Below are 72089 nucleotides of genomic sequence, written 5' to 3' on the forward strand. Positions count from 1 at the left end.
TTCAACTTCATCTTTTCATATTTGTGAGCCAGTTCATTAAAGATATTTTCAAATTCATCTAGTGTATGTGTTGACATATCATTTTTCAACATTTTTACCTTTTCTTCTTGATTTGAAGACAAACTTTGTTTGCACGATGAAAAACTTGCCTCACAATCTTATCTTGAAGATTTTGTTTTACTTAATTCTTCACCATTTGTTAAAATTTTCTTTTTCACGATCTTTTTTCTCTAGCTCCTTCTCTCCATATAAAGATTCTAGTTTTTCATATATTTCCTTGGCACTATTGCATATAAAGACTTTGTTGTGTGTTCCTTCTTTAAGTGTAATAAAGAGAATATTCATGGCTTTAGCATTTAGCTTTTGCTTTCTCTAGTCATTTGAGTCCTATTCATGATTTCATTGATCATCTTAAGTGTTTCTTCTTCAATTGTTCTCCGCATTTCAAGATCATATGTTTGAATGAACTACTTCATTTGAATTTTTCACAAAGAATAGTTTCATCACTAAATTTTGGAAGTTCCATAGATGATCTTTCTCTGTTGGGAATTAGTATAGGAGAATCCATGTCCATTGAGATGATATCTTCAAGTTCTTATTGTTGATCATTGTGATTTTCTTCAACACTTGTGTTGTTTCCTGCTACTTCAATGTTCACACATATCTTCTTGATCAAAATCTCGTGACTTAGACATTCAAAATTAAGATGCTGTAAATTTTTTTCTTGTCTACTTGACTCTACATCATCATCCATAGGATCATCAAGTACCATATAACAGAGGTTTGCAATCTCTTCTTCTTGTTCATTTTGTGACTTATCACTATCACTCCATGTTGCCATCGTTCCTTTCTTCTTGATGTTTCTTAAACTGCTCATCTTGAGTTCTAGACATTTGTATTTGGTGTGGCCAAGTCTTTTGCATTCATAGCTAATAATGTGATCCTTTCCATGATCATCTTTTTGAATATCTTTCCTAAGATTTCTTGTTGGTTCTTATCTCTTGATGAACCTTTTGCTTCCTTGTTTGTTTCTAACAAATCTATTGAACCTTTGGTTAGTAATGCTATCTCTTTATCATCTTCATTTTCACTGTCATTCTCTAGTGAATTTTCACCATTCTACTTTACAACATTAAGAGCAATATCTTTTCTTTTTGACTCTCCTTTAATTGCTTCATCTCTTTTTTTCTCATACTTAAAGGTCATTTCATAAGTAAGCAAAAAAAATCTAGAAGCTCATCAAACTTGAGAACATTTAAGTTTTTAATTTCTTTTATGGTAGTGACCTTAAGTCTTCATGATTTGGGAAGATAATGAAGGATTTTCTTCACTAGCTATGCATTTAAGAACTCTTTTCTTAAAGCTTTACGTCTTTCTAAGATTTTGGTGAATCTTTCAAACCTTTCTTTGATGGATTCCTCATCTTTCATTTCAAACAACTCATAGTCAAGTATTAACATGTTGATCTTTGACTCTTTTACTTGATTGGTTCCCTCATAATAGTTTTTTAATGTGTCCCAAACTTCTTTTGTTGAGGAAGACATAGTTACTCTATTAAATTCATCTCACGATTAGCATATAGAATAGTTGTTATAGCTTTATGATTTAGTTGTACCAACTTTTTATCTTTATCATCCCTTTTGACTCTAGTTTGACATGCTTTACACTATCAATAGTTTTGGTAAGAGTATGAGGTCCATCAACAATAATATCCCAACGATCTAAATCAATAAATTGGATAAAATTTTCAAACCTTGTTCTCTATAATGGGTAGTTCTCCCCTTCAAACAAAAAAGGTCACATCATAGATTGTCCTTCACCAATGAAGCTCAAGGATGCTATGGCTATTACTTTAAGCTTTTTGTTTAAAATCTCTTAAAGGAGGTTAAACTTGCAAAGAGCTTGGGAATTTGCACTGATACCAGTTGTTAGAAAAGATAAGCTTAAAGTAAAACTACCAAGAAGGGGTGAATTGATTGTTATGTTAAAATTCGCCCTTTTTAAAAAAATCAATTTAACAATGGAAAAATAAAACTATAAAACAAAGAATGAACTGAATATGTAAAAGAGCAGCAAAGAAAAAAAGGACTCGATAGGATTTTTATAGAGGTTCAACCTTTCAATTCCTACATCATCTCCCTTGATATCACAAGGAGTTTGAATCCACTATTAGCTTACCTTTTCAACAAGGTCAGGTGTAACCTTTACAACATGCCTTTTGCAAGATCAGGCGTAATTTCTACAACCTCTACCAAGACACTACCTTTTTAGGTTAAAGCACAACTTTTACACAAAAACAAGCCTTTTAAAGGATCTGGCAAAACCCTTCTACCTTTTGCTTGGAGGTATAACAAATACAATAGTGGATTCAATCGAACCACAAACTAATAACCTCTAGAAAGGTAGATAACAAAGTTTGGGTTCAAAAAGGTGAGAGCTTTCATAGAAATAAGAATGATCAAGGAAGGTCTAAGCTTAAAAAAATCAGCTGAAGGATAAAGATGAGAATTTTAAGCTCTTTTTTTGCTCAAAGGTGTCAGTTAAAATTCTACTACGTAAGTGTACATATCGAATAGATAGTATATAAGCAAGCAGAGTATCGATCCCACAGAGAATTAATCTAAAATTTTACTAAGTACTAAAATTAGAACAATTTAATTTTATTCAAATAATTAAAATCTGAATTCTAATTAAACTAAAAACTACTCAACTAACATTAATTTAATTAAAAATTAAAGCAACAAGATAATTGGGTAAAAAGCAAATCAAATAAGCTTAGGATTACAATATCCCTCACACTTCATCTAAATATTACCTCTCTATCTTAACTTATTCCAATGGGTTGAATTGTTAACCTATAGTCTTCAATTACTTATAAGAGTCTCTCGACTCATTTTATAAAAGTATCTATTTTAACCAAAACACTATATCCCTATGTGAATTGAAATTAAAACAGACTCGCTAAGTTCATGCTCTAATCTAGCTACATATGGCCTATAGGTATATCCCTATCTTATACACAAATCAATTAAAATGATCATATGCTATCCCAATTTTAGTCTACACTAAACTCCCTTTCCAAAGTTTATTTAAGTTCCTAAATCAATTTAATTGGTGATCAAGTAATTAAAAGTATTAAGAACAAATTGGAATAAACAATTCAAATCCCATTAAAGATAAGCAAGAAAGAGATTAAAAGTTTAGATTACATGTGAGTTCAATTGCAATCATAGAAAAATAAATTGAGCTCATAATATCTAATAAAAACTTCATCCAAAGAAATTTAACCATTAATTCAAGTTAAAGGAAATAAGAAAAACACAAAAGTAAAGAGAGAAAACTAATAGTTGGAGCTTTGTGATCTTGATCCTTTCTTCAATTCTTTTATTTTCTTTCTTTGTTCTTGGCTCCAAATCTCCAAAATAGTTGTTTGCTGCCTCTTCTCTTTAAACCTCTGAAAAAAGTCCCTTAAATAGGCTCCAAGTAACCTAATTTCCAAAATCCCATCAACTTTTTTTACTTTGGAAAATCGCCCAGTGTTGTAGCGCTGAGCTCTTTGGAAAATTGATGGTGAGCTTCATTTCACTAACGCTGCAACCTTGTTCTCCTAGTGCTGCGGCGATCTATCAAATTCGAATGTGATTTTCACCATGATCTGCTCCAAACTGGGAAAAGTGTGAACATAAAAATTATAGCCCTGTCTTTTAGCTTTCCAATGGCTTAAGAATCATATCAATTGGACTTCTGGATTGAAGATGTGCTCCAAATACTGCATCATGTGCAGTCCATGCATACTGCTGTAGTGCTCGGACTTATACAACTATTGTGACCATGATCTGATCAGAACTACGTGAATTGGTAAACATAAATGTTGTAACCCTTCTTCTTATAATTCTAGTGGTCTAAGAATCACCTCTTTCGGAGTTTTGTAGAGAGAAATATGGTTAAAATACTGAAATATATATGAATAAAGCTGTCACCATACTTGCACTGATTTTCATCAAATGAGTTTTCTTCATCGAATTTCCTACAAAAGCAATAAGAGAAATTAGCAATAACTACTCTTAAAGTAATTTAAAACAAAATAACATAAAATTTAACTAAAATAACTTAAATTAATTACTCAACATGTAATCAAACTTAAACTAGAAAAACACCTAAACTGCTATGATTCGAACCTAAAATCTCAAAGATCTAAGTACTTAAGCCCTCAAAATGTGTCAAAATAACTCTATATAATAGAGTTATTGTAGAAACTATTTCTGAAGTAAATTGATTATCTTGTCTTTCATTTCTATTTTCATTTTAATTTGGTTTGATTAGATCTTATATCTTATTTTATTTCTTATTTCTTATTGTTTGGGCTTTTCCAATCTTTTAGGCCATTGATAATTTTAAACCTCACTTGGGTGAATATAACATGGCCAGTGCACTTAAGATCCTGGCCTGATGCTTGAGCCAGTTGCTTGAAACAAGCTCATAAAATTTAGTTAAGGGAAAAACATATCAAATAGGGATAACAACAAGTAAACAACATTAAGGCAAAATCAAACGAAGAACTTTCTAGAAAATACAAAAAACAGAATGAAAAGCTAGCTAGCAAGAAAACAAGTGGGACCCAATTTTTACAAGGAAAAATGCACACTGCTAGGTGCTTGAAATCGCACCTGGCAGTGGCAAAAATGTGAAGAATCAATGGGTAACCGAACACTAAGGAGAGCATTCTCAACCTTTATATAAAAACAAAATTCAACAATAAAATAGAGGATCTTATTTTCCAAAACAAAAAAAAAAAGTAGCAATCAGAAAAAAAATCCTAAGCTCTATCAGCCGACTACCCTAGCCACAATAAAAAAATCAAAAAAGTACAACCAAAAAGCAACAAAAAAAATACCCAAAAGAAAACCAAAAAAGGCTCTCAAAACTAAAAGCCAATATTGACAAAAAGAAAGATTTGGGAAATGGGTTTTTGTGGGCAAAATATTGGGGAAATGAGAAGGAGGTTTGGCTAGTGTAAGAGGGAAAGGAGGTTGATGTGTTTGGTAAGGGGAGAGTCGTCAGCGGAGAAAGAAATAGAGATAGAAATAATGTCGATCGGCGACTTCGAAGAGAAAGAGAAGGGAGAGCCCTTAAAAGAGAAGGAAATGGAGAGAGAAAGAAGGGAAACTTGAGATGTTTGTAGTCTGAGTGCAAGAGGGAGAGAAGGTTGAGGATTTTAGAGAGAAATGAGAGAGGATGGCCGGTTAGAGAGAGAAAGTGAAATGGGAAATGGAGAGAAAGAAGAGAAAAGGGGTTTATATAGCTAAGTTAAGTTTCATTAAATGACATCTTTTTGAGTGAGGGGGAATTAGTCGAAGTGGTGCATTTTGGAGGATTACAAGCTGCCAAAGAAGCACTCGAAATGGTGCATTTTGAGCTCAGCCTTGTGGACCTTGGAAAAGTAGATCGTTGGAGTAGGCTGACTGTATTGGGTCGCTATTAGCCCACTGAAGGTAGACACTTTGCTTTTTCTATTTTAATTTTGTGCTGTTGTGCTTGGCCAAATGTTTAGGTAGGAAGATAATTAGTTTTTTATTAATTAGAATAAAAGATAAAATACAGATAAAAATTATCGGATGTTAAGAGAAAATATATATAGTGAAAAAGAAAAATATAAAGATAGAAAAAGATAAAAATAAAATGTTTAACAATACATATATAAAAAATGGGAGTAGATAAAAATATAAGAATATATATTTAATTATATAATAAATAATGATAAAATTAGGTAAAGAAAGTTATTTAGTTATAAGAAATAAATCCAAGAATAAAAAATATATAGGGAAGTAAATAAACATTTAATTACTAAAAATAAATGGATTTAGTTAGATATTAAATATAGGAAAAGTAAACATTTAATGCTAGAAATAGATTTATTTAGATTAATAATATATGCATAGAAAGGGAATGTATATTTAGATTTAGATTATGGTTAGAAAGAAATATAAGTGTGGGAAAGGGTGAAATGTGGGACATATTCATAAGATACATGGTTATGTAAGTTTATATAAAGACGATGGGAATGAAAACTAATTAGGAAGAATTAAACCTAAAATGTAATGAAACAAAATATGAAAGTATCAAATTGGTCGGAAAAGATAGCTTTATATAAAATAGAGATAGGTACAAATAGAGAAAGAATGAAATAGGATAAGATAAAGAATTATAAGATAATTATTTAACTTAATACCGATGATGGGATGTTCATCCAGAATGCGAGGAGTCGCAATTCCGAATGAATTTTTTCACTAGTACGATGGGAGAATCTTAATTTTGAAATTTCGATGTTGCTAATTTAAAAAAAAAATTATATATAGTAAATTAGTCAAAATATAAATATAATAAATATAATAATCAATGTAAAAGAACGAATGACATATATTCACTTAAGGTGTCAAAATATAAAATTAAAAACAATAATAATACTCATGACAATAAATAAATAAAAGGTAATAAAACATTCAATGATGGTAAATTCATAATAATGAATACATTTAAGTATAAAGGGTACCTGTTTAGTTATAAAAAATATATATAATAAATTTATAATGGTTATAAAAAGTGAATGGTATAGATAATAAAAAAGGAGAAAGTCAAATTAAAAGACATATATGTAAATAATAATAACTCTGAAATGAAATATCTTGCATAAAGACTATAGAGTTTGAGTAAAAAGAAAATTTATATAGTAAAATAGATATACACCAAAATAACATAGAAAAATATATAATTCATAATATACATGATTATAAAGAGAAACAATAAAAAAAGAAAATCTTAAAGAAATAATAAAGAAAATATAGGAAGACTTAGAAACAAAATAATAAATTTTTGGATTCATGTAATTTTGGAGGTTCAGTTGATGTCCCCCTCCTCATTGTACTTAATTTTTTCGATCATTAATAAACAGATTACAGGGTAGCTGGGCCTTGCAAGAATTTCCAGCATTAAAATAATAATAATAAATTTCATAAGCATACCACACATCACTATTGCATCGTAAATGTCATGGCATGTATATATTTATATAGACAAGTATAAGTCCCGATGATGGGAGTTTCCGAAGGATCTTACGAAGGCGAGTTTCCTTTGAAAAGTTCTCTAAGTGAAAAGATATCCTCGGGTCCCACCAGTACGATGGGAGGGCTCGGATTTGAATCATCTATAATGTTGAATATATATGAAATAGATAAAATGTTTTTATCCTTATGTATTATGAAATGCCTGAATGGGATTTGTGTGGAAGTATGTAAACCAAAATAGAGATTGATTGATGATTTAGATCCATAGTCAATGGTGGGATATATGCTTGAATGTTGAAAGGCTTGATAAAAGATCAAGGTAGAGGAATTGTAAATGGTTATGTGAACACGCATGATTGATAATTTAAGGTTGATTTGATTGCGGTGCAAGTAGAATTAATGGCATATTTGAATTCACTTTATAAGATGAAGAATAATATTGTTTTGATCTAAGAAGTGTAGTACACATAATTGCATATATTACGACATTGTCGAGTTGTTTATAAAGATTGAAAATTGATATAATGTATAAACCAAGATCTTATGTTAAGAATAGCCAACGAAAGTGATGTGGTAGAATCTTAGAACTTTAATTGCTCACCCTGTGTTGATTTGAATTCGAGGACGAATTCTATTTAAGTGGAGGAGACATAATACCTCGTATTTTGATATGTTGACTAATAAAGCTTATCGGATGCCAATTAAGGTTAATTAGAATGTTTAAAAGTGAGTCGAAAGTGAATTAGAGCATAATAAGACCTTTTGGGTGCCAATGAGACAAGTGAAAAATTTTTAGAATAAAATAATATTTTATTAATAAGATATTCTTAAAATATTAATATTTTTTCAATGTCAAAATTTTTCATGAGGAAGGAGTATATGGTCAATCTAAGTGGAGAAGAAGAAGAACGAGAAAATTTCAGAGGAAAATGACGTTAATGGGACCCGTATGTCCTTAGTAAATAAAGCTAGTCCGGGTAAGTAAATATTTTAAATATTATGGGGACACTACATTTGAGTACAAACTTTATATTTCAGTTATACATGTGTAAAAAAAGATAATAAAAGGAAATTGGAATTTAAAAGATTGTGGGAAGATACAATTAAAAAGGGTGAAAACCTTAGAAGGCAAAATGGTAATTTGCCATTAGCTTCCTTATCCATGACCGGTTCTTATCTTCTCCAGCAGATATTTTCTTCTTCTCCTTCATGCTCCCATGCCATTTTCATGCTCCCATGTTATTTTCACGTTACCACCTTGCATTTGAAAAGAAAAATAGAGAGAATCGGCTAAGAAAAGAAAAGAGAGAGATGTGGGAGGCTTGGGTAGTAAGTGATTCAAGAGTAATTGAAGAAATATCAAGTGGGTCTCAAGATTCAAGAAACATAAGGTAAGGATTTTTTTGTTTTAAGCTCTCGGTTGGTTAAATCTTTGGAGGAATAATGTGTGAATCATTTTCTAGCAACTATGGTGTTCATGGGTGTGAGGAAATTATGAATTTTGTTGGGTGAAATCCAATCTAAAACCAAGTGATAAGCTTAATGCTATAATTTGAAGCCTATGATTGGTTTAATATTGTGAGAATGATTGTGTGCAATACGTAGTGTTATTGTGATGTCATGGGTATGGTTGGAAGGTAATTATATTAATTGGAAGTTTAGATATGTGTGGATATGTGTTGTTAGGAAAGACTTACAAGGTTATGGGTGTTGGTGCGCATGAATGAATACGGATGTTATGCTTGGTGGCAACATGCAAATGAGAATGGTAGTACATGTAGATTTAGAAAATGTTTAATGGAAGTAAATTTATAATTGTTGCCATATGTTAGGTTATTGGTGTGGAAATGATGGTTGAACTTGATAAATGTCCTTAGAAAAGATTAATATATGTGCTAGAGTCATAAATGAGTTGCTGGTAATTATAATTTAAAGAGTTACGCAAGCAAAGGATAAAGGCAACTTTGGTAAAAATGTGTCAAGATGTAAGTTAATTGAATAAGGATTCACGATTGAATGAAAAAGAGAAGTAGAAATGATGTACACTAAAGATATTGAATTTAGATTATTGCTAGAAAGTGCAAAAGTAAAGACAGTGTACTGTGGTGGCGTGCCAGAGGAAATAACGAACGACCAACAAGTAAAAATAGCTAGATACGCCTCAGAACTAATAACGATGTAGTATCTTGCAATCATAAGGTGAGTGAACTTGCATTAAAATGTTTTGGGATAAATGCATACATGTTTAATTGAATCACCTGAAATGTTTTATCGAAATTTCCTTTAAAACGTGCATGGGAACAAGCCCTTGAAAAAATGTTTTTATATGGTAAAATATGTGATATAATGAAACCATGTGTTCCTATATTATGGAGATATGTGTGTTATGCTTTGAGTGATAATACTGTATAATAGCTATAACCGTACACGTGCGGTGTGGGAGTGCACGTGATGGTGCCAGTGGTGTGCAATGTGGGAGTGCACATGCCAGTAATGATGTGGGCGGGAGTACGTGTGATGATATTGAAATGTGCGTGTAGGGAGTGCACATGATGATATTGAAATATGCTTGTAGGGAGTGCACATGATGATATTACCTTGTGCGTGTAGGGAGTGCACATGAGTTGAGTAAGGTGGTAGTGGTGTACATATATATATATATATATGCTATAGACAAGTTATGAAAACAAAAAAAAATGTGATTGTACTATATGCTATATAATGCCTTTCCGTTGCAGCGAGAAACCCTCTATTTTGATTGTCTTGATCGGATTTGCTGTAGTTTTCACTCTTTTCAACTCCATTGTATAAATCCTTCACCTTAAAGAATTAAATAATCAAGGGTTGAATTAAGGGCTTTACAAGAAATTAAACTAAATTGTATTGTTTTCAACATAAGTGCATCATGTTTTCTAAAACTTCTCGTATTGATGCTTGTTCCCTTCCTATGTTCACTCATTGGATTTATACTCATCATTTTTTTTTCAACTTCATGTTTTAGTTTTCAGGATTGAAGGTAGTTAAATCCTAGGTCAAGGCACTCCTTCCTATTCATCTTTCGGTAGATTCACTACGACTCTCAATGATAGTAACCCCACTAAAGTCACTCCGCTGATAGTCAACGTCTTTTGTATGTTTGTATGATTGTTTAAGTGTAATTTGTGAAAGTTATTGTAAACACTGTGTGTTTGGTTTGAATAATAGTGTCGTCACACGTCGGCAAGTGATAATATTATTTTGTGAATACTATATGCTCGGTTGCCATGATTTAACTTGTGAGAAGGAATTATTTTTGAAAATTATGAATTGAGAACCTTAGAGGTGAATGAGAGACAAGCGGTTTAATGAATAAGTTTTCACGGAAAGGCTTGCTTGGGTCCGATGGGCTATGCCTATTGAGTCCATGCGCCAGTTATAGCCCGAGATTTGGGTTGTGACACTTTTTCTCGTAATAGGACTACATTCACGAAAATATTATTTTTATTAAAACGCGTATGATTACCCCGATGATGGGATTTATTCATCAAATTTTCGCAGGTAAGTTTTTCGGATAATTCTCTAGGTGAAAGAATGTCTCCAGATCCCACTAGTAGGATGGGCGGATCCGAGAAATATCCTCAATAAAACATTTTCGTCCAATATTATTTGTATTTCATATCATGCATTTCACGAGAGCATCATGTGCACTTCACTCCCGTAAAATCAAATAGAGTATTTTAATTCGCAAACAAAGTAGTGGGTAATATAAATAAATAATAACTAAGGAAATATAATAAATTTAAGAATTAGGGCTTCAATAGGATAACCTATAATTAAGTGATACCATTCGTGGAATGGGCGTCACAGGGGTACTAATCCTTTCCCGTGTGTAACCGCACTCCCGAACCCAATTTAAAAAAAAATCATAGGCCAGTTTAATGTTCTTTTGATAGACCTAAAATTAATTTAGGGTCTCGTCTATTAGAATTGAGTCAATAGGTGGCCAATCGCACCTAGAAAAAAAGATTAATGGTGACTCCTAACATATTTATTTTCCCACGTCTAGTGGTCAAGTTCTCGAACCCGCACGTTACAACAATTATCAAAAGGTAGGAACTTTTCTACTCATAGCTACTGCTTTTGTTTTTTCGCTCTTTTTCCTCTTAAAAAATTATTCAAAATCTTTCAAAATCCTCTTTTTTCCTTTTCTTTGATGTCCTTAAGTTGTATATTTATAGCCTGTGAGATTTTTTGCCCATTGGAGTAAGTTTTGAATAATTTCTTGTATGTTCGAGCCAACTTGCACAATTCTGTCGCTTTGTAGAATTGATTCTCTATAGTTGAATTGTCGGTTCTTTGCAAAGTCTGTAACTTTCTATCTATGAAGAATTGATTCTTCTTTTTCAAGGTGTTAGTTTTTCTACAACTAGGCATAAAGGTGACACCTTTGCAATTTTGGAAAATTGATTCTTTCGTTTCATGGTGTCGATTCTTCACTATGGACTAGCACCAAAATTAGAATTCAAGCTTGACTTTTGTCGCTCCACTTTCATCCAAGTATGCCATGCCTTTTTTGGTCACCAAGTTTTTGAGTTGTACTTTTGGTGCTTCAAGGGTCGACTTTTCCTCTTTGTAAAATCGATTATTTCTTCTTTCATTTGTCTCTTTAAGAACTGACTTATCCTTGTTTCAGAATCAATTCTTCACTATTGATCTTTGCTCGAGAACTGACTTGTTTTTCTCCAGATTCAATTTTACTGTAATTAAAGAAATATATTTTGCTTCCTTTTCATTCAAGTATCTAGTCATTTTTTTCGAAAACTTGACCCTTAGACTGGCACATTTAATTTTGAAAACAAGAGACTTTTAAGAAAATTAATAGCATGATCATCCATATTAAAAATATGTTCGAACAATTAAAGCATTTCAATATTTTTTTCTATTAAGTTCAGCTTTAGCAATCTTTTGAGATTTTTTTCATACTCAAAAATATCTTTCATTTTCAAAGCTCATAAGTTCAATCAATTTTGTCATATCAAAAAAAGAATAAATCCAACAAATTTGAAACAAAAAAAAAACTAATTATTTTATTCCTTAATCTGATAGAACAAACTTCTGTGCTTAAACAAACTAAATCATCTGAACCAAAAACTGAAGAAAAAACTTTTTTATCGAATTTGATAATACAGGCAACTGTTCGAGAGTTGCTGTGAAAGAACAAATATTGGAGTGGAAGGATACAAGTATTAATTATTTTATTTTTTTCATCATTTGATTGAAGACATTTTTTAGATTGTAAAGGATTAGAACAATGCCTTCAATTGGCTAGAAAGATTTATTTGATCTAAATAAAATGATTTAGTTTGTTTAAACACAAAATGTTTTTTCTATCAGATTAAGGAAAAAATTAATTAGTTTTTTTTTTTGTTTTAAATCTTTAAACCAATCATTTTTGGACATGTGGCTAGGCAAAAAGGTAAACATATAAATCTAATTAACAACATTTAACACGACATCATTTGCCACGTGATAGTGATACTATCAAAATCACATGTCAACCCGTCACATTTTAGATGACATGGTATAAAAAGTGTTAATTGACAATTGACTAAAAGAAATTAGTCAATAATTAGTGAGAGGAATTTGTTTGATCCAAAATAAAAATTTAAAGGCTTAGTTAAACATAATAAAAGGATAGAAGCTTATTTGGGTATTTAGTTATAAAAAAAAAATTTACATATATATTTGATTGGGAGAATAGAATAGTCATCCCTCTATTCTATTACTTTGTTAAAACTTTGTTTGCTTTATGAAAAAGCCGAAATAGCCATTACTGAGTCCCTCTTTAATAATGACTATTTTGGACCTTGCGAAAAAAAATAGAGGCTATTTTGAAAAGAAAGAATAAGTTAAAAATGTTAATAGATAAAAAAATTTTTAATCAATTTTAAAAATTACCTTACTATATAAAATGCATTTAATTTTTTGTTCATATTTTTTTTCTCTCTCTACCCACCTACCTCTCTCTTCTCGGTAAATATTTTCTTTTCTTCTCATTTTCCCAATATTAAATTATTAATATTTTAAATCTTTAAGGCAATTAAGGTCTTCACATGGAGTCGATGGTCTAAGGTCTTTAATAGTAGGAATTAGAGATTGACCCAACTTAAGTGTAATAATATGCTAAAGCATTTTGCGTCTTTGCAATCAATTCTTCTATTTACCTATTTTTAACATATAAAGAATTCATTCTAATGACAGTTTCATCATAATGTGCAACAAACAACAAAAAGATCCGACATAAGTTGACAGTCATCAAGGCTGAAAACACAAGCAGCTGTCTCACCAACTTCATTGCTCGTATAAAACAAATAATAATAAGAAGAAAAAGAAAAGTAGCCAAATGACTCTCACTGGGGCTCTATCTTGGAGGCTGGGAAGACCCCACTATAAGCAAAGGAGTCATCACCGTATGGATGGAGAGAACCTCCCTTAGTTGCTTCCTCATAAGTTGCTGAACTAGATGCTGATTCAGCATTGGGATTCATGCCAGCGAGCTGCATAATGTTTTCAATCTCTTTTACCACTTCACCCATTGTAGGCCTGTTAGCCCCTGATTCTTCTACACAACTCATTGCTAGGTCCACAAACTTTTCCAAGCCTTTGGGTGTTGCAGCGAAGCCCATGGATGCGTCAAGAATCTCCTGGAGATTATATAAACTTTTCGTTTTATCCATTGCCATTCTCACCTCTCTTACAATATATTTCCCTCGCTCTATTGGTCTTCTTGCAGTTACTATCTCCAACATCAGCACTCCAAAGCTATAAACATCACTCTTCTCAGTCAACTGCTGGGTCATATAATATTCAGGATCCAAATAACCCTACAACAGTAAGAAAAATCATTCTTAGGACAGCGCATACTATAAGCATTATATAGAATCATCAGCCTTATCCAATAGTCTGACATTCTTTTACCCACGTTCCCCTCCTCTTTTTCTTACGATATTTGTTAAACTCAAATCCAGTTAGTCATACTCATAATTATGGTAATTGTTGCCTTTTTCTTCAGAAATATCCCAAATAAGGCATGCATATTATAGACATTTGACATAGTGGTATGCAAGGTGACTCCAATTTGGACACAAGAGGATTAGACATTTTTTATTGTCAGCTAATTCTCCTCTCCCTAGAAAATTTTTAACCATTCCTCATTGGCCCCTTCAGAAAAGTCAGATTCATCTAGAAAATTATTGTGTTTCACGTATTAAAACTACTATGATTACAGCAGATGCTTAAACGTATAAATGAATTACAAATTCATCATCTATAAAGGGATGGGCAGGCGAGGGGGAAAGAATACCAGTAACTCTGGAAAGAAAATAAACTAAAGCATCAATTACAAAAAGGAGAGCAGGGTTCTACCATTTAAAAGGCTGAATTATTCTCTTGAGTAGGTGTATGGAGTAACTCACCATTGTACCTTTAACTTGAGTGGTAACATGACCCCTTTCACTGTCACCCATAGGTTTAGAGAGACCAAAATCAGCAACTTTAGCATTTAAGCGTTCGTCTAATAAGATGTTAGTGGACTTGATGTCCCTATGAATGATGGGAGGATTTGCAAGCTCGTGAAGATATGCCAGACCTCTAGCTGCACCAAGGGCTATTTTAAGTCGCCTGGTCCAGTCCATTCGGATTCCCGACTTCCCTGAATTGTTAGAATGTTATTTTCTAAAGAAGCAAAACATGAGTGAAGTAAAAGATAGCTTGTTAAACAATAACATGGGAAATTAACAAGTAAAATCATTCGTTAGGGATAATGATAAATGCTTTCCTGCAGTGAGCTCAAAATGTGATTCTTTGTTAGGAAGGTCTTATATAGGACATGAAAGTGACAGATGGCTGGAAAGTCGAAACTAAAGAAAGAATAAAGCAATAATGTTAAGTTCTCTTCCTCCTATAGACTAGCAGTGTAGTGTAGGCTTATCAAATATTTTATTTCATTTCTTGGTGCAGTTAAGGGCATTGTTTGATAAAAAGTAATATGGTCAGGTAGTGAAGAACTATAAAATGCCATTTAATCATTGATAGTGTAACTCATTTTGGATGAATAAAGTGAGCAAACAGAGGAAAATACCTGACAGGCTGTCACTTAGAGAGCCATTAGGAACATACTCATATATTAGCATTTGTTCACCTCGTTCAAAGCAAAATCCCAATAGACTGACAACATTTTTATGATGAACTCTTGATAGAAGCTCAATTTCTGTTTTGAATTCGAGCCCACCCTGCATAGATCCTTGTTGAGCTCGTTTTATGGCAATAAGTTCCCCTGTGGGTAGAGTTCCTCTGTAAACCTGCAATTAAAGATATTCATAATTATTTGGAAAAATAATTTTAAAAATCACCATGACCATGCTAAAGAGATCCCTGTAGCAGCAGACATAGTTAGAGACAGAACAAACTAAAACACAGATGAGTAGGAGCAAAGGTTGGAAAATAAATCCAATCGTAGTCTCACTTGGTCCATTCCAAAAGTTTGCAAATCATGGGATATGTTAATAATACGCACATTAATATAGTATCATTGTATTCCATGGTTGAGATAACTACACTGCATCAACATTCAGATGAACACAAGATAATAGCACGAAGGGTATGCATAAACTATCTATTATGTGCAGCTAGCCTACTAAATGCCGATTGGCTGCCATCTAATTGCAATAATGTTATCTAATGGTGAAAGAACAAGGGAAGAGTGCTTGCTGTCAACATAGATGTATACCATGATGCATAAGGTGTTTAGACATATGTCACACGTGGATCACAGTCAACAATTCCAATTTACATATTAAATATGTAAGCAAACACGTTTTACATGATCTTGAAGCACACAAATGTAGTTACTAATTTTTTTTTTTTTGTTATTATCTTTCTTTCAATACATCGAATAATTCACTTTATGGTTATTATCTCTTTTTTTCCCTTTATTTTTTGTATAATAACATTGTAATCTATTTAAAACTTCCCTTCTATAAAGTAAAAAGTTCAATGCAAACACAAAGTGTGCAAAGGGGGCTAGTGCTAAGGATCCCTCAAATGGAAGCACGAATAAAAAGACAATTTTATTTCAGATATCTACTAATCCATATTTTTGAAAATTATGCATTTAACCATGTGCCTGTTTTACCCAATTGTCTGTTAACTCGACCACCACTCGTCTGCAATACCTTACAAATTTCAAAGTGTCTCACTGCAGTCAGGCATTAGTCCAAACCAGCAACAAGACGTGGAGTTGAGCAAATGAGACCACCTCTATGGGGCCAAGGTGCCATTGGGATGCATGTTTTTGGCGAGCCTACCTACGCACACACATGCAATAGAATAAGAGAATGAGAGTCAAAATTAACCTTTCCATAACCCCCTGATCCAATATCATTGGCTTCTGAAAAATTGTTTGCGTATTTCTTAAGCTCTTCAAAAGAGAAGCATCTTGCTCCTTTTAACTGAGGTATGCTACCACTGCTCTTCTTAGGATCCCAGTGTGCTGTGTTTAACAGAAGAGAATCAGTCATAAAACCCCAGATATTCCATACAATCAACTTGAAAAGGCTGAGTAAATGAAATACTTATCATACCAAAAGGATTGCTCTCTTTGGTTGCTCTTTCTGCTCTCTTCTTCTGACGATAAGCATAAATCCCAGCAAGCACTAATAGTAAAAACAGCACTGAAGCACCAGCTGCTGCTCCTATTTTGATGGCAATGCTAGATTTTTTTGAGTTGGCAGGGTCATCTGGATGAAAACACACATGCATAGAAAATGATGAATCTAAATAGACAGAGAAATTTACAAATTCATTTTACATCTATTCTATAACAATTACCAGAAAAGTGCTCATATTCATCACCACGAAAAAAATAAGGTCCAAACAACTGATCAGGAGGCTTGAAAGTCTGGTTGCTAAATACAAATGCAATCATAGAAATTCCAGTTCTATTGAAACTCTCTTGGCCGTATGGAAATGCACGAAGGTTCAATAGAAAATATTCATTTGGATCCATTCTTGGATCACTTAGCGAAACAGAATCCACAGGAAGTTGATGGGACTGGAAGAAATGCATCAAAGATTGCTCTAGTATTTGATATGGAGTAGAGTTTCCAAAGGCTGAGAATAAAAGGCCTCTGAAGTTTAGTGTTCCTGTATATGGATATGCACATCTGCATAAGGGGCTGGAAATTTGACTGGAACTGCATGGAACAGGCAGACAGTTCTGTGAAGGGGTTGAATACAAAGGCGAGGAATTTGATGGGGGAAGATTGCAGTAACTTCTTGTTGTTCCTGTCTCGTCACATACTGGATTACCCACAAGTCTGCAGAAATTGGTAGAAAGACTTCAGTGATGTTAAAAAACATCAATAATCTTTAACATTAACTAGATGTATCTGCAGGCAATTTAACTTACAAGGAGTATGAGAATACGAGCCTAGTTATTCATCAAAATAGAAGAGAAAAAAAATGCCCAGAAAAATGTCAAAGAATTCTGGCTTACATTATGTCAAAGTTGTATGGTCTGTCACTGTTATTGAAATCAGTAATGAGATTGTTCTGCAAATCTATGATTTGCAGTTGGTTGCTAGAGATTTGCCCGATATCCAAGGTACCATTAAGTTGGTTGCCTTTTAGTACCCTGTCAACAATATAACAGCAAAAGGGGGCAAAAATCCAACTATCATTTCCAGATTGTGACAACTATGTGACAGGTTTTATTTGGATCCACATTTTCCAGTACAATTGGTGGTACTAAGGTCAAGCTTACTCACACAGTCTGCAAATTTGGAAGCTCAAAGAATATGGCAGGAATTTGACCTCGAAGTTGTGTATTTTCCATCATTCTGCCATACAAATAAATTGATTATTCTCCCTACTACATAAAAATACCTGTGAGAAAGAAGATATACAGACAGAAGTACTTAAGATATAAAAGAATGATGGTCCTAGACTAAGTTGAATGGTAGAAAAAGGACTTCGGCTCTACACTTATAACAGTTATGATATTTCAATGTTCAGTTGAATTTCATGTTCCAGTGTTGGTACAGAAGGAACAAGAGAGAGAGAGCGAGAGAGAAAGAGGAAAATACAATGTTGTCAAGGCTGGCAAGGCTGGAAACCACGAAGGAACGTCTGCTGAGTCAAAACTATTATTACTCAAGTATCTGCACAATCGTGTAAGAGATCAAAGATTAGTAATGACAATAAAATTGTTTATGATTACTAAATAATATAGCTATGATGAGGGGATACACACAAAAATACACATGGAACAAGAATAAGAAAACAGGGACAACCAAATGTAGTTTGAGAAGACTAAAGAATCACTATATTATGGGTAGAGTTACTAAAGCATTTCTTACTTACAAAGTGTTCAAACTGTTCATTTGAGTAAGGTTAGGCAGAGGGCCAGTCAGTTTATTGTTGGACAAAAACCTGAAAATCAAGACCAAATGCTCTTAATTAAGAGAAGATAAAAGTTCCCTTCCCTCCTAGGAAAACAAGTGCAGAAAACTATTAGCCTTTTCTGTCCATAGCTTACAGATCATGAACACTTGTAAGATTGTTGATATTCAACGGAAGACGCCCATTTAGTGAATTGTTGTCAAAGCGTCTGTAGCCAAAACAATAATTCATCTGTCATCATCAAAAAACCAGTAGAAATTCACTTACAGCAAAAACCTTAACAAGAATTCACTTCAGTTCTTGATCTAGATACTCACACCACCTCCAGAGTTCGCACATGTCCAAGGGTGGAAGGAAGAATTCCTGTAAGTTTGTTGCTTTCAAATAGCCTAGCAGAGAGAGAGGTAAATGGAATGTTTCAAATCTACACAAATTCATGCTGTCATTTCTTGAATTTCATCACATTGAAGCAAAGATTAGGAGAAGGAGCTTGCATGCAAATTTGCAATTCTTTACAACCAACAACAAAACAAGAGAAAGAATTCAGAGTCTCTCCCTTTCAGAAGGGTGGCTTAAGATACAAAGAAGAAGCACACAGGCTGTCCAAGGTTAAGAGAAAAATCATAGTTTAGAGAAGAAATTTGTTATACGCATGCGCCTTTCCTGTAGTTTAGAATACAGTTTGTCTTTTGCGAAGCACATTCCAGGTAAGTCAAGAAATATATAGCAAAAACTACTCGATAAAAAACTGAATGGAACTTACACATGTATAAGAGTCATAGATGAGCTGAAAAGTTGAGCTGGAATTTGGCCAGAGAGTTTATTCTTCCCGAAATGGCTGTGGATGATGGAGAACATCATTACTATAAGGAGAATAGAACCATCGCAAGAAAAGCATCTAAATAAAAGTAAACTACAAAGAAATTTGGCATACAAGTGTTTGGTATGAATCAACATGTCAAGCCCTGGTGTAGATCCACTTGAAACTGGAATTGGTCCTTCTAGCTGGTTGTCAGCCAGATCTAACCAATAAAGATTTGATAGATTACCAATGGATGGTGGAATACGTCCAGTGAAGCCATTAGAATTTAGGGATCTGCAGGCAATATAGGCCAGCGTGAAAGAAGTACTCCGATTAAAAGAGGTAAAAGTATAAAAAGTAGAAATAGTGAAGCCAAAATATTCCACAACCAACAATCATGGAGTCTAAAGCCAAAGTTTTATTGGATACCAATGTAATGCCCTTCACTTAGTAGTCATACATGGCTAATCACCAGAATCCAAATGGAATTGCATGTTTGTTAGTCACTGCAGGGTAATAAGCATTAAAGGTTAAATTCTTACAGGAACCTCAGCTGCGATAGAGATCCTATTGCATCGGGAATTGGACCATTGAAACCACAACCAACCAAGATTCTGCGATATTATATAAAGAAAAGAGGTCTTTTAAGGGAATTGCAAGAACAAATTTGCTTCCAGATGATGCTTTGGCAGGAAATAGATCTACTTACAAGTTTGTTAGCTTCTTTAAATTCCCAATCGATGTTGGAAGAGATCCTGTGAGACCATTGTTGTAGGATAGATCCCTGAAAGGAGAAGCCACAACAGAGATGTTATAATAACTGTGGCAACTATTGCCTCTAACTAAAATTGATATATTATTTATTGAAAGAAATTAAAGAAACGAATTCTTTTGTATCTGTAGCTCTACCAGAATTAGCATATTCCTTGTATTCAAAGAGCAAACCTTTAGATACCTGAACATTGAAGTCTCCCCAGAACAATGATAACAAATAAAAATAATTTAAAAAGAAGAAGAAAAAGAAACACAAGTGCTGCAATGCTCAAAAGCTAAGCTAAAATTTACATGTTGAAAAGAATAAGAAAAAGAAAAAGAAAAAATTGTTTAGAATGATGGTTCAGACAAACTAGCTGCAAAATGACCTCCATGAAGAACAAAGGGAGACAGTGGGCAAAAGGACCTACACTTGCTGTAATTCAGATAAGGTCGAAATGTCTCCTGACAGCCGTCCTACTAACTTCATGCTTGGCAATGTTCTGAAATAGATAATTGTTAGATAAAATCCCAAAGCTGGAAGAACCAAACTAAGCAATCTTTCATGCAAATTAAAAGGTAGAGCACCAACAACTTACACTGAGGTCACACGTGAATCATTGCAACCAATTCCAACCCAGCTATCACCACAAGGGTCCCCGCCCACCCAACTGGGAGGTGCTTTTTCCCACTCATCCATGAGAGATTTTAGAGCAGCAGCTGCAGAAGAATTGGACAAAAGTTTCACTTGATCAGACATCAAAGCTGAATTCTGAGGTAGCATTTCCATATCATTTAAAATAAATTGTCCTGAAAGGAATACAAATAGATTTAGCCCTTTAATTTGATTGAGGCTCAGGCACCTCCTGGTAGTGGATTTCTTTGAAGCGTTGACCCCAGACCAAATAGCTAATAGCTACAAGCATTTTAGAGTCAAGATGAAGAGAACATCCTGATAAAATTAGCAGTGAATTCCTCTTTCCCAAAAGACTTGACTAGCGTTCAGTATTCAGTTCTTAGTAGGCAAGTTCATTTTTGCAAACACAGGAAGAATAATATCGGTATCTAGAAAAATAAAGGTAGATCAGATATTCTCACCAGCTCAACTTAACTACTAATATACATGTTGCATGTGAGGATGTGCAATCTTCAAGCACATATCATCTTTGCAATAAGTTAAGAAACTTAGATAGAACTTTTATAAGCAACCATATCTTCTCCAAAGTAAAGCTAAAGAATAACAAAATTATAATAAAACAAAACAAGAAAAGTAATGATTAGAGGCAAACTTACAATCACCAGCATCAGTGGTAGCTGCTATGATATAGATTTGAAGAAAAACAACTAACAAAAGTGACCAAATGACTGAACCCATGAGCGAGATAAACCACAGGTTTCAGATTCTGGAGTTGAAGACCTCACAAGTATTTCTGTTGTGTTTCTAATTTTGCATAAAACAGAGTACCCATTTGACATCAACCAGTAACCAACACGAAAGAAAGCATCAAACTTAGAGTTGCAGCTGCAAATTCCTTATGTTAAAATGAGAAACCAATCTATTCCTGATATATCAGAAAAGTATGAAACCGTGGACTTTGAATGGATCTACAAACTTGCAATTTGCCCAAACAACATAGAATAAAAATGACCAACCAAACGTTTTGGCCTTTTGTCCCTTTATTTCACTCAAAAGAGGTAGACGACGTTAAAGTCAACGATCTTAATTTTGGATGAGATCAATGCAATGTTTACAAGCAAAGATGAGTTGTCGTGATAAATAGCTGGAGCGCCCCCGAGTAGGTTCTGTGGTATATAAACCAAGGGCAAATGCATTACATAAATATCAGGGCAAACTGTGACAGATTTTGAAAGTTGGATTTTGCATTAATTTCAATTCTGGAGGTAAGTAGGGTCTGTTTGTGCAGTCATATACGTCTCGAGGAAGTCCTTTTCAAAGAAACATTCAAACCAAGAAAACAGCATTGACATAGTAGCCATGACATAACTTTTAGAGACTCCACTACAAGGGAATCCAATAAGAGGCACACCTACCGCTAATATTTTAAAGCTGAGCTTTTGAACCGTTCAGCTGTTCCCACTTCCATTGGATTCATCGTTTGTTTTTTTCCCGCAAAGCAGAATTGTCAAACAAATTAGTAACCATTTTAACATAATACACATGAGAATAAATGGGATGACGTAAGAAATTCGTAGGCAAGACGGTGGGCTGAGCTGACAGCTTGATGGAAATGGAAGAGGTTTAAGTCTTCAAAGGCGTGTGGAGGGAAAACAAAGGCTTCCTTTTAATTGTTGGACCTGAAAAGCAACACTGACCCAACTAATGCAAGTTAGAGCTGGTAAAACTTAAAGGGTGTTGCAGCCTCTTCGTTTATCCAGATCGACAAAGCCGCTCCCCACACTCATCATTCATGAGAGGGCCTGAACAATTCTACTCGGGCAGTCTGGACCTATTCACTATCATATTCAACCCACGGTTGGTTATAAATGGAACAGACAAAACAATTAGAAAAGAAAAGAAGAAAATGAAAGATTTTGGAAGACGTGATATCTTCTTTGAAATTTTTGAGAGCTTAAAAATGAAATTTGGCTCCTTTGCTTCCAATTCAGGGGGTATATTTTGGGAATGCAAGCGAAACGGACGTGTGTTAGGCTGCTTTTGTTGATCTAAAAGGATAATTCAAGGGAAAAATTTGGCACCCATCCCCTGCAATCCCCCAGTTTAAACACAACCTTCTGCATGGATGAGATCAAAATTCCAGTTGAAACGGTTTGATCGGACAATTAAAAAGACATCAGCCAATCATAATTCCATTTTGTTCTTGTTGTCATGTTCTAATATTCCCACATCAGCAACTCTCCAAATGCCTCCGATTGTCACGACCGTCAAACCGCAGAACTTTCAAGGTTTAAGGCTTACAGGTCCCTCACGAGCCACCGCGAATCCCTCCCAGTTACCAATCCATTTGTTTTTTTCTCTTTTTAACTTTCCCTCCGCTCTTATAGTAGCTTCTATTCTTTTTTTTTTCTTATCCAACTTTTGTTTTTCCTTTTGTTTATTGAGAAAAATTGCAATTAAGTGTACGATATTTTATACAATAACTATTTGACTTTTGACGTAATAAGTGCAAGTTATCTATAAAAGGCAGCTCGTACAGATTATTATGGCTGTGACATATAAGATTTGCTTTCATTGTCGTGTGGCTACATGTGGGGTTTGATTTGATTGCTAAGTGGCTCACCTTTTTGCTAGGTTGGGATGGGTGTATTTTTGTTTGGGTTTTGGATGCGGCCTGAGTCAAATATGGAATGCTAAGGAAAGTTAGTTGGATGGACTTTTGTTTGGGTTTTGTGTATTTGGATAAGAAGTGGGCCATTTTGTGAGGCAAGGCAGGGGGAAATGGTTTCTTTCGATAATCGTGTGTTTCTTCTTGTTACTTTTTGTTTTGCCTTGTTGTTGGGGATGGCTTTTTCGATTCTTCATGTGCTTCGTCCTCTCACTTTGTTTCTTGCTTTGATCATTTATTTATATATCAGATTTTTATAGGTTGGCTTCTAGTTGCTTTAGCTGTTGACTCTTCTCCACAGATTTTTTATTGGATCATGTTTGAGAATTTGACAAGGGTTTATTTGTCTATCCGTTGGGAAAATTTTGTCTTATTTCTTGTCAGCTTGGCTTGCTCAGATCTGTGCTCAATGATTTCATTGGATTTTTTTAGGTCTTTTCCTCTAATCACGCGTGGCTCTATGGGTTGTTTGGCTGGTATTGGGATTTGAAACCAGTTGATTGACGTTGTACCAGTGGTCAGCGTTCGTTGCGGATTGGTTTTGTGTTTTAACTGGTTGGTGTAGACACTAATTTTTTACAAATAATAAAAGAATTGAAAAAAAAAAAAAAGATAAGTTGGGTATGGTGACAAAAGCCACGCCCAGCAAACAAACAAGGTGCGAACGCACCGTACCAGGCGTGAAAGTTGAGCTTGGCAGGCCACATTCGCCACCCTAGTTCCAACCCAACTCAAGTGTAGACAGCTATAAAAGCTGCCTTCCTATTTCACAAAAGGGGACCGATTTTCTTCTTGAAAAATCCTTGCAACGAAAGCACTAGAATCAATAGCAAAACCCTACATTTTTTACCCTATCAACCGCATACAACCAAATTCCACAACCCATAAATACCAAAATTAGAAATCGAAACTAGAAAGGAGAATAGAAAAATCAACAAAGAAACTATAGAGAAAACAAAGCTGAAATGAGGAAGAGGAGAGGTTCTTTTTTTGTCTTTGGGAATTTAAGGAGTTTTAGGATTCAAAGGTTTCTGATCTCTCTTTCTTTCGATTGAAGGAGAGACAAGAGAGATGGTTTTCAGAAGAAAAGAAAGTTGAGATTTTGTGATGTGGTGTCGTTGGTGGCAGGGGAGACGGTGGTGAGAAAGAGGGTAGGCTTTGAGTCTCTAGGCTTAGAGAGAAAAAGGAGGGTCAGCGGCAAGAGAGAGAAAGGAAAGGAGAAAAATGAATAAAGGGGTTGAACAAAAAGTTTTTATCCTGATTGGTGGTTGCTAAACGGCGTCGTTTTAAGGAGGTGAAGGGAGAGCGGGTTTTAGTCCAAACAGTGTAGTTTTGAAGGGCCTTTGAAGCACCAACGGTGTGTTTTGAGAGTGGTTTGGCAGGCTGGTGCAGCAGGCTTGGACACTTCTTCACAGACCCGTCACCTTGGGCTATTTCTAGCCTCAGCAAGGTAAGCCCTTTTCCTTTGTGGATTTAGTCTGGTTTGGTTGTATTGTGTTTGGCCCAACATTTTGTTGGAAGATAAATTAATTTAGGTATGTGAGGAATTAAAAGTAGAGGAAAAAATATATATACAAAGAAAAATTATATAATGTTAGGGTAAGGTGGGCTTGACAATTTTAGATGCAATACATTAACACGACATGGGATTAAATAGGTTTGAGTTTAGCCTTAACGTGTTTTTTGTCTAATCATGCCAAATACGAGTAATACGTTTAAAACATGTTTAATTAATCATGTTAATCATGATATCATGTTTAATCGTGTTATCGTGTTTAAACGTATATAAACGACATGCTTATCAACTTGTTAAAAATTAATAATCAAAAACTATTTCAACTTTACTTAAATAATTTTAAATAATTATTTTAATAATATTTTTAAAATTTTTAAAGATAATAATGTAATTATGTCATGCCCAAATCCTAATTTTAAATTTTGTTTTGTTATATTGGATGTTCTTGTTATTTTGTTTTGTTATAATTGTTTTTATAATTATTGATTTTTAATTTAAATAATAAAATTATATGTAATTATAAATATTTTTATTTAATCGTGTTAAACGAATTAATCGTGTTATTAATCGTGTCGTGTCATATATTGACACGTTTAACAAACATGTCTAAACGTGTCGCGTCATGTTACACAGCTATTAAACATATACGTGTGCGTGTTTCAAATTTAAGGCATGAATAGTATACATGTATACACAGCACGCTTATCAACTTGTTAAAAATTAATAGTCAAAGACTATTTCAGCCTTACTTAAATAATTTTAAATAATTATTTTAATAATATTTTTAAAATTTTTACAGTAATAATGTAATTATGTCATGCCCAAATTCTAATTTTAAATTTTGTTTTGTTATATTTGATGTTCTTTTTATTTTGTTTTGTTGATCCTAATTAAATGTGCTAGAGGAGGGTGAATAGCACAATTTGACTCTTTCAAAGATTGTCTCTAAGTGTAGACAAATGCAAGATAAATAAAAGAAAGGAATTAAAACAAAAACAGAGTAAATGAGACAGTAGAATTTAGAATGGTTCGGTCCAATACCTACATTCACTACCTTGATTATCCAACCAAAGATTTTTCAAACAATTCTACCAAGAACCGGTGAAATTCACAAGTTTTCATTAACTTTTACGATAGCTTTTACCAAGCTTAACCAAAACCTTTCACAATGGTTTTTACCGGGATCAACTAAAACTCAAAGTGGTTTTTCAAAGGCTCAACCACAACCTTTCATAATGGTTTTTCACGGGCTCAACCAAAACCTAAAGTAGTTTTTCAAAGGCTCAACCACAACCTACAACAATGGTTTTTAATGGGATCGATCAAAACCCAACAACTAACTTTTCAAAGCTAAGTTAGAACCTTAGCACATTCAAGCACATCTAGCTTGAAACAACCACTTAGAGTGACTCCCTCACTCTAAGAATACAAGGATAGAAGTAAAAAGAAAGTACTTATGATCACAAGTTGATCTAAATGGTGCAAGGTTGACTGCAGAATACAAATACAAAGGATGGGCGTTTAAGTGCAGTAAGGTGCAAAGAAGATTTTCTGATTTTTCAACTCTTAATGACTCAAATCTCTTCCAAAACTTTCAAAAACTGATTTCTAACCGTTGGAAGACCCTTTTATACTTGGGGAAATAGCTCTGATGGCAGTTTAGCAATTTATAGCCGTTGAAAACAGTTGAGAGTTGGTTCTAGCCGTTAATCTGTCTTCTAGTGCTCTGGTTTAAATTGCAGATAGAGAGCTCTTAGTCGACTAACTTTCTTCTTAGTCGACTAAGTTGGTTCTGTCTTCTGGTTGCAGATTTTAGTAGAGAGCATTTAGTCGATTAACTCATTTCTTAGTGGACTAAGTTGGTTCTGTCTTGAAGTTCAGATTTTGGCAGTAGCTTTTTAGTCGACTAACTCTCATCTTGGTCGACTAAGTTGGTTCTATTTCTCAATATTCTTCAACCCGTCATTTCTCTAATTTAAATTTTAGTCAACCAACATTCTTCATTATTTAACTAAAGACCTTTCTTTTTATTGATCAATCGTTTTTCATCATTGTCATGACTTTTGATATACATATTTGAAAGGTTGATTTATTATTTCCATATGACTTTTTGTCTTGCACACTTAGGTAGAAATGTTAGACACAAATGAAATGGGAATATTTTATTATCATCAAAAGCTAATGGAGCCAACATGTTTTGTTATAATTGTTTTTATAATTATTGATTTTAAATTTAAATAATAAAATTATATTTAATTATAAATATTTTTATTTAATCATGTTAAACATGTTAATCGTGTTATTAATCGTATTGTGTCATATATTGACACGTTTAACAAACATGTCTAAACGTGTCGTGTCAGATTACACGATTTTTAAATATATACGTGTACGCGTTACAGATTTAAGGCATGAATAGTATTTGTGTTGTGTTCATATTTGTCAAGCCCGGCTCTATAATATACTTGCCATGTCATTCATGTACCTGATAACATGTCTGCATACTTGGATGTCTCGGAGAATCGTTAAAAGTCGATATCGTACCTAATGGTACAATAAAGTCGATTAAACCTCGAACTAGTTTGAATAGAGATTTTAGGATATATTTGAGAGTTATTGAAGCTTAGAATGTCTTAATATGGTGATTCGAAATTCGAGGATTAATTTGGAGTCAAATTAGGAATTTTTATAATGTAGGGGCAAAATGGTCATTTTGTCACCGAGGGCAAAATAGGAATGTTGGACGAAATTTTTGACCAAGTTTGACTAATTGGAGCATGATTTGAATTTGAGAAATGAAAAATTTTAATTCCAACATTTTTCGAACATAAGGGCAAAACAGTCATTTTACGTGTCTACGAGGACGTAATTGGAATTTTTAAAATTTTACACCACCATAACAGTTGTCAAGTCCATGAATTTCACCTATTATTTTATACTTTGGATAATTAAGAGATTACACGTGGTGGTGAGAAAATGCTTAATTGTTAAGTTTTAACCATGGACCAATCACATGGTGACACATGTCAAGCTTTAATATTTTTATAATTTCCTTTATAAACTCAACATAAACTCTCCCATTTCACTCTTCATGGCCGGCCAAAGCAAAGAACAAAGAGAAAAGAATAGAAACAAACCCTAGAGAGGAAAATTCAAGAGAAATTTGTTGAATTTCAAAGAACAAAGCAATCAAAGGTAAGATTTTTCAATTTTAGCTTAAAATCTACCTTTCCAATGCTTTCTTTTTCATTTTCTATGGTTGAAACACAAGTTTCCATGAGGGAATACTTGTTGGCCAAACATAGGGAGAGAGGTTTTGATGATGGATTTTGCTAAATTTCATGATATCTTAGTGTTTTTAGTTGTTTGATAATGTTTGGCATGAAAAACAAGCAAGAAAATCAAATGCCCTTCAACAATCCTCTTTGGCCGAATTTTATAGATGACATGTTGATGATGGATTTTGTTGTATTTCATGTTATGTAGCTTGTAATTGATGATTTATGGTATCGAATATCGAAAACGGCTATCGAAAAGTATAGTTTATTTAGTAAACAACTTGAGCAATAATGAGAAAATCATAGTAAATGGACTTGGATTTGATTCCTAATGATGTAGATGGATTTATTGGACTGTGTTAACACTGATTAGCATGTTAGTTCGGAATCGAAATGAATTTCGGTTATGATGAATTAAGTCACAATCAAGCTCATTGAGGTACTTTGGTGTATTTGAAATATTAAAAGTGTAATGAATATATTTGAAGTTGAATCGGATGTTTTGGTTAATTCAACAGTGTATAGTTTGAATTAGGTCGAATACAAATTCAGTTCGATCATAATTGAACCCACGTAGAACACCGTCTTTAAGTGATTATTCGAACAATTCTCATTCAATTTCATGCATTCATATAGAGCCTGAAATAGTTTTATAACAGTTTGGCACAAATATATTGAATTACGTGTCGTGTATTATGTATAGGAGGTGAGCCCTCTGATAAGGGTAAAGATATCGTACCCGAGAACCAAGAATAGGAGTGCTCCAAACTCTTGTTATAGTGAATAATCAGACTTTCATCTTAACTATCTAAAGTAATTTATACTTGTTTTTATGATTTTAAAGAATAATGAACTTAAATTTTAAACTATTATGTTTTATAATTGAAGTGTTGGCTAAATGAAATGAGATTTATAACTTGTTTTGAAATTAAATACTGGTTTTGAAAATTGAGTAAGTGGAGACTATATACTCGTGTTTGATATATGGTTTGAATTGATGGCTTATGACAATGTGATGGCATGAATGGCTGGTTTTGTGTTTGTGTGGAATATATGAACTCTTTTGTTTTACCTTGACAGGCTAGGGAATATCACATTAGCCATGTCATGCTGTCGAAATGTTTATTGATTTGGTGGAGTAATTGATTAACTTATTGCAGTGGGCTAGTTTTCGTAAACCAGCCTATTATAAGGGTACGGTAAACCCCGTTATATTTTACCTTAGTACGAAAGGCGCGGAGGGTATCTCCTAAGGTAAGTTTAGAGTTCACTTCACGTCGAACCACCACGTGAGGATGAAACTCAGCCAACGCCAAGGAATGACTATATTTTAAAAGTAAAAACATGTTTATGGGTATATGTCATTTTAACATCCTTGGCAGACTCGATGCCCGGGCCTAGGTGTCCCTGAGTATGAGTTTTGGCACAAGCCAAGTTTTTAAGAGAATCATAAGCTTTGTTGATTATTTTGATGAAATGTAATTGATTTATATGAATTGAAATGAGTTTTGGAATGTTATGAATTATATTATGATGGGATGATTTAACTGTCTCCATTTACTCGGCTTTAGATGTTGTAGATGAACTTTACTTACTCACTGAGTTTATAAAAACTCACTCCATTCTTTTTACCCATTTCAGGCTCAGAACAGTCTGTAGACAGCCGATTTTGTCAAACCTTGCTTTGTAAAATAATTATAATATCATTCACATGCTCGATAGAATGTTTGTATATTTAGGAAGTTCGAGAAATCGTTAAAAGACGATATTGCCCCTAATGGTATCATTAAGTCGATTAAGCCTCGAACTAGTTCAAATAGGAATTTTAAGGTGAAATTAAGAGTTTCACAGTTCAGGGATGACTCAAAATGGTAATTAGGAGTTCGAGGATCAATTCGGAGTCAAATTGAAATTTTCACTATATAGGGGTAAAATTGTAATTTTTCTATCTGCGGACAAAATTTGAGATTTTGAGAGAATTTAGATCACATTTGACAAATTGGGGAATGATATGAGTATAAGGGATAAAAAATATGTCTATGGGCAATTTTTCAGTTTTTGGGGCAAAAATGTAATTTTTGATTTTTACGGGGGCAAAAGTGTAAATATCAAAAATTACTTCACCAAGACTTTGGATAAGTTTGAGAATTTTATCTAAGTTATGAATTTTTTAAGGAATAATGTGTGGTGGAGATTTAAAGCTTAAAAGATAAGAATTTAAAAAATGGACCAATAATGTAGTGACATGTGGCAAGTTTAGATTATTATATTATTTAACTATAAAAATCAGCCCACACCACCATTTTCTCTTCATTATGGCCGGCCATAGCAAGAAAACAAAGGGGAAAAGAAAAACATAAACCTAGGGGGAGAAATTCAAAGAAAAATTGGTGAAAATTCAAGGAAACAAGTGACCAAAGGTAAAATTTCTTGATTTTGACTTGTGCTTTACCTTTCCCATGCATTTCCCATCATTTTCCATGGTTGAATCATGTGATTTGAGGATGAATTCAATTCTGGAAAAATGGGTTAGGAGAGAGAAACTTGTTACATTAATTTGATTTTAAGTTATGTTAGTGTTTTAAGTTAGTTTAGCATATTTAGGAACAAAACAACAAGAAAAGAATTTATTTTCCTCCATTACCATTATTGGCTGAATTTTCTAGGGGAATATTGGCTGATGATCTTGATGTTTATTTGAGGAATTATGATGAATAATGATGAATTATGAGTCTAAAAAAATAATGGAAATTTTTGGAGCAAAAGTATGAATTTTTACCCATGAGGGGTATTTTCATAATTTGCTATCAGGACTGATAATTTGCACCACACCGAGGGACATTAAGTCAATTTGGGTGCAATTGAGGTACAAAAATTGAAAAAAAAATTAATTTGAGATTAAATTGGACGTGTTAGTAATTTAATCGGGTAATAGGCCGAATTAAGTCAACACCGCATTTAAGCGGTAGTCGGATAAGTTGCATGTCATATCATGCATATATACCGAGCCTGAATTGATTTTATAATGGTCAAGCATTGATGTGGTGAATTATGTATTGTACATTGTGGATAGGTGGTGAGCAAATTACACTGGTAAAAGTACCAAAATTGTGCTTGAAGACTGGGATTAGGAGTACATCGACTCCTAGAACTGTGAGTGGACAATTTATCGTCTTAAATATCTAGAGTAATTATATTTGTTTGATGCTTTTATTGAATGGTGAATTTAAATTATAAAATATTATGTTTTCCAATTAAAATGTTTTTTTAATAAAAATGAGATTTATATTGGTTTTGAAATCAAATATTGTTTTGGGAAAATTGAGTATATGGAGACTGTGTTGAAATTTATGATTTTATATGTTATTGAAATTGGGGCTTATGACACTATGGTAGCATGATGGCTAAATTTTTGGGGTTGGCATGAAATATATGAACAATTTTGGATTGGTCTCGGTAGACTGGATTAAATTTTATTCGCCATATTAAGCTACTGGAAATTTTATGGGTCTGGTGGTATATTAAACGGTCACTGCAGTGGTGGGGGTTTCCGTGGACTGCCTATGAGAGGGGCACGGTAACTCAATTATATACTTACCTCCGGGGGGAGATGTTGGGTGAAGTATCTCCTGAGGTATGATTTGAGTGCACCTCACGTTCGGGCCACCACTTGAGAGTGAGACTCAGCCAACGCCAAGGAGCGGCTGTGTGTCAGATGTGAAAACATGTTTATGGGTATGGGTCATTGAACAGCCTTGGCGGTCTCAGTGGGATACCTTGACGAAGGTACCCGCGAGAATGATATTGGCAGGGGCCAAGTTTAAAAAAATTCATAAGTCGGGGAAATTTTGATGAAAAGAAATTATTTGGTATAGATTGAAACGAATTTTGTGTTATGAACATTATTGAGATATAACGTTTTTATATTGTCTCCATCTACTCGGCTTTAGATGCTTTTGATGGTAATTGTTTACTCACTGGGATTATTTAATCTCACCCCTCTTCCTATCCATTTTTCAGGCTCAGGACAGTTTGTTGATAGTTGATTAAGACGAGAATTAATCTCGGAGTTGCATCATAGGAAGTAAGGGTTCGTAGCTCTACACCTTCTTGGTTAGTTGGGGGCCCACGTGTCACTGTAAACGAAATTTCATACTTTAATTATCTTTATTACTATATGAATAAATTTATTTTACTCTTACGCTACAAAACTTATTTTAGGAAGACTTTGAAAATATTGTGTTTTAAGAAAATAGAATATTTTATTTAATATTTTTATTATATTCAAATAGCTATAATTTTACTTTAAACGAATGTTTTATACTTCAAAATTTAATTTAAATCATGAAATATGTGTTTCCACTTACATATTACATTTTTTCGGATTTCAAAATTTCAAAAAAAAAAATGACGAAAATGCCCCAGTGAGCTAGAAAATAATATTTTTATTGTTTTGAGTTGGAAACAACTTATGATTTCTTGAAATGCGAGATTTAATAACTGTCGCTCACCGGGGAGATGCGGAAGTTGATGCTAAGCCTTGCGGGGTTTCAATCGGCATTCGGGGTAATGAGTGCTTATCGGAACGTCGCGGCGGTTGTCACGGGCCCGATGGGAGTTCCGGCTCGTGACAGATTTTGTCGAGGGTTGCTTTTGGATTTGCATTCTTAGAAATCGAAGGTCTACAATCTTGTATATTTTCAGTTATTTTAGGGCCCACCTGTCATTGTAGAATATTTTTGTATACCTAGTTTAGTGTGCTATTATATATATGAATTTATTTTGCTCTTACGCTACAAAAATTGTTTATGCAAGATTCTATAAATATTGTTTTATAAAAAAATAGAATATTTTATTTAATATTTTTATTTAGTTTGATTAGTCATAATTTCATTTTAAATGGATGATTTAGATTACTAAAATTATTTTTAGATAAGAAATGTATATTTTTCGATCGTATGCTGTATTTTCACCAAGTTTCAAAATTTTTGAAAAAAAATGAGCAAGATACCTTTGTGTGGTAGAAATTACTTTTTGTTTGTTTTTTATTTAAAAATAGTTTATACTCCCTTAAAACATGATATTTAGTAACTGTTGCTCACAGGGGAGACGTAAACTTGATACAAGAGCCTTGTGAGGTTTCGGTTGACATTCCGGGTAATGAATGTCTATCAAGACATCGCGACAGTTGTCACGAACTCGAAGGGAATACCGAGTCGTGATAGTATTTAACCTTAACGTGTTTCATATTTAATCACGTCGGACATGTTTAAGACACGAAAATACGAATTGCCAAGTATAGGGTAAGGATATTAATAAAAAAGTAAAAAACCAAAATAGAAAATAAATAAATATTTAAGTAACAAAGAAGGAATAAGTTGAGATAGATGCATTAAATAGAAATACAATAAAGGATAATAGATTTATGTAGGAAAATAAATATAAAATATATAAATATTCAGCTTAAAAACCAAAAAACAGATTTGAATAGGAAGGAACAAAGAAATATTTAGGTATAGAGAAATAGAAGTAAATAGATAAGAGAAAAGAAAAATTATATACATATGTTTAGTCATAAGAAAAAATAGACTAGGCAAGAAATAAAAATGATAATAAAATATGTAGTAATAAGAAAGGGAGTTAGGTAAATGAAAAAGATAGATTTAAAATATATTTAATAAAAAAAAAAGGTTAAGTGAGCCAGAAAAATAAAATTTATTTAGCCTTAAAAATAAATATATTAAGATATTTATTCACAAAAGGGGTAAGTTAATTAAAATATACATATAGATAGTGATAGAGTGGTTAATTTTGGGATTAATTTTGATGATGGAATTTCATCCAAAAAGGCAAAGAGTTGCTATTTTCGGGATGACTTTCTTAGGAACGGAATTCAATTAAGGTTTTTTCCAAAGTGTCGAGATAAATCCTAATTTTGTATTCTAATATTTTGATTAATTCAAGCAATTACCTTAAAATTTATAAAGAAATAAATTCATATAATGTTTTATCTAAATTAAAATTGATATACTTATTTAATCAATTTAAACAATTATTGCAAATAAAAGATTAGTTGTTTATTCAAAAAAATATATAGTTCAATAAAATAAAATAATATTGACCCATAATATTAATTAAAAATGATCAATTTAAATAAAATCTTTCTTTAAATTATATATAGTAAAAATAAATGAGGTTTTTAATTGTATTAAACTATTAAATATACATATAAATTTTAATGAACAAAATTATATTCGTAAACATGCTCATATGACATCATTCATAATTTTATTTTGGCATAGCATACGAGATGTTTACTTTGTTAATGGGATGAGAACTCTGATGATGGGATTTCTTCGGAGAACTTGTAGAGATTAGTTCTTCTGGGGATATCCTTAGGTGAGGAAAACTCTGAGTGTCACGACCCGGAACTCCCATCGGGCCCGTGACAACCGCCGCGACGTTCCGATAAGCACTCATTACCCCGAATGCCGATTGAAACCCCGCAAGGCTTAGCATCAACTTCCGCATCTCCCCGGTGAGCGACAGTTATTAAATCTCGCATTTCAAGAAATCATAAGTTGTTTCCAACTCAAAACAATAAAAATATTATTTTCTAGCTCACTGGGGTATTTTCGTCATTTTTTTTTTTTGAAATTTTGAAATCCGAAAAAATGTAATATGTAAGTGGAAACACATATTTCATGATTTAAATTAAATTTTGAAGTATAAAACATTCGTTTAAAGTAAAATTATAGCTATTTGAATATAATAAAAATATTAAATAAAATATTCTATTTTCTTAAAACACAATATTTTCAAAGTCTTCCTAAAATAACTTTTGTAGCGTAAGAGTAAAATAAATTTATTCATATAGTAATAAAGATAATTAAAGTATGAAATTTCGTTTACAGTGACACGTGGGCCCCCAACTAACCAAGAAGGTGTAGAGCTACGAACCCTTACTTCCTATGATGCAACTCCGAGATTAATTCTCGTCTTAATCAACTATCAACAAACTGTCCTGAGCCTGAAAAATGGATAGGAAGAGGGGTGAGATTAAATAATCCCAGTGAGTAAACAATTACCATCAAAAGCATCTAAAGCCGAGTAGATGGAGACAATATAAAAACGTTATATCTCAATAATGTTCATAACACAAAATTCGTTTCAATCTATACCAAATAATTTCTTTTCATCAAAATTTCCCCGACTTATGAATTTTTTTAAACTTGGCCCCTGCCAATATCATTCTCGCGGGTACCTTCGTCAAGGTATCCCACTGAGACCGCCAAGGCTGTTCAATGACCCATACCCATAAACATGTTTTTACATCTGACACACAGCCGTTCCTTGACGTTGGCTGAGTCTCACTCTCACGTGGTGGCCCGAACGTGAGGTGCACTCAAATCATACCTCAGGAGATACTTCACCCAACATCTCCCCCCGGAGGTAAGTATATAATTGAGTTACCGTGCCCCTCTCATAGGCAGTCCACGAAAACCCCCACCACTGCAGTGACCGTTTAATATACCACCAGACTCATAAAAATTCCAGTAGCATAATATGGCGAATAAAATGTAATCCAGTCTACCGAGACCAATCCAAAATTGTTCATATATTTCATGCCAACCCCAAAAATTTAGCCATCATGCTACCATAGTGTCATAAGCCCCAATTTCAATAACATATAAAATCATAAATTTCAACACAGTCTCCATATACTCAATTTTCCCAAAACAATATTTGATTTCAAAACCAGTATAAATCTCATTTTTATAAAAAAAACATTTTAATTGGAAAACATAATAGTTTATAATTTAAATTCACCATTCAATAAAAGCATCAAACAAGTATAATTACTCTAGATATTTAAGACGATAAATTGTCCACTCACAGTTCTAGGAGTCGATGTGCTCCTAATCCCAGTCTTCAAGCACAATTTTGGTACTTTACCAGTGTAATTTGCTCACCACCTATCTACAATGTACAATACATAATTCACCACATCAATGCTTGACCATTATAAAATCAATTCAGGCTCGATATATATGCATGATATGACATGCAACTTATCCGACTACTGCTTAAATGCGGTGCTAACCTAATTCGGCCTATTACTCGATTAAATTACTAACACGTCCAATTTAATCTCAAATTAATTTTTTTCAGTTTCTATACCTCAATTGCACCCAAATTGACTTAATGTCCCTCAGTGTGGTGCAAATTATCAGTCTCGATAACAAATTACGAAAATACCCCTAATGGGTAAAAATTCGTATTTTTGCTCTGAAAATTTCTATTATTTTTCTAGACTCATAATTCATCATTATTCATCATAATTGCTCAAGTAAACATCAAGATCATCAGCCAATATTCCCCTAGAAAATTCAGCCAATAATGGTAATGGAGGAAAATAAATTCTTTTCTTGTTGTTTTGTTCCTAAATATGCTAAACTAACTTAAAACACTAACATAACTTAAAATCAAATTAATCTAACAAGTTTCTCTCTCCTAACCCATTTTTCCAGAATTGAATTCATCCTCAAATCACATGATTCAACCATGGAAAATGATGAGAAATGCATGAAAATGATAAATCTTAAGCTAAGCTTGAAAAATCATACCTTTAAACACTTGATTCCTTGAAAAATCACACTTTTTCTTTGAATTTTCTCACTCTAGGGTTTGTTCTTATTTCTCTCTCTCTCCTGCTGGTTTTGGCTGACCCTCCAAATGAAGAATTCTGGAATTTGCAAGCCTTTTAATAGGCTTAATAAAATATTATTATTTTATTTATTTTTTGAATATTTTATTATTTTATTTTTTTCTAGCCATCTTTTTGACTTTCTTTTTCCACCACTCAATCCTCTTCACTTATCCATGTCTTCCATGAAATTTCTAGACTTTTCCAAAGTTTTGGTGGAGCAAATTTTTAAAAATTACACTTTTACCCCCGTAAAGTGAAAAATTACATTTTTACCCCAAAAATTGAAAAATTACCAAAATGCATAATTTTCACTCCTTATACTCATATCATGCTCCATTTAATCAAATTTGATCTAAATTCTCTCGAAAAATTCAATTTCGTCCTCGAGTGGTAAAATTACGATTTTGCCCCTAGATAGTGAAAATTCTGGTTTGACTCCGAATTGATCCTCGAACTCCGAATTACCATTTTGAGTCATCCTTGAACTGTGAAACTCTTAATTTCACCTTAAAATTCCTATTTGAACTAGTTCGAGGCTTAATCGACTCAATGATACCATTAGGGGCAATATCGTCTTTTAACGATTTCTCGAACTTCTTAAATATACAAACATTCTATCGAGCATGTGAATGACATTATAATTATTTTACAAAGCAGGGTTTGACACTGAGACTTCACCAAAGCATTGAGATAGTCTGCTAATGATTTTTTGATACAAGGTTTTCGCTTCACGTTATTTAAATTGATAAATCATGACATCATTTCATAATTGCATCATGTGTATCCGTAAAGCTGAATAATCAAACTTTGGTTTAAAAAATAATAATAAAATTAATAATAATAAATTAAAAAGAAAGATTAGGAAGAAACAAAACATGTAAAATCAAGAATAAAAAGATACATAAGGAAATATAAGAATAAAACTAAAAGTTAAGGCTAAGATAGGATAGCATAGGATTAAAATGGTACGGTTTGTGGAACGGGTGTAATTGTCACTACCCGAAATTCCAATCGAGCCCGTGACAACCGTCGCGATATCTCGATTGACATTTATTGCCCGAAATGCCAACCGAAACCTCGCAAGGCTTTCGCATCAGTTTTACTTCTCTCTTGTGAGCAACAGTTATTAAATACCATGTTTTAAAGAAATATAGACTAATTTCAAATAAAAAATAATCAAAAAGTAATTTTTAGTACACAGGGGTATTTTGGTCATTTTATCCAAAATTTTCGAACCCTGGTAAAAATATGATATATGAGTAATAAGCATCCATTTCATGTCTAAAAATAAGTTTCGTTGTTTAATTCATCAATTTAAAGTGAAATTATAACTTTTCAAATTAAATAAAAATATTAAATAAAATATTTTATTTTCTTATAAAATAATATTTATAGAATTATGCGTAAATAATTTTTGTAGTGTAAAAGCAAAATAAATTCATATATATAATAGCACATTAAACCAGGTATATAAAAATATTCTATAATGACATGTGGGCCCCCAAAATAACAAAATAAACAAGACTATAGACCTGCGATTTCTAAGGATGCAAATCCAAAAGCAAACCCTCGACATAATCAGCGGTTTACAGACTGCCCTGAGCCTGAAATGGGTGAAAAGAAGGGGTGAGTTTTTATAAACCTAGTGAGTAAGCAAAATTCATCTATAACATCTAAAGCTGAGTAAATGGAGACAGTTAAATCATCCCATCATAATATAGTTCATAACATTCAAAACTCATTTCAATTCCTATAAAACAATTACATTTCATCAAATAATCAACAAGGCTTATGATTCTCTTAAAAACTTGGCTTGTGCCAAAACTCATACTCGGTGACACCTTGGCCCGAGCATCTAACCGAGTCCGCCAAGGATGTTAAAACGACATATACCCATAAAACATGTTTTTACTTTTAAAATATAGTCATTCCTTGGCGTTGGCTGAGTTTGATCCTCACGTGGTGGTTCGGCATGAAGTGAACTCTAAACTTTACCTTAGGAGATACCCTCCGCGCCTCTCGCACTAAGGTAAATATAACGGGGTTTATCGTACCCCTCTAATAGGTTGGTTCACGGAAACCCGCCCACTACAGTAAGCTAATCAAATAACCCACCAAATCAATAAACATTTCGACAGCATGACATGGCTAATATAATATTATCCAGCCTATCAAGGTAAAACAAAAACAGTTCATATAATCCACAAACCACAATTTCAGCCATTCATGCTACCACAATTTCATAAGCCATCAATTCAAATCATGTATATATATATAATACGAATGTATAGCCTCCACTTACTCTATTTCGAAAATCAACATTTAGTTTCAGAATAATTTATAAATCTCATTCATTTAACCAACATTTAAAATGTATAACATAATAATTTGCAAATTAAGTGCTTTATTCTTTAAAATCTTAAAACAAGTATAAACCACTTTAGATAATTAAGATGAACATCTGATTACTCACAATAGTAGGAGTTTAGAGTACTCCTATTCTTGGTCCTCGGGCACAATATCTTTACCCTTATCAGAGGGCTCACCACCTATACATAATACACGACATGTAATTCAATATATTTGTGCCAAACTGTTATAAAACTATTTCAGGCTCTATATGAATGCATGACATTGAATGAGAATTGTCCAAATAATCACTTAAATACGGTCTTCTACGTCGGTTCAATTATGATCGAATTGAATTGGCATTCGACCTAACTTGCACTATGCCTTGTTTAATTAGCCAAAACATCTAATTCAACTCCAAATATCTTCATTACACTTTCAATATTCCAAATACACCAAAGTACCTCAATGAGCTTAATTGTGACTTAATTCACCATAATCGAAATTCATTCCGATTTCGATATCCGATACCATAAATCATCAATTACGAGCTAATTAACATGAAATACAATAAAATCCATCACCAACATGTCACCTAATAAATTCGACCAAAGAGGGTTATTGAAGAACATGTGATTTTCTTGCTTGCTTTTCCTTCCAAACATCACAAAATGACTAAAAACACTAGGATATTATGAAATCTAGCAAAATTCATCACTAAAACTTCTCTCTCTAGATTTGGCCAGCAAAGGTTCCCTCTTGAAAACTTGAATTTCAGCCATGGAGAATGAAAAAGAATGCATGGGAAAGGTACATCACAAGCTAAAATAAAATAATCTTACCTTTGCTTGCTTCATTCCTTGAAATCCAACAATTTCTCTTGGATTTTCCTTCCTAGGGTTTGTTCTTCTCTTTTTCTCTTTGTTCCCTTGCTTGGCAGGCCATAAGAGTGTGAATGTGGAGGTTTTCAGTGAGTTTATATAGGTAATTAAAATAATATTAAAGCTTGACACTTGTCACCTTTTAATTGGTCCATGTTTAAAAACTTAATAATTAAGCATTTCATTCCCACCACATATAATCTCTCACTTAAAAAAATAATGGGTGAAATTCATGGATTTGACAAGTGTCATGGTGGTGTAAAATTCTAAAATTTTCAATTTCGTCCTCATGGACACTTAAAATGATCGTTTTGCCCCTATGTTCGAAAAAATGTCAAAATTGAAATTTTCACTTTTCAAATTCAAATAATGCTCTAATTAATCAAATTTAGTCAAAATATCATCCAACATTTCTATTTTGCCCTTGGGTGGCAAAATGACCATTTTGCCTCTACGTTATGAAAATTCCCGAATTAACTCCAAATCAATCCTCGAATTCTGAATCATCATGTTAAGACATTCTAAGATTCAATAACTCTCAAATACATCGTAAAATCTTTATTTAGCCTAGTTCGAGGCTTTAATCAACTTAATTGTACCATTAGGTACAATACCGACTTTTAACGATTTTTTGATACATTCACTTATGCAAACATTCTATCAAGCACATGAATGACATGACAAGTATATAATAGAGTAGGGCTTGACAATAATGGGGGTACTAATCCTTCCCCGTTCGTAACGTATTCTAGAACCCTAACTTTTAAATTCGCAAACTAGGTTATTGTTCTGTAAATGAGCCTAAAGTTAATTTAGGACTTTGTCGAATGGAACAAATTTAATAAGTGGCCAATCACACCAAGATGACAAAAGATTGGTGGTGACTCCCAACACTCCAAATCTAGTTGTCGGGTTCCCAGACTTGCGCGTTACGATAGCTTGACAACTCCACTGGAGAGGCTTTAAGAGTTGAGCCATTAATTAATCATACGTTATCCTAAGTTTTAAATAATTTAGTGTTTCTTTTAATCTCAAGAATTTACTTTGTGCATTATTGTTTGTTGCATTTATTGTTTCATTATTGTTATTTTATTGCTTTTAATAATTGTAGATGTTCTAGGATAGAGGGACTTAAGATGAGTGGTTAAAGATCGGTCTATTCCTTCACACACATGACACTATTTGCATTCATGCATGAGCCTTATACCCGGGCTCTATCCTCATTAAGAAGGGGTTAAGTAGCTACGCTCTCATAAGGTGATAATCTTTGTATGGGCTAGCGAAACACTTCCACTCAAATTGAACCTAGTCAATTTGAAGCCGACAATGGATAAGGACCAAGGTGCCTTGCTAATCCGAGTGGGACATGTTGGGAATTTTGAGAATATGGTGCCCTAGAAAGGAAGTGTATTCTCATACTTAAATTCATTAAATTAATTTGTAATGAAAGTACAATTTGATAATAAGACAAAAAGTTTGTTTCAGTAAGCATTCAATATTTAGCTATTAAAGTACCATGTTCTATTGAGATATTAAAATACATTTGTATGAAGAGTCATACATAGGAGACATGTATTTTAATTGAATCTAAAAATTGTTCACAGCCATATAATAAAGTTGGTCACCTTATTGTTGTCATGACCCGGAACTCCCATCGAGCCTATGACAACCGCTGCGGTGCCTCGATGGGCAATCATCTCCCAAAATGCCAACCGAAACTCCGCAAGGCTTAATATCAGTTTCTCATTTCCCCCGATGAGTAACCATTGCCAAATATTATGTTCCAAAGGATTTTGAACTATTTCCAACTTAAAACAGATAAATTAAAAATTTTTGTCTCACAGGGGCATTTTGGTCTTTTTCTACTGAAAATTTTGAAACCAGTTAAAAATGTAGTAAACAAGTACCAATCGCATAATTCACAATTAAAAATAAGTTAAAGCATCTAAAACCTTTATTTAAAATGGAATTATAATTATTTGAATATAATAAGAAGATAAAACAAAATATTCAATAAAATATTTTATTTTCTTATAAACAGTAATTTTGGAGTTATGCGTAAATACTTTTTATAACATAAAAACAAAATAAATTCATTCATACTATAACACAATAAACTAGAGTATTTAAATTAATTTAAATTTACAATATCAAATGAGCCCACATAACCAAAATTAAAGAAGCTGTGAACCTACAGTTTGGAAGATGCAATCCAATGGAAATCCCCAATGGAACCAATTATCTACAGTCTACTCTGAGCCTGACATGGGTGGAAAGGAGGATGGTGAGATTATAAAATCCTAGTGAGTAAACAAACATCATTTAAATAAGCTAAAGCCGAGTAAAATGAGACAATTAAAATATCCCATCATTTTTAAGTATTTCACAATTTGAAAATTTATCCCAACCCATACAAACGGTTGTATTTCATTTAATTTCTCATTAAGGCTTATGAATTCCATAAACATTTGGCTCATGCCATCAAATAGTACTCGATGACACCTTGATTAAAGGCATACACTTGAGCCCGCAAAGGCTGTTTAAATTTCATATACACGTAAAACATATTTTTAGTTTGAAAAACACAGTCATTCCTTGGCGTTAGTGGAGTTCATCATCATGAGGTGGTTCGACGTGACGTGAACTCTGTCCATACCTCAGGAGATACCTTACTCGCCTCTCCGACCGAGGTACATATATATATATATATCCGGATTCTGTGCCCCTCTAATAGGCTGGTCCACAGAATCTGCCCACTGCAGCAAGCTAAACCCACCATACAATAAAATTTAATAACATGATATGGCAATTATTGTAATTCATAGCCTTTCAAGACTAAATACATATTTCATACATTTCAACACAAATATCAATTCAGCCATTCATGCAAATATTGTCATAAGCCATTCGATTTCAAATCATAAATTTACAATGTAACAAGTGGTCTCCAATTACTCTATTTTTCAAAATCATTATTCGATTTCAAGACAATTTATAAAATCCTTTCATGTAAATACATTTTGTTTGTAAAACACAAAGATTTACCATTTAAACTCCTTTCATAATATTTCACCAAAATCGATTAAAAACATACTTTAGATAATAAAAATGATGGTAAGGTTACTCACAGTACTAGGAGTTTGATATACTCTTATTCCTAGTCTTCGGGCACAATCTCTCTACCCTTGTTAGAGGGCTCACCACCTATACATCATACGTGACACGAGTTTCAATAAATTGTGTCAATTTATCATAAACTATTTCAGACTCTCTAAATCTAAATGAATGCATGTGATGGGATGCAAAATGTCTGATTAATCACTTAAATGTGATATTCAACCTAAGTTACACTATATTCGACCTAATCGGCTAAAATCTCCGATTTAACTTCAAATCAATTTTTCTCACTTTCTACACTCCAATTATACCTAAATTACCTCAGTGACTGTGAATGAGATTCAATTTATCAGTCCCGGGTCAATAATCACACATGTCTATACATTAGGTAAAAATTTGAATTTTCACACCAAAATTTTCCATTTAATTTCTACCCTCACCAAACATTAAATATCACCCAAATATCCTGAAATATCATCAATTTCAGCCACAATATCCTCCCTAGAAAATTTGGCCAATGATGGTGATGGGGGAAAGTGAATTCTTTTCTTGTTGTTTTATTTCTAAATATGCTAAACTAACTAAAAACACTAACATAACTTAAAATCAAATCAATCCAACATCTTTCTCTCTCCATACCCATTTTGACCAGCCATGAATTCACCATGAAAACATGAAATCTAACCATGGAAAATAAGAAGAAATGCATGGGAAAGGTAGATCACAAGTCAAAATCAAGAAATTTTACCTTTGATTGCTTGATTCCTTGAAATCCACCAACTTTTCTTTAATTTTCCCACCCAGGGTTCTTGTTTTTTTCCTTTCCTCCTTTGTTCTTCTTTGGCCGGCCATATGAATGAGAAAATGGGCTGATTTGTGTTAATTTATAAGCCAAATATTTAATGGTTATAAATATGCCATGTGTCACCATTTCATTAGTCCATTTTTATTTCTTAACTATTAAGCTTTCTCTCTCCACCATATAAATTCTTTCAATTATCCATGATAAAATTGGATAAAATCCATATGCTGGACAAGTGTTCTGGTGGTGGAAAATTAAAGTGTTGCCCCTAGGGTGACAAAATTACTATTTTACCCCTATACTCTGAAAAATACCAAGATCACAAGTTTTCACTTCTCAACCTCAAATCATACTCCAATAAGTCAAATATGATCAAAATCTTTAAAAAAAAAATTCTCATTTTGTCTTCGAGTGGCAAAATTACCATTTTGCCCCTAGATAGTGAAATTTTTGGTTTGACTCCAAATTGATCCTCGAACTCCAAATCACCATATTAAACCATTCTGGGACTTTAATATTCTTAATTTCATCTTAAATTCTCTATTTGATCTAGTTCGAGGCTTAAATCAACTTTGTTGTACCTCTAGGTACAATACCGACTTTTGTAAATTTTTCGGGATTCTCCTAGCATGCAAACATGCTATCCATCACATGTATGTCATGACAAGTATTTTTATAGAGTCAGGCTTGACATCTTCTCCCTTACTTGGATCAACCATATGATCCTTCTTCATGACTGATTTCGATATCCGGCTAAATATTAATACTTTAATATTATTTCATTAATAAAATATTATTTTATTCTAAAAATTTTATCTTGTCTCTTTGGTTCTCAAAGTTCCTTATTATGCCTCAATTCGCATCCGACCAACTTTATTTATCACCATATCAAAGTATGGGGCATTTCAATCTCCCCTACTTAAATAGAACTCGTCCTCGAATTCACATCGATGTTGTGTTGTTAATCTCCTTCTATGATCCTATTCCTTTTTTCTTTTATAGGGACATTCAATTTATTTACCTCGTTCACCTTAGTTCAATTAAATGCTTTATTTATGGCAATTATTATCCTTTGAAAGCTAGATCAACAGTACTTTTCACAATCATGATTTCTTATATCGAGTCACCAAGCATACCTTTATCACCCTTATTAAATTTGAACCATAACTTCATCTCAATTATATCGATTTCGATCACATATCATACTTACTTATGTATACCTAATCATCATTTTATTAATTTGCTCAATGCCAAATTTCTCAGCCTTGATTCATTCATCTTATACTAGTCCATACCCTTCCTTTAATAAAGTTCCATTAAGAACTTAAACAATCCAAGGTTTACCTTCAAAGTCACTCATAACTTTATTCGTTCATTGCATGCCTATTAACACTTTAGCTCACTGACCTCTCTGGACATTATTTCAAAATCTCCCAATTACTGAGAACCATTTTTCACCTTAGTTAGTAAAATTATCAATTTCATATATACATATGTACATGCATTTTCAGATGTCAACATCTCTCATTATGTATAGGGATCCATGTGTTCACATGCCTTGGACTACATTCCCCTTTATTCATCCACATCCCAATCCTAGTTTCAATATAATAATTCTTATAGTGCATGTCAACCTTCTTATTATACTTTCGTACAACTTCATATCATTCATATCTTTTCCAACCATATCCTTGTACTATATGTAATTGCATCACTATGTCATCTCCATTGAATTATAATCTATGCATGTATGCTTTGTAATCCTATTGATGCCTCAAAGATTTATCTCAACTTGATCATTGCATCTCATGCAATACCACAATTCCTAAGAGTCATCATTTTTCCTTGATTATCCTTCATACCTCTACATTACCTTGTATCTTTCTTGCATTACGATATTGATTTGTCACTTAAGACTCAAACTCATTTGAATCATGTATGCCTTAAGCATTTTCGAATTCCAATTTCCATAATATATTAGGAAAGTTTCATTATCTGACTTCATTTTCAAGGTTAACTTTTATCATCCTTTGTTCCACTCTTTCATATGAACATAACATCATTTTTCCTTAACCAATTTATAAATTGTACTTGAAATTATAAAACTTAAAACTAGATTCTCCTCAAGTATTTTTCAATATTAATACTAATATCACTCTCAGCTTACAGCTTCCTTTTTATAATCACATAACTTAGTGCTTGCTTTAACGAGATCCAGAGCAAAACTTCTCTTAAGTATTTCCTTGGGAATATCTATCTTAAACTTATGTCTCACAACAGATGATTACTTAACTCGTGACTTAGCCATTTGACTCCTCAGCAAGTTTCAAAATCACACATCTTATACTCATCTCGTATAATTTATAATTTTTCCTCAAAGGTATTTAAATATTCTCGAAACACCTAATCACTTATTTGCTCTTTCATACTCCAAGTATATCATTTCCATAAAGGCATGCACTTACTCACCAAAATATCTACATGCATGCTCAACTACGCATGCTTCAACTTATCTCTAAAAGTTTCTATCATACCCCGTAATTTACTTGTGTTGTCACTAATCCTTTCCTTTCAACAAGGTCAAAACAAGATTAGTAAATTCTCGTAATGATACTCTATATAAGCTAGTTTTCTATACCAATATCGTAATTCTTCATTCACACTTTTATCATTTAGTATCTTATCTCAATATAGTCATCTCAAGAATCTTTCAATTTTTTTTCTTTTAATTATATGCCCATATACAAGGCAATAAAGAATCTTTTCAATTCATTCGGGTCGACATTCTCCAGAATATTTAAAACTCCCAGATAATAAAACGCAATGACCAATAACCAAAGTTTAATTTGTAAGTTCATTATCGTGTCACTCCCATCTTATTCATGCATCATAGGCGTGAGGTATTTGGAGCATTACAGCGCTGGATAGTCAGTGCTGCGGCACTGTGACTACTAGAAATTTCCTCATCAAAGCTATTTGTCTACATTCAAAGTCATTACATCCATCATTCTCAACCAGTGGGTTTCCCTTCTAGACATATATCATGAGTTCCATAAATATAGGTACCTTCTATTTTCTTGTCATACACACTAAGCCAAGTTAATACTTTTAACTCATGTCATCTTTTGACCTTCATCATCATTCATAAAATTTCACCTCAAAACATCCTTTCCATTCGGTGTAATAAATTCATAATACATATACCACTCCACACATAAGTTGCTTACTATCTACAACTTTCCTCAAATTTATTGTCATCCCTATCTAATTATCTTCCTTTTCTTGTACTCCCATAATTTTGTTGACTTTCGAAATAATTAACTACAGAAATAGCTCAGCTTCCTCCTCACTTTATTCTCGCAATCCTTACTAAATCAAAATTTCATATTCCCTATATTCTATAATTTAACTTCATTGGGTTATATTTGTGCCCAATTATTACCTCATAGTGTCATGGCATCACTGAGTAATTATCTTCATGCTTAAATTACAATCATCAACTTAATCACGTTACCCATTTTGAATGTCATTTATAACCTTATTGCTTCCTTCTATAACCTTCTTCAATAATTATATTACCAATTTATCTCTGTTATACTCAAAAAAATTCCCATACACATCCAATCATTTAAATAGCTATTTTATAATCCATTCTAGTCATACACTTTAAAAGCCAAACTATTAACTTCTTCGTACAAATAACTATTATCTCCTTTATACTACATCTACCTAGAGTTAAAGTAGTACAAACTCCTACGAAAATATTACATACCATTAAGATCATCATCTTAATCTGATCTTATCGGAAGATTCTACTTCGATCTTTCTTAAGATCCTCTTCTGGATTTTCCTCATCTTGTGATTTTCTCCTTTGCTCCTCGATCTAGGCTTCTTGTATCCTCCTACATTCATCATAACTCACAGGTGCAGCATTTCTTCCACCTCAAGGAGGAAAATGTCGTACAACGTTCACCCCCTTATGGGGTTTACTTGCCACTGTTACTTTCTTCCTATTCTTTTCTTATTATTCATTTACATTCATCCCACAGCTTGGAGGATAGTGTCGAACAGCTGACACGCTCTTTCTAGAATGAATATATCCCCTTGCAATTTCCTCCCTCATTCATTCTCTATGGTACTTTTCAGGTTGTTATAAAAGGAAATCTTTTTCAGTTTTTGGTGTCACGACCCGGTACTCCCTTCGAGCCCGTGACAACCGTCGCGATGTCCCGGTAGACACTTATTGCTCGAAATGTCAACCCGAAACCCCGCAAGGCTTTACTATCAGTTTCTCTGTTCCCTTGTGAGCAACCATTGTCAAATATCGTGTTCTAAAAGATTTTAAGCTGTTTCCAACTTTAAACAAATAAAATATTAATTTTTCGTCTCACAGGGGTATTTTGGTCATTTTTCTCAAAAAATTCGAAACTAGCTAAAACGTAATATACAAGTACAAAACACATAATTCATATTCAAAATGAGTTTAAAAGTCTAAAATCTTCATTTAAAACGAAATTATGGTTATTTGAATATAATAAGAAAATAAAAGAAATATTAAGTAAAATATTCTATTTTCTTATAAAACAATATTTATAGAGTTATACGTGAATAATTTTTATAACGTAAAAGCTAAATAAATTTATACATACTTAAATACAGTAAGCCAAAATATTTAATTTAATTTACAATAACAAGAGTACCCCCGAATAAACAAAAGTAAAGAGGACTGTGAACCTACGGTTTGGAAAATGCAGATCCCACTGTAGTCCTCGATGAGATCAGCTATCTACAGTCTATACTGAACCTGAAATGGGTGGAAAGGAGGGTGGTGAGATTATAAAATCCCAATGAGTAAACAGACATCATCATAAACATCTAGAGTTGAGTACATGGAGACAATAAAGTAAATCATCATAAACTGGGTTATATAATTAGAACACATCTCGTTCAAATACGTAAAAAGGCTTATGAATCTCATAAAAATCTAGGCTTGTGCCATAAATCCATTCTCGAGGACACCTTGGCCGAGACATCCTACCGAGACCGCCAAGGCTATTAAAATTCACATTTCACATAAATCATGTTTTTGTTTTGAAAACATAGTCGTTCCTTGGCGTTGGCTGAGTTCCCCTTCACGTGGTGGTTTAGCGTGAAGTGAACCCTAAACTTTACCCCAGGAGATACCCTACACGCCTCTCCGTTCGAGGTAAGAATATAATAGGGTTTATCGTGCCTCTCTAAAAGGCTGATCCACAGAAACCCCTTACTGCAGTGATTAATTAATATATAATCCATCATATAATAAAACTCAATAACATGATATGAAAATTTTGTAATTCGCAGCTTTTCAAGGTAACCAAACAATTCGCATTTCAATACAATTGCCAACTAGCCAATCATGCTCGATTTATCATAAGCCAGTTAATTTAAACAATCAAATTGCCACAATTAACAGTCTCCGTGTACTCTATTTTTCAAAATCACTATTAATTTCAAAACAATTTATAAATTAATTTCATTGAAACACATTTATTCATAAAACATGAAAATTTACCTTTTTAAATTTCTTTTTTCATAGAATTCATGAAAGCATCTAAAAACCACCCTAGATAATTAAAATGACAGTAAGTTTACTCACAATGTCTAGAATGCAGACTTTCGAAGCACTCTGTCTACTGGTCCTCGGATGCAATTTCCTTACCTTTATAGGAGGACTCACCACCTTGACACAGTACAAAATCGAGAATTTCACCAATTTGGTACTAAATCAAAATTAAACTAATTTAGACTACCAATGCTTGATATGGAATGCAAAAATGCACTAGTAACTATCTAAAACCGGTATTGGCCTAATTCGTTTTATCACCCAATTAAATTCCTAACGGGTCCGTTTAAACTCCAATTTAATTCTTTTCAGTTTCTATACCTCAATTGCACCCAAATTAACTTAATGTCCCTCAGTGTGGTGCGAATTATCAGTCCCAACAGCAAATTACGAAAATATCCCTAGTGGGTAAAAATTCGTATTTTTGCTCTGAAAATTTCCATTATTTTTCTAGGCTCATAATTCATTATTCCTTAACCAATTCTCCTAGAATAAAATCAACTCATCCTCACTCACTACATGGTAAATTCAGCCATTAATGGTTGGGGGAGAAAATAAATTCTTTTCTTGTTGTTTTGTTTCTAAATATGCTAAACTAACTAAAAACACTAACATAAATTAAAATCAAATAAATCCAACAACTTTCTCTCTCCTAACCCATTTTTTCAGAATTGAATTCATCATGAAAACATGTAATTTAATCATGAAAAATAAAGAGAAATGCTTGGGAATAAGAAAACTCAAGCTTAATAGAAACAAATCTCACCTTTTTCACTTAATTTCCTTGAAAATTCACACTTTTTCTTTGATTTTCTCTCTCTAGGGTTTTGTTTTTTTTTGTCTCTCTTCTTGCTGGTTTGGCCGGCCATGGGGTGGAAGATGAGCTGATTTTTGTGCCTTTTAAAAAATAAATTAATAAATTAATAAAGGCATGACAAGTGGCATCATGTCATTGGTCCGTTTTTAAAATTTTAAAAATTTAAACATTTTATCTCCACCACATGTTTAGTCAAGGGTCAAAGATGAAGACAAAGGAAGACCATATGCTGGAAAAAATATCCTGGTGGTGGAAAATTATAATTTTGCCCCTAAGGTGGCAAAATTACCATTTTACCCCTATACTCCAAATTATACCGAAATTAAAATTTTTCACTTCTAAACCTCAAATCATACTCCAATAAGTCAAATTATACTCCAATAAGTCAAATGGGGCCAAAAAAATTTTTTTCTAAAATTTTCATTTTGTCCCCAGGTGGCAAATGACCATTTTGCCCCTAGTTAGTGAAAATTCTGATTTGACTCCAAATTGATCCTCAAACTCCAAATTACCATTTTAAGTCATTCATGAACTGTGAAACTCTTAATCTCACCTTAAAATTCCTATTTGATCTAGTTCGAGGATTAAATAAACTTTGTTATACCTCTAGGCACAATACCGACTTTTGTAAATTTTTCGGGACTCTCCTAGCATGCAATCGTGTTATCATCACATGTATGTCATGAATAGTATTTTATAAGGTCGGGCTTTACATTTGGAGTATCGGAGCTACTCTCACTTTCAAAATTCTCGCTATTCTCAAAGCTTTCCTTATTACGAACCCGCTCTACTAAGTTTGGAGGAATTCTATTATTAGGAATTCGTGATGGACCACTTTCCGAATTACCTGGATCAGGGCGCCATTTGCTTCTAGCCGTAGAATCTAGAGATCCCTCGCTAGCACTATGAGGGGTATCGGGACTACCGCCTCTTCTAGACATGGTGTGTATGTCACCAGTGCACCTCAAAACCTATATGCAATCAAATAGCAATTGCTTAATTATTTATGCATCTCAAAAGTAGGTAGGCTTCTATATGTAGATGCATGCATTCTATTCAATCTAACCTAACTTAACTTAACTTAACTTATCTTAACTTAACTGGACTTGGGGCCACACTGACACTGTAAATTTTAAAACAGCTTTAAAACAACTTTAAACCAGCTTTAAACCCAAAACTCTGATCTTTCAAACCAAATGCTCTAATCTTTAAAACCAAATGCTCTGATACCAATTAAATTATCATGACCCTAAACTCCCCTTGAGCCTGTGACAACCGTCGTGGTGCCCTGATGGGTAATCATCTCCCGAAATGCCAACCGAAACTCCGCAAGGCTTAATATCAGTTTCTCATTTCCCCCGGTGAGTAACCGTTGCCAAATATTATGTTCCAAAGGATTTTGAACTATTTCCAACTTAAAACAGATAAATTAAAAATTTTTGTCTCACATGGGCATTTTGATCATTTTCCACTGAAAATTTCGAAACCAGTTAAAAATGTAGTAAACAAGTACCAATCGCATAATTCACAATTAAAAATAAGTTTAGGCATCTAAAACCTTTATTTAAAATGGAGTTATAATTATTTGAATATAATAAGAAGATAAAACAAAACATTCAATAAAATATTTATTTTCTTATAAACAGTAATTTTGGAGTTATGCGTAAATACTTTTAGTAACATAAAAACAAAATAAATTCATTCATACTGTAACGCAATAAACTAGAGTATTTAAATTAATTTAAATTTACAATATCAAGTGGGCCCACAATAACCAAAATTAAAGAAGTTGTGAACCTACAGTTTGGAAGACGCAATCCAATGGAACTAGTTATCTACAACCTACTCTGAGCTTGAAATGGGTGGAAAGGAGGGTGGTGAGATTATAAAATCTCAGTGAGTAAACAAACATTATTTAAATCAACCAAAACCGAGTAAAAGGAGACAATTAAAATATCCCATCATTTTTAAGTATTTCACAATTTGAAAATTTATCCCAACCCATGCAAACGGTTGTAATTCATTTAATTTCTCATTAAGGCTTATGACTTCCATAAACATTTGGCTCATGCCATCAAATAGTACTTGATGACACCTTGATCAGAGGCGTACACTCGAGCTCGCTAAGGCTGTTAAAATTTCGTATACACGTAACACATATTTTTAGTTTGAAAAACACAGTCATTCCTTGGCGTTAGCGGAGTTCATCATCACGAGGTGGTTCGACGTGACGTGAACTTTGTCCATACCTCAGGAGATACCCTACGCACCTCTCCGACCGAGGTACATATATATATATCCGGATTTCGTGCCCCTCTAATAGGCTGGTCCACAGAATTCGCCCACTGCAGCAAGCTAAACTCACCATACAATAAAATTTAATAACATGATATGACAATTATTGTAATTCACATCCTTTCAAGGCTAAATACATATTTCATACATTTCAACACAAATATCAATTCAGCCATTCATGCAAATATTGTCATAAGCCATTCGATTTCAAATCGTAAATTTACAATGTAGCAAGTGGTATCCAATTACTCTATTTTTCAAAATCATTATTCGATTTCAAGACAATTTATAAAATCCTTTCATGTAAATACATTTTGTTTGTAAAACACAAAGATTTACCATTTAAACTCTTTTTCATAAAATTTCACCAAAATCGATTAAAAACATACTTTAGATAATAAAAATGATGGTAAGGTTACTCACAGTACTAGGAGTTCGATATACTCCTATTCCCGATCTTCGGGCATAATCTCTTTACCCTTGTTAGAGGGCTCACCACCTATACATCATGCGTGACACGAATTTCAATAAATTGTGTCAATTTATCATAAACTATTTTAGATTCTCTAAATCTAAATGAATGCATGCTATGGGATGCAAAATGTTTGATTAATCACTTAAATGTGATATTTGACCTAAGTCACACTATACTCGGCCTAGTCGGCTAAAATCTCCAATTTAACTTCAAATCAATTCTTCTTACTTTCTACACTCGAATTATACCTAAATTACCTCAGTGACTGTCAATGAGATTCAATTTATCAGTCTCGAGTCAATAATCACACATGTTTATACATTAGGTAAAAATTCGAATTTTCACACCAAAATTTCTCATTTAATTTCTAGCCTCACCAAACATCAAATATCACCCAAATATCATGAAATATCATCAATTTCAGCCATAATATCCTCCCTAGAAAATTCGGCCAATGATGGTGATGGGGAAAAATGAATTCTTTTCTTGTTGTTTTGTTTCTAAATATGCTAAACTAACTAAAAACACTAACATAACTTAAAATCAAATCAATCCAACATCTTTCTCTCTCCATACCCATTTTGACCAGCCATGTATTCACCATGAAAACATAAAATCTAACCATGAAAAATAAGGAGAAATGCATGGGAAAGGTAGATCACAAGTCAAAATCAAGAAAATTTACCTTTGATTGCTTGATTCCTTGAAATCCACCAATTTTTCTTCAATTTTCCCACCTAAGGTTCTTGTTTTTTTTCCTTTCCTCCTTTGTTGTTCTTTGGCCGGCCATATGAATGAGAAAATGGGCTGATTTGTGTTAATTTATAAGCCAAATATTTAATGGTTATAAATATGCCACGTGTCACCATTTAATTGGTCTATTTTTATTTCTTAACTATTAAGCTTTCTCTCTCCACCATATAAATTCTTTCAATTATCCATGATAAAATTGGGTAAAATCCATATGCTAGACAAGTGTTCTGGTGGTGAAAAATTACAATGTTGCCCCTAGGGTGACAAAATTATCATTTTACCCCTATACTTCGAAAAATACCAAGATCACCATTTTTCACTTCTCAACCTCAAATCATACTCCAATAAGTCAAATATGATCAAAATCTTTAAAAAAAAATTTCCATTTTGTCCTCAAGTGGCAAAATTACCATTTTACCCTTAGATAGTGAAATTTTTGATTTGACTCCAAATTGATCCTCGAACTCCAAATCACCATATTAAACCATTCTGAGACTTTAGTATTCTTAATTTCATCTTAAATTCTCTATTTGATCTAGTTCGAGGCTTAAATCAACTTTATTGTACCTCTAGGTACAATATTGACTTTTGTAAATTTTTCGAGACTCTCATAGCATGCAAACATGTTATCCATCACATGTATGTCATGACAAGTATTTTTAGTCAAGCTTGACATCTTCTCCCTTACTTTAATCAACCATATGATCTTTCTTCATGACTGATTTCGACATCCGGCTAAATATTAATATTTTAATATTATTTCATTAATAAAATATTATTTTATTCTAAAAATTTTATCTTGTCTCTTTAGTTCTCAAAGTTCCTTATTATGCCTCAATTCGCATCCAACCAACTTTATTTATCACCATATCAAAATATGGGGCATTTCAATTGTGTTAAGGCTGTAGTGTCTAGATTACTTCCAACGAAGCGAATGTGATTCATTTCAAAGGGATGATGAGTCTCAAATCATCGAAATGGTTGACTTTGAGTAATGACACTATAACAGGAACTGGAATCATGTGAGAATCAAATTTAAGTTTAACCGTTACTTAAATCATGATCTCACACTAGTGCATTTGCTTATAGTATAACCGAAATTCTGATGGATAGTGGATTCATGCTTAATCTCCTTATAATCTTTGACTTACCATGAGCATGATCATCATAAAACATTGATCTAGACTCCGTATTTTAGAATTATAATCGAGATGAATATCTAGGAACATATATCCAGATAATGAAGTTCATAATATTACCATCACTTTTAGTGATCTCAAAAAAATTGGTGATTAATCTAGGCCCAGTGGATTGATGAATTAACTACTCATCACATCTGGATACTCAAAAGATTAGATCTAGAGTATTGAATCACTAATTGGATGAAATTTGAGACTAAGGGGCAAAATTGATATAAAAGTTAAAACGATAATTTCACTTTTTGTCATTGGATGGCTATAAGGGTTCACAATATAAGGTTTACAATTGGACAACTAATAATTAATATCAAGTATTAAATTATTTCTTGTAATTATAGTTAATCCAAGAGTGCAACTATGAATCTATGGTAGAGTGATTTTGTCACGACCCAGAACTCCCATCGGGCTCGTGACAACCGCCACAACGTCTCGATAGGCACTCATTACCCCGAATGCCGATCGAAACCCCACAAGGCTTAGCATCAGCTTCCGCATCTCCCCGGTGAGCGACAGTTATTAAATCTTGCATTTCAAAAAAATCATAAGTCGTTTCCAAATCAAAATAATAAAATATTATTTTCGGGCTCATAGGGGCATTTTCGTCATTTTTCTTCGATAATATCGAAACTCGCCAAAAACATGGTGTAAAAGCTTAATATGTTCATACATATTTTAAATCAGATAACTAAAGTATAAAATTACTTTTACAATGACACGTGGGCCCCCAATTAACCAATAAGATGCGAGTCTGTGAACTTATAATTTTGACAATGCAAGGCTAACTGAAGTCCTTGATGCAATAGGCTATCTACCGGCTATTCCGAACCTGAAATGTGGGGAATTGAGGGTGGTGAGATTATAAAATCTCAGTGAGTAAACAGACACCATCTAAACTATCTGAAGGCGAGTAAATGGAGATAATAAAAAAATAATTAACTTCAGCAAATTTTTCACATCACAAATATTCATTTCAACCAAATAATCAATATGGCTCGTGAATTACTCCAAACTTGGCTCATGCCAAATCCTGTACTCGGTGACACCTGGACCAGGGGTATCCAACCGAGCCCGCCAAGGATGTTAAAAATTCATATTTCGCATAAATCATATTTTTATTTTGAAACATAGCCGTTCCTTGGCGTTGGCTTAGTCTCACTCTCACGCAGTGGTCCACGTGAAGTGCACTCAAAAAGCCCACCTCAGGAGATACCCTACGCGCCTCTACGACCGAGGTGAGAATATAAAGGAGTTTACCGTGCCCCTCTAATAGGCTGGCCCATGAAACCCCCCACCACTGTAGTAGTTAATCTTTTATCTACCACCTGATTTATAAAATCTTTTTCTGCATAACATGGCAATTTATCGCAACCTAGCCTCTCAAGGCTAAATACACAGTACAAATAATTCTAACACCAAAATCAGTGTAGCCATTCATGCTCATTTATTGTCATAAGCCATTCAATTTAAAACCATAAATTTACAACACAAGCAGGCAGTCTCCAATTACTCTATTTTCAAAATCAGTATTCGATTTTCTAGAAAATTTATAAAATCATTTTATAAAATCACAATTTCTCTTAAAACATAGCAATTTACCATTTAAACTCATCTCTCATAAAATCACACAATTGTATAAAACTACTCTAGATAATTAAGACGATAATAAGTTCACTCACAGTTTCCAAAAACTAAATTCGAGTACTTCAACTATTACTCATTGGGTGCGATTTTTTTGCCCTTGCCAGAGGATTCGCCACATTGACAAATTGCACAATTAAGAGGTTTACTACTTTGGTACTAAACCAAAATAAACTAATTTATACTACTAATGCATGATATGAAGTGCAAAATGTCTAAATTTTACCTAAACGAGATGTTAGCTTATTTCGGTATTTTACCCGATAAATCGATATACGTGTCTGTTTTAACTCCAAATTAATTTTTTTCAATTTCTATACCTCAATTGCACCGAAATTGACTTAATGTTCCTCAGTGTGGTGCAAATTATCAGTCTTGGCAGCAAATTACGAAAATACCCCTAGTGGATAAAAATTTATATTTTTGCTTCGAAAATTTCTATTATTTTTCTAGGCTCATAATTCATCATTATTCATCATAATTCCTCAAATAAACATCAAGATCAGCAGCCAATATCCCCCTAGAAAATTCAGCATAATGGGTTTCAATGGGAGAAAATTATTTCTCTAGCTTATTTTTGCTATATTTCAATATAACCTAACTAAATCACTTAATTCAATTAAAATCAACCAAAACTCAAGTTCAAAACTCATCCATGGAGGTTTGGCCAGCATGGTTGTCCATACCCACTTTCTAATTTTGCATGGAAATGAGAAAAAAATGCATGGGTAGTGAAAATCACAAGGAAAATCAATGAAATTTACCTTTTTAATGCCTTATTTCTTGATTTCTCTTGATTTTCCCCAAATTTTTTCAGCTAGGGTTCTTATTTCTTTTCCCCCTTTTTCTCTCCTGGTTTGGACAGCTGAAGAAGATGAGAATTCTGGAATTTTGGCATTTTTAAAGGCTAAAATAATATAATATTATTTTATTCATTTTTTTTGTTTTATTAATTCCTTAAATTCTAGCCATCCATTTATTTCCAAATTTTCACCATACACTTGTCCCACATATCCATAGCTTAGATAAAATTCTTTGACTTATCCAAAGTCTTGGTGGAGTAATTTTTGAAATTTACACTTTTGCCCTCGTAAAAGTAAAAAATTACATTTTTACCCCAAAAACTGAAAAATTGCCCATAGACATATTTTTCATCCCTTATACTCATACCATTCTCCAATTTGTCAAATTTGATCTAAATTCTCTCAAAATCTCAAATTTTGTCCGTGGGTGGAAAAATTATGATTTTGCCCCTACACTCTAGAAATCACCAGAATTAAACTTTTTCACTGTCAAACCCTCAAATTATACTCCAATAAGTTTAATATAATCAATCTTAATCAAACGGGATTAAAAATTTCCATATTCGTCCTCAGGTGAAAAATTACCATTTTGCCTTTAGAATACTTAAAGTCCTGATTAACTCCATATTGGACCTCAAACTCTGAATCCTCATTTTAAATCAACCCATAGGTTTTAGTTTTCTCAAATTCATCCTCGATTCTCTGTTTAAACTAGTTCAAGACTTATTTGACTGAACAGTACCATTAGGGGCAATATAGTCATTTAACTTGTTTTCCGGGGCAATTCAATATACAAACATGCTAGCCAAAGCATGTGAATGATATATCACAGATAATTTAGGGTCGGGTGTTACAAATTTCATGGTTAATAAGCTTATATTATTTTTAATGAGAGTAAGAATAATTCTAAGTTTACTAGAGCTTGGAATATCTATGTCCAAATAGATTTCCCACTTAGCTTCATAGAATTCAACTTGTTTAAGTTGGAATGCATGTTTTAATTTGATTAATTAAATTGTGTACAAAAATGACAGCTTTAACATGTTTGTTTTAATTTAGACAAGAAAAAAATTTGGTTTTAATTTAGACAAGAAATATGTTTGTCTTAATTTAAAACAAGAAAAATATTTTTTGCCTTAATCTAGACAAGAAAATATATTTATCTAAATTTAGACAAGATAAAATATTTGTCTTAATTAAAGACAAGAGTTGTCTTAAATTAAGATAATGTTAGGAGAATTCTTGCAAAATGAATCTAGATATCCATGTTGATAAAAGGAGACTCCATGTTTGACTATCACTCTTTTATTTATTATTAATTCTTTTTAAATAAAAATAAATAATAATAAAATAAGAGCTATTATTCAATAAAGAGTTTTGTTTTATCAAGAACTCTAAATGATAATTAAATAATTAAATTAGTTATTCTTTAATTTTAATTTTGATAATTATGGAGTATGTTTATACTTCCATAACTCTAAATGGATGGTCAAGATTGATTCAAAGGTATTTCATTTTGATTAAACATTTGAGGCAAGAGTTTTAATGAAAAGAGAAGAGATTGGAAAAAAAAGCAAGAACGTACTGTTTCTAAAAAAAGGTTTCAACCGTTACTTCTCTTCTCTTCCTTCAAACTTTTTTGAAGAAAAGAGAGACAAAATCAGTTACCATGTTGTAGTCTAGCATTTCACACCTTGTCCATTCAAGATTCAAGTTGAAAGTATTCTTGAAGAATAAGTGGTAAACTTGTTTGGTTGAGAAATCAATCATTGGTGTGGTGGTGTCTGAAAATAAGAATCTCATAATAAAAGGTATGGTTTTTCTTACTTAATAAATTCTTATTTTTTTAAAGATGTGATTATATCACTTGCAATAATAATGATATGTGTTTTCACTTGTGTAATTAGATTGTTTGCTTCCTTTATAAAATTTTTTTTTGAAATCCATGCTTTACACAATCACATTAATCCACTAAGATTCTGCTCTAATAATTGGTATCAGAGCAAAGTTTATTGTAAGTTTTGTTTCCTATATCTATTTTGCATGGTTGGCACATTATGTTTAACTATCTTGATGTGATCAATGTATAGTTGTATGTTATGATGCATGATTCAAGGTTTTTGCCACTTTAGTTGTCTTAAAAATTTTACATGTAACATTTTTCTTTCGGTTATGTAACAAGAAAAGTGCCCTATCATCGACATGTTTCCTTGTTGATTTTTTTTTCCTTAAATTTACGTAACTAGGAAACGCTATGTAATTTTAATATTACTTGATGTTTTGGTGCATCCATGGAGAAAGAAGTTCAAAGCCAAAAGAAGAAAGGTAATTAGGTAATATTTTATCTCTATTTTTTTATGATTATTAATTTTTTAGGAAAAATGAGTTTTTGTTTTATTAATTTTTTAAGAAAAAGAGTTTTCCTTATATTAAAATTTTGTTATTATAAAAATATATATTTTTTATTAAAATATATTTTTAATATAAATAAAAAGAGAAGGAAGGGTAGGGTGTGCTGTCTAGAAGCACAATCCCTTGTTGTGTGCTATCGAGCAGCACACAGTAGTAGTTGCTGCAGCAGCCCACCCTAGGGCTATTGGGCAACAGCCCATTAAGGTGGGTCATTTTCAATTTGTTTTAATAAATTAATTTTTTTTTAAAATTATTATTATATATATTTTTAAAAATTTTTAAAAATTATTTTTTATTTTGGAAAATTAATTTATTTTAGCCTTGGATTGTAAAAATAATTTTATGTTGGTATTAATTAATGAGATTAATTAATTGGACAAAATAAAATTATTTTCTCAAATCGAATCAAAATTAAAATTGAGGATTTTAAATAATCATAAAATTCAAAAGAGTGCTAAATGGATGTGATCCTAACAAGCAGCAGAAGTAAGCAAGATTGAAGAGAATTACAAGTTGTAATTTTATTTTATTTTATTTTTTTCTAGGATGGACGTTAATATTGCTTATATTATATATGTGTGTATCTATATGAATGATATTAGATATTATTTGTATGCTCGAAAACATGTCATCTAGAATTAATGTGCCAACTTCTCTTAAGGAATGCCATGTATACATTATGTATTTTAGTTTAAAAGGAGTTTTACACTATGAGATACATAACGAATATAAGAAAATAAATTACATCTAGACAAGATGGTAACATGGACTTAGTTATATACTAAAAGCGTTTAGTTGGAAACATAACCAAGCCCATAATTTGACTTAAGATATTCTAAATATGCATCTAGAAAATTAGGTAAAAAGTCAATCAAGACCCTAAGTATAAACATATTGAGTGGAAGAGGATGCTAGTAATCCTAGAGTCCATGGTCTCCATTGTTGGCCCATTGGCATGTGAAACATGTCACTTGCTACTAGCGAACATGAATCTAGATCATGACGAACTAGGTCACCGAAAGGATAAATCTTTTAAAGTGGATTATAAAGTGAGACCTCCCATAGAGGTTCACTTAGAAAGGAACTTAAAAGAATAAAACAATGGTTGTTACACTTAACATAAATTTACTATTAACCTACCTACAGTAGCTTTGTTAGCAAACTTTGTGAACCAAATGAAGGTGCTCCTTAACCATTTTAAGTATGAAGATACTGGGCAACATAGTTAAATGGGAGGGTCCCAGTTTGCCTGGTAGTAAATTCTCACAGCCTATAGTGGTTAATTTATTACAGAAAGGTAGATGACTGTTGAACTAATAATATAATTTATAAGGTTTTATATGTTGTCATCATGCATACATGCATCATGAAATGTTCAAAGTCTATGAATAACTAGTATGCTTGCATAATTTCAAAAGTACTTTCAAAAACAAATCTACATCACAAATATGAATCCATTTTCAATTTTGTTGAACAAATGTACTCTAAATGGTGATAACTACTCTGAATGGAAAAGAAACCTTAGTATTGTCCTTCATTATGACAAGATCACATGGGTTCTTTCTGACCATGAGCCTAAAGCACTAACTCCCCAATCAACTCCACAAGATATTAAATATTATAAGAAGTGGCATGATGCAAACGAGCTAGCTAAATGCTATATACTGGCCTCTATGAACAGTATATTACAAAAGCAGCATGAAGGCATAGGTAATGCTACTAACATAATGTTGCACTTGCATGATATGTTTCATACAAAAAACTAGGTCTGCTAAGGTGAAAGCAATCAATGCTTTTAAGGACCTTAAGTAGAACCTGGGGAGCCAGTTAGGGATTACATGCTGAAAGTGATCTTTTATCTCAATGAGGCAAAACTAAATTGTCACGACCCGGAACCTCCCTCAGGCCCATGATAATCACCGCGACGTCCCGATTGACACTCATTATCCGGAATGCCAACCGGAACCCCGCAAGGCTTACATATCAGTTTCTTTCCTTTCCTGTGAGCAATCATTGTTAAATATTGAGTTTTTAGAGAATATATACTATTTTAGATAAAAAACAATCAAAATAAAATTTTCGCCACACAGGGGTATTTTGGTCATTTTTTCTCAAAAATTTCGAAACTGGCTAAAACGTAATATACCAGTACAAAACACATAATTCATATTCAAAATGAGTTTAAAAGTCTAAAATCTTCATTTAAAACGAAATTACGGTTATTTGAATATAATAAAAAAATAAAAAAAATATTAAGGAAAATATTCTATTTTCTTATAAAACAATATTTATAGAGTTATACGTGAATAATTTTTATAGCATAAAAGCTAAATAAATTTATACATACTGAAATACAGTAATCCAAAATATTTAATTTAATTTACACTAACAAGAGGGCCCCCGAATAAACAAAAGTAAAGAGGACTGTGAACCTACGGTTTGGAAAATGCAGATCCAATGGTAGTCCTCAATGAGATCAGTTATAGTCTATACTGAACCTGAAATGGGTGGAAAGGAGTTGGGTGAGATTTTGCAATCCCAATGAGTAAACAAACATTATCATAAATATCTAAAGGCGAGTAAAATGGAGGCAAGTTTAAACAATAAATTTCAACCCATTTCATAATGTTTTCAATTTATTTCTTAAACCATAAAATATTTGTAATTTACCAAAACAATTGTTAAGGCTTATGTCTTTTATTAAAACAAGACTCAAGCCAAAACTAATCCTCGGGGATACCTTGGCCGAGGCATCTAATCGAGTCCGCCAAGGGTGTTAAAATATTCACACGTGAAACACATTTTTATTTTTAAAAACCAGCCGTTCCTTGGCGTTAGCCGAGTTACACATTCACGTGGGGGTTCGACGTGAAGTGAGCTCTAATACTACCCCAGGAGTTACCCTCCTCGCCTCTACAACCGGAGTAACTATATAACTGGGTTTACCGTGCCCCTCTAATAGGCAGTCCACGGAAACCCGTCACTGCAGTGACTAACCCACCAATTTTAATAAAATTTCGACAGTATAACGTGACTTTTATTTATTTATCCAGCCTGCATAGTAAAATCAACTTACATAACTTTCCCAAATGCACTCACAAAATATAGCCACATGTACTCATTTCTCATAAGCCATTCCTAGGAAAATATATATTTTTCAAGTCAGTTTGCAGCCTCCAATTACTCAATTTCATAATCAATACAATATATTTTTATCTATCACATTTATTCCTAAAACATCAAAAATCCCGTTTTCATTTCATAAAATACATAAAGGGCATTTAAAAATAAACTCTAGATAATTTACAATAATAATAAGTTTACTCACCGTTTGAACAAACTAAAAGCTTTCTAAGCGCCCCGATCACTACTCGTCGGGTACGACTTCTTTGCCTTTTCCGGAAGGCTCTCCTCCTAGACACATTACAAAAATTTACACAATTCATCACATTGATGCTAAATCACTATATAATTAACTTAAATCCTATACTAATGCATGGTATGAAATGCAATAGCCTAAACCGGCTTAAACGCGGTATTAACCTATTTTTGGCACTTTGCCCGATAAATTGCTAACGCGCTCCATTTTAGCTCTAAATCATCCCATTCTCTCTCCAACATTTCTAACCATTAAATATCAGCCAATAACCTTCTAAAAACAACAAAATCAGCTCACTCCCTTCCTTGGAAAATTCGGCCAAAAATGGGACATTAACTCGGTTAATTTTCTACTTTGTTTTTCTATCACGTTTAATCATTTTTCATCATTTTCTCTTCATTTCCCTTAGAATAAAATCAATTCATCATCATTGTACAGCATTGAGCATCCAGCCAAGAGTGGGTATTGTGAAAATTTAATGATTTCTTGCCCAATTTAATTTCTAAACACATTTAACTAACTAAAACTATCAATTTAACTATAAATCAAAACCTAAAAATTTCAATTTCTCTCCCCTAGAATTTCATCCAGACCTTGATATCACTTTTTGATCTCTCTCCTCAAGCATGCTAAATGGAAATAAAGGCATAGGAAAGGTAGAAATCAAGCTAAAATCAAAAAATCTTACCGTTAGACGCGTAAACGGTCGAAAACCGTGAATTTCCCTTTGAATTTTCTTGTTTCTCTTTGGTTTTTCTTTTTTTCTTCCTTTCCTCTCTATTTCCTCTCTTGTTCTTCCTTATGGCCGGCCAGCACTCAAAATTTGGGTTTAAATGGGCTGACTTTTCATTAAAATAATATTATTTCATTTAAAAAATGCCACATGTCACTTTCCCATTGGCCCATTTTTAAAATTTCATCCATTTGTTTCCAAATTTTCACCATACACTTGTCTCATATATTCATAGCTTAGATAAAATTCTCAGACTCATCCAAAGTCTCGGTGGAGTAATTTTTGAAATTTACACTTTTGCCCCCGTAAAAGTCAAAAATTACATTTTTGCCCCAAAAATTGAAAAATTGCCCATAGACATATTTTTCATCCCTTATATTCATACCATTCTCCAATTTGTCAAATTTGATCTAAATTCTCTCAAAATCTCAAATTTTGTCCATGGGTGGCAACATTACGATTTTGCCCTTACACTCCAAAAATCACCAGAATTAAACTTTTTCACTTCCTATCATTAAATTATACTCCAAATAGTTAATCTTGGTCAAAAATTTCACTCCATGATCAAATTATTATCTTAGGTGGCAAAATGATGATTTTGCCCTTGAATATCAAAATTTCTAATTTTACCCCAAATGAACCCTCGAACTCCGAACAATCATTTTTAGTCATTCTTGGACTATAAAATATTAAATTTCATCCTACAATTCCTATTTGAACTAGTTCGAGGTTAAATCAATTTAAGTGTACTGTTAGGTACAATATCAGGTTTCGTCTATTCTTAGGTGTTTTTCTAGCGTAATAACATGCTACTCAATGCATGTATGTCATGACATGTATTTATAGGGTCGGGTTTTACATAAATGGTGTTGAGATAGATGCAGAAATGCAAATATCAATGATCGTTCATAGCTTGAATTCATCATTTTCACAATTCAAGTTGGATTATGAACTGCACATTAGGTATTGCATCCTAAATGGGCTAATGAATGACCTTCAAAATGTGGATGAGGTTCTTGATTTGAAAAAGAAGCCTGAAGCACATGCAATTTCCACTTCTAAGCTCAAACTCAAGGGTAAAAAGAATATAGCTAAAAATAAAAAGATTTCTAAGGGCTTAGTGGGAGCAAAGAAAAAGCCCATGAAGAAAAGACTGCTTCAAAAGACAAAACCAAAGGAAAATGTTTCCATTATGGTGTGAAAGGACATTGCAAGCAAAATTGCAAGGTCTACCTTGAAGAAATCTAAAAGAGTAAACAAGGTATGGGTTTTCTAAATATTTTAAAAGCCTGTTTAGTGGTTGATTCTACGAATACTTGGATAGTTGATTCTGGAGCCATTAACCATGTTTGTAATTCATTTCAGGGGTTTCAACAAAGGAAAAAACTGAGTAAAGGGCAATTTCAGATAAGGATGGCAAATGGCACATTCTTTTCAACATTAGCAGTGGGATCCATTATTCTTCAATTTCCTTACGGTCCTAGCTTAGTTTTGAAAAATGTTAATTACATTCCAGAGACTTATAGAAATTTGATTTTTATCTTTTGCCTAATAAAGTCTAGATATTCAGTTTATTTCAGTGAGACATTCACTATTTATTTGTTCTAGAATTGTAAGATATCTTTATTTCCTTAAGCCAATGACTTATTCTACAAATGCTATAGATGCAATATGATTTAAAACTGAAAGAGTCAAAGAATCTAGTATAAATCAAAATTATCTTTGGCATATGAGTTTAGGTCATATCAATCAAAATAGACTCAATAGGCTTATAAAGGATGGTACTCTACTAGACATGATTGAGGGTTCTTTGCCAGTATGTGAGTCTTGTATTAAAGCTAAAATAACCAAAGGGCCTTGTAAGGCAAAAGGTAACAAAATGCCCAACGTTTTAGTCTTGATGCACACAGATATATGTGGACCAATGAATGTAGAAGCTAAAGGAGGTTATGAATATTTCATAACTTTTATTGATGACTACTCAAGACATGGCTTTGTGTATTTAATGCATATAAAAAGTGAATCCTTTGAAAAGTACAGAGAATTCAAAGCCGAAGTTGAAACGCAACTAGGCAAGCCATTGAAACAACTTCGATTAGATCGGGGAGGTGAGTATTTATCAGATGAATTTCAGCAATATCTCACTGACAATGGGATAATTTCCAATTTGTTAGCGTCAAGAACACCTCAACATAATGGTGAAGCTGAAAAAAGAAATAGAACTCTTCTAGAAATAGTTAGATCAATGATGCCCTATGTTAACCTTCCAATCTCATTTTGGGGATACTATATGCAAACTGTTGAGTACTTGCTCAATGTTGCTCCATCTAAGGTTGTGCTTAAAACACCAAGGGAGCTGTGGACAGGGCGTAGATCATCTATATGTCATTTGCAAACTTGGGGGTGTCTTGAACATGGTTTAAAGCCTGAGTCCACAAAGATGGAACTAAAGACTAAAGTGTGTTTGTTTGTAGGATATCCAAAGGGAATAAGAGGTTATTACTTCTATAGTCCTTAAGATAAGAAAGTTTTTGTTAGTACGAATGCCACTTTCTTAGAGGAAGAGTTTGTGAGAAATCACAAACCTAGAAATAAAATTATCTTAGAAGAATTGTCTGATCCTTCAGATTTAAAAGTTAATTTTGAAGATGTCATAACACAGTTTGATTCAAGGGTTGAAATAGAAACACAACTTGAACATCAAATAGTGGTGCCTCGACATAGTGGGAGGGTTGTGAGACAACTAGAAGGATACATGGGTTTGGGAGAAAACATGATTGCGCTCTTAGATGAACATGAATATGATCCTATTACATAAAAGGAACTTATTAACGATGTAAATGCTGAAGAATGGCATAAGGCAAAGAAATTTGAGTTAAACTCCATGGATTCCAATAAAGTCTAGACTCTAATAGATCCACTTGAAGGGATAAAACCTATAAGTTGCAAATGGATTTACAAGAGAAAAAAAGGAAATGATGGGAAGGTCAAGACCTTCAAGGCTTGACTAGTGGCCAAGGGCTTTACCCAAAAAGAAGGGATTGACTATGAGAAAACCTTCTCGCTAGTTGTTATGCTTAAATCCATCAGGATCCTTCTATCCATAGCCGCACATCTTGATTATGAGATATGACAAATGGATATCAAGACTACATTTTTAAATTGAGATCTTGAATAGCGCATTTATATGGCTCAACCAAAAGGTTTCATTAAAAAAAGCCACAAGCATAAGGTTTGTGAATTGCATAGGTTTTTTTATGGACTTAAGCAAGCATCTAGGTCTTGGAACATAAGATTTGATACTGTTATCAAATCATACGGTTTCCAGTAAAATGTTGAAAAACCTTGTGTCTATAAAAGGATACAAGATAAAAAGGCTATTTTCCTAGTCCTTTATGTTGATGACAATCTAGTCATTAAGAATGATATAGGAATGTTATCAACAATTAAAGGTTCGTTGAATCAACAATTCAATATGAAGGATTTGGGAGAAGTTAGCTATGTTTTGGGGATCACACTTATAAGTGATCATAAGAACAAGCAAATAGCATTATCTCAAGCATCCTACATAGACAAGATTTTGGCCAAGTTTGCTATGAAAGATTCCACGAAAGGCTTTATGCCTTCTAGACATGGAATCAAACTTTCTAAGGAGAAGTCACCTAAAACTCCAAAGGAAGTTGAAACATGAGACGGATTCCATATGCATCTGCCATTGGAAGTCTCATGTATGCTATGCTATTATCTAAGCCAGATATTTGCTATGCAATTGGATTGGTTAGCAGATTTCAATCAAACCTAATCATCGAGCATTGGACTACAGTCAAGTGCATTTTTAAATATCTTCATAGAACAAAGAATTACATGCTTGTACATTCTAGAAGTGACCTTGTAGTAGCAGGGTACACTGATTCAGATTTTCAGTCTAATGTTGATTCTAACAAATCAACATCAGGATCTGTTTTCACCATTGGAATAAGAGCCATTGAAATACCCTATACTTTGATATGGTGATAAATAAAGTTGATCGAATGCAAATTGAGATCAATTAAAATGTTTAAAAGTGATAAAAGACAAAAAGAGTAGTTTAGGATAAAATATTTCGCAATTGAGAAAATAATAATAAAATAATAATAATTTTATCGGAGGAGAATTTGTGAGATAAAAGGTGATTCAGAAGTCAAGTGAGGCATAATAAGGTATTTTGGGTACCAAGGAGACAAGATAAAATTTTTAGAATAAAATAATATTTTATTAATAAAATAATATTAAAATATTAATATTTAGCCGGATATCGAAATCAGTCACGAAGAAGGATCATATGGTTGATCCAAGTGGGGGAGAAGATGACAAGCCCGACTTTATAAAAATATTTATGATGGATAGCATGTTTGCATGCTAGGAGAGTCCCGAAAAATTTACAAAAGTCGGTATTATACCTAGAGGTACAACAAAGTTGATTTAAGCCTCGAACTAGATCAAATAGAGAATTTATGATGAAATTAAGAATTTTAAAGTCCCAGAATGGTTTAATATGGTGATTCGGAGTTCGAGGATCAATTTGGAGTCAAACCGAAATTTTCTCTATCTAGGGGTAAAGTGGTCATTTGCCACCTGGGGACAAAATGGGAGTTTTTAAAAAAGCGTTTTGGCCCCATTTGACTTATTGGAGTATGATTTGAGGTTTAGAAGTGAAAAAAAAATTTTAATTTCGGTATAATTTGGAGTATAAGGGTAAAATGGTAATTTTATCACCCTAAGGGCAAAACAATAGTTTTTCAACACCATGACATTTTTTCAGCACATGGTCATCTCTTATCCTCATTTTGACCATTGACTAATTGTGTGGCAGTGATAAAAAGGATTAAAATTTTTAAAGTTTTAAAAACGGGCCAATGACATGATGCCACGTGTCATGCCTTTATTAATTTATTATTTTCCTTTTTAAAAGGCACAAAAATCAGCCCATCTTCCACCCCATGGCCGGCCAAATCAGCAAGAAGAGAGAGAAAACAAAAACAAAACCCTAGAGAGAGAAAATCAAAGAAAAAGTGTGAATTTTCAAGGAAATTAAGTGAAAAAGGTGAGATTTTTTCTATTAAGCTTGAGTTTTCTTATTCCCAAGCATTTCTCCTTATTTTCCATGATTAAATTACATGTTTTCATGATGAATTGATGGCTGATCAAAATGGGTTAGGAGAGAGAAAGTTGTTAGATTAATTTGATTTTAAGTTATGTTAGTGTTTTTAGTTAGTTTAGCATATTTAGGAACAAAACAACAAGAAAAGAATTTATTTTCCTCCATTACCATTATTGGCCGAATTTTCTAGGGGAATATTGGCTGATGATCTTGATGTTTTTTTGAGGAATTATGATGAATAATGATGAATTATGAGCCTAGAAAAATAATGGGAATTTTTTGAGCAAAAATATGAATTTTTACCCACTAGGGGTATTTTCGTAATTTACTACCAGGACTGATAAATTGAATCTCATTCACAGTCACTAAGGTAATTTAAGTATAATTAGAGTGTAGAAAGTGAGAAGAATTGATTTGGAGTTAAATTGGAGATAATAGGTCGAATTAGGTCAGCACCACATTTAAGCGGTAGTCGGATAAGTTGTATATCATATCATGCATATATACCGAGCTTGAATTGATTTTATAATGGTCAAGCATTGATGTGGTGAATTATGTATTGTACATTGTGGGTAGGTGGTGAGCAAAGTACACTAGTAAAAGTATAGAGATTGTGCTTGGAGACTGGAATTAGGAGTACATCGACTCCTAGAACTATGAGTGAACTTATTATCGTCTTAATTATCTAAAGTAGTTTTATACAACTATGTGGTTTTATGAAAAATGGGTTTAAATGGTAAATTGTTATGTTTTAAGAGAAATTGTGATTTTATAAAATGATTTTATAAATTTTTTGGAAAAATCGAATACTGGTTTTGAAAATAGAGTAATTGGAGACTGCCTGCTTGTGTTGTAAATTTATGGTTTTAAAATTGAATGGCTTATGACAATATATGAGCATGAATGGCTAAACTGATTTTGGTGTTAAAATTATTTATACTGTGTATTCAGCCTTGAGAGGCTAGGTTGCGATAAATTGTCATGTCATGCTAGAATGAATTTTATTGATTGGTGGATTATATATTAATTATTCACTGCAAAGGGGGTTTCGTGGACCAGCCTATTAGAGGGGCATGGTAAACTCCAATATATTCTTACCTCGAACGGAGAGGCACGTAGGGTATCTCCTGGGGTAAAGCTTAGGGTTCACTTCATGCTAAACCACCACGTGAAGGGAAACTCAGCCAACGCCAAGGAACGACTGTATTTTTCTCAAACTAAAAATATATTTTAAGTGTATACAAAAATTTTAACAGCCTTGGCGGACTCGGTTGGATGCCCTGCGCAAGGTATCACCGAGTATGAGTTTTAGCACGAGTCAAAGTTTTAAGAAATTCATAAGCCAAGTCGATTACTCGATTTATATGGATTGATTTTATTTGGTTGAAAGGTAATGAAATTCCAGTATGATGACTTATTTCAATTGTTTCCATTTACTCGACTTTAGATAGTTTAGATGGTATCTGTTTACTCACTGGGATTTTATAATCTCACCACCCTCATTTCCTCACATTTCAGGCTGGTGTGGAGAGTAATACCCCGTCACATCCACCTTCGAGACCACAGACTCGTACCGCGACAAGAGTTTTTGCTGTGACAGAAGATGAGGCACGAGTCCGACCTGGAGCAGTGACGGTACTATGTCTTTATTTGATAAAGATGCTTATGTTTTGATAGATTCTGGCTCAGATAGATCTTATGCGAGTATGACATTTGCATCAATTACTGATAGAAACCTGTCACCATTAGAGGAAGAAATTGTAGTGCATACCCCTCTAGGAGAACAGTTGATTAGAAATACTTGTTATAGAGACTGTGGGGTAAGGGTAGGTGAGGAAGAATTTAGGGGTGACTTAATTCCTCTAGAGATCTTGGATTTTGATTTAATATTAGGTATGGACTGGTTAACTGCACATCGGGCGAATGTGGATTGTTTCCGAAAAGAAGTTGTTCTTCGGAATTCGGAGGGAGCAGAGATTGTGTTTGTAGGGGAAAGTCGAGTATTACCATCTTGTGTAATCTCGGCCATCAAAGCTTCAAAATTAGTGCAAAAAGGGTATCCGACTTATTTGGCATACGTGATTGATACTTCAAAGGGGGAACCTAAGTTAGAGGATGTCCCAATAGTAAGTGAGTTTCTTGATGTATTTCTTGATGATTTACCGGGAATACCTCCTAATCGAGAGCTTGAGTTCCCTATTGATTTACTTCCGGGTACCGCACCTATTTCTATTCCTCCATATAGAATGGCTCCAGCAGAGTTGAAGGAACTAAAAGCCCAGTTGCAAGATTTGGTGGATAAAGGTTTCATTCGCCCTAGCATTTCTCCTTGGGGAGCACCAGTCCTATTTGTAAAGAAGAAAGATGGCACTCTTCGATTGTGTATTGATTACCGTCAGTTGAACCGAGTGACCATCAAGAATAAATACCCTTTACCCCGGATAGATGATCTTTTTGATCAATTACGAGGTGCTATGGTATTCTCTAAGATTGATTTGAGATCTGGGTACTATCAGTTGAGGATTAAGGAGCAGGATGTACCTAAGACTGCCTTCAGGACGCGTTATGGGCATTATGAGTTTCTGGTGATGCCGTTTGGTTTGACTAATGCCCCGGCAGTTTTTATGGATCTTATGAACAGGGTGTTCCATCCATACTTGGATAAGTTTGTGATAGTATTCATCGATGACATCCTGGTTTATTCGAAGAATGATGATGAACATGCTGCCCATTTGCGCATTGTGTTGCAAACTTTGCGCGAGAGACAACTCTATGCCAAGTTCTCTAAATGTGAATTCTGGTTGAAGGAAGTGGTTTTCTTGGGACA

The 72089-nt window shown here is 33.1% G+C and overlaps 1 protein-coding gene and 2 long non-coding RNA genes across 4 annotated transcripts; 1 reads left to right on the top strand and 2 right to left on the bottom strand.

The window, feature by feature from the left end:
* Positions 1–13285: 13285 nt before the first annotated feature.
* LOC18595633 (leucine-rich repeat receptor protein kinase HPCA1-like) lies at positions 13286–21836 on the bottom strand. Of its 2 annotated transcripts, XM_018123687.2 has the most exons (19): positions 21349–21833; positions 20655–20775; positions 20487–20558; positions 20012–20086; positions 19845–19916; positions 19435–19596; positions 19264–19338; positions 18818–18889; positions 18637–18708; positions 18462–18530; positions 18185–18259; positions 17867–17938; positions 17596–17733; positions 16929–17416; positions 16682–16837; positions 16454–16590; positions 15181–15400; positions 14516–14751; positions 13286–13924 (listed from the first exon to the last, which is right to left on the bottom strand). In XM_018123687.2, exons 1-19 carry the CDS (start codon positions 21428–21430, stop codon positions 13451–13453), a joined length of 2868 nt encoding a protein of 955 aa, XP_017979176.2. In that variant the 5' UTR covers positions 21431–21833; the 3' UTR covers positions 13286–13450. The 2 variants fall into 2 exon arrangements, with proteins under 2 accessions (XP_017979176.2, XP_088663517.1); XM_088807391.1 differs by having other exon boundaries at positions 19264–19596; positions 21349–21836.
* Positions 21837–30334: 8498 nt separating this feature from the next.
* Positions 30335–32467, top strand: LOC148762055 (uncharacterized). Its single transcript, XR_016027001.1, has 3 exons — positions 30335–30574; positions 31228–31307; positions 32175–32467. It is a non-coding gene; the product is annotated as an uncharacterized LOC148762055 (long non-coding RNA).
* A 2453-nt stretch (positions 32468–34920) lies between these two features.
* On the bottom strand, positions 34921–37128 carry LOC148762056 (uncharacterized). The gene is made up of 3 exons (XR_016027114.1): positions 36782–37128; positions 36052–36134; positions 34921–35184 (listed from the first exon to the last, which is right to left on the bottom strand). It is a non-coding gene; the product is annotated as an uncharacterized LOC148762056 (long non-coding RNA).
* Positions 37129–72089: the final 34961 nt, after the last annotated feature.

Source organism: Theobroma cacao, chromosome 6 (assembly GCF_053813885.1).
Source record: "Theobroma cacao isolate CCN51 chromosome 6, ASM5381388v1, whole genome shotgun sequence".
Classification (NCBI taxonomy): domain Eukaryota; kingdom Viridiplantae; phylum Streptophyta; class Magnoliopsida; order Malvales; family Malvaceae; genus Theobroma; species Theobroma cacao.

Bases quoted from the DNA above. Each gene is read 5' to 3' on its own strand.
- LOC18595633 (XM_088807391.1), bottom strand. From the start codon at position 21,430: ATGGGTTCAGTCATTTGGTCACTTTTGTTAGTTGTTTTTCTTCAAATC. The intron at 19,597-19,844 runs GTAAGAATTTAA...TATTGCCTGCAG, and splicing joins CTATCGCAGCTGAGGTTCCT to ATCCCTAAATTCTAATGGCT. The intron at 15,401-16,453 runs GTTAATTTTGAC...CTTTAATTGCAG, and splicing joins GATCAGGGGGTTATGGAAAG to GTTTACAGAGGAACTCTACC.